The sequence below is a fragment of the Ranitomeya variabilis genome, chromosome 4, assembly GCF_051348905.1.
Source record: "Ranitomeya variabilis isolate aRanVar5 chromosome 4, aRanVar5.hap1, whole genome shotgun sequence".
Classification (NCBI taxonomy): domain Eukaryota; kingdom Metazoa; phylum Chordata; class Amphibia; order Anura; family Dendrobatidae; genus Ranitomeya; species Ranitomeya variabilis.
In genome coordinates, this window is record NC_135235.1 from 198,624,647 (window position 1) to 198,691,469 (window position 66,823).

Consider the following 66,823-nt stretch of genomic DNA (forward strand, 5'->3'; position numbering starts at 1 on the left):
CATGCTGGAACTCTGATTAGCAAAGTGAGGAAATTGGCTATTGCTGCTAGAACCCTTAATATTGATTCCATCTTGAAGAGACGAGTTGGAAAAGGGGCAATTGTGGATCAAGCCACTCGATGGGGCAGCACCTGTTCAATGATTGAGCGATTGCTTGAGCTGAAACCCTTCCTTGTAGATATGGCCAACCCTCAGGTAACACTACATGAAGGTCAATGGACACAGGTGGCTGAATTGAAGGAATTGCTTTATCACCCATTTACAGTGACTAAAAAGTTACAAGCTGAGGATTTAACTCCTGGCATTTTTATAAAAAGTGGAAGAACTTGCTGTTTTGCCTGTCCCAAAGAGGAGGTTTAATCGCAGATGGCATTGCTACTTCAATGAAACGGAGAGAAACACTGCAATTAGAAAATAAAATTCTGGGAGCTGTTTATGTGGACCCGAGTCATTGTTTATTGCTAGATGATCAACAGATTACTAAAGTAAAAGAAGCTCTGAGGTAGCAGTTAGGATGAGAGGGTTACAGGACGGCCAAGAGCAAGAGGACTCAGGTCCTGCCAGTGCTGTTGCTGCCATTTCTTCATCCTCATCAGATGAGTTTGATTTCGAAAAGCATTTGGACGACATGGAGCAGACAAAGCATTGCCGCAGGGAAAAAGATTCCACTCCCATAGAAAACAGATTGACCATATTTCAGAAACATTTTTCACTTGCTCTCAAAGAAGTAGAAGAGTTCAATAGTTCATCAAAACTGACTGTGCACGAGGCAATTCCTTTATACCCTGAAATTGTTAAGAGATGTGGTTACCGCTTTGCCACCAACCCAAGTTAGTGTAGAGAGGTTGTCCTCTATCCTTAAAATAATTAGGTCAAATGTGAGGTCATCTATAAAGGAGGATCTGATGGAGGCGATACTATTTCTCAGAACGAATTAATAGACTGCACAAATGCTATTCAGTATGTTTTTGTTGAAAACTTTTTACTTACTGCATAGTGTATAATAAATTTTAAATATGAAAGTTTTTTTGTTATAACGTTGTATTCCAATAAATATATTTTATGTTCTATCTAAATGGCTTAATTATTGTATCATAATAATGATTAAAAGCCTGATGCTACCATTTTACTACAGTAAATGTATCACTTAAACATGAGCCATGTAAGAGGGAGTCGGAGTCGTGGAGTTGGAGTCGAAGGTTTGGCTTACCGACTCCACAGCCCTGATTGTAATCCCAATGCTGTTTGGTGTCAGCTTGAAATAAGTAGTTGGACCCTACACTTGTGCAATGGGTACTGGGTTCCTCCTGGTGCAGGGCGATGCCCAGCCTCATGACCAGAACGTGTAGGCATTTCCATTGATGCCTACATAATTTCCATTGATGCCTACATTGCCTGGCCCCTATGTTCTCGAACCTAAGTTCACTTAAGCACCTCTGAGATGTGTATCATCCGATTGCCACAAAAAATTGCCACAGTCTGCAGGATCTCACAGATCCACACAGAATTGTCTGGCCCCTATGTTCTCGAACCTAAATTCACTTAAGAACCTCTGAGATGTGTATTATCCGATTGCCACAAAGAATTGTCACAGTCTGCAGGATCTCACAAATGGCCCTGATCCAGGTCTGAGAGGAGATGCCCAAGACACCATCTGCTGTCTCATTAGGATGATGCCCAGAAGTTGTCGGGAGTCCACATAGTCATGTGAAGGCCATACAAACCATTGAGTCACATTGTGTTCCTGAAGAATTTTCAAGTCGCTTCTTTTAATTACTTGATGTCTTTGGAAACCTGAAGCAGCTAAAAGATGCTCAAAAGGCTGAACATATAAAAATGAAGATGTTTGTTGCTTTGAGTGTTTAGCCAGTGCTTCTTCAGGCGGTTTTTGGAGCTGACTTCTCCTGAAAATGATGTGTGCAAGTATTATTCGGTCATGTTTTATTTCACATTGGTAATTCAATTTCAGATGGTCTTGCAAGACTAATAAATTATCAATAGATGTATGTACTCTTTAACCTGGTACTGACTACACGCCCTTCTTACTACCTGTTTTATTAAGACCGAGCCATTGACTTCAATGAGAAAAACTGCCTAAAATATGAAGCTCTGATCTGGATATGGTGTAACCCCAGGCAAATATGTATGGATTTACAAAAAAAATCAGCTTCTGGCAATGATTCTAAATATATATATATATACCGTATATATAATCCCAAGAAATTCATGGCTTGATGCGGGGAGCGGGAAACCAAAAGGCAACTCGTTTCGGACGTGGATTCACATGTGGTGGAATTTTATGCCTTGGACCAATCTGCTCCAAATTCTGCAAGTTTTGGTTAGGCCTCAGATTTGATCCCGGATCATCTTTTTAAAATGGCATGCTGTACCAGTTTTTGTTTTAGTTGAAACACATTTGTGTGTAGAAGGGACTGAAAACGTGCAGTTTGTAGAAATGAATACAACAACATTTTAGTTAATCTAACCTCTTGGCTTTGGCTTCATACGTTCACTTGAAGTGGCAGCGCTGTAAAGATTCTCTTTTTCTGTCTTTTTGCATGTAACCCATAGGTGTCACTGCTGCAATTTCTTTCATGGAAGAGGTCTGAGGTCTGCACGCAGCGTATTAGAACAGCTTCATATGTGACAGGTGGACATCTCTATCTGATACAAGAACCCATCTAAATAGACAGAGTAGAATAAGCGGGTCACACAAGTGAAAACTTTCAAAATTAACTTTTCAGGAGGACCTGTCAAAAGGATCCCATTTATGTTCCTGTTTTATTTTCGCTGCTCCCTTGATTGTTCTGTTTTTTTTTGTTTTTTTTAATGCACTATACTGTTCAAGACTTATGATGCCTTTTTATTTAATGCTAACTTGTTTATCAAGAGGGCGTTGCTTACAGGATCCATGTTCTTTTAGGCTGCTCGGCATTATTAACCCCTTTACTACTTTGGGTTTTTCTGCTTTTAACAGCAAAAGCACAAAAAGAGGATTCAAAGATCCTCCAAAAATAGAAAATACAGCAAAACAAGGCAGAGATGCTTACCTGCCTAGGCCACCAAACAAATGCACTCTCAGGATGCAGTGGACCCATGTGGTAGAAAAAACACAGGTGCAGCATAACCGATGAAGCAGCCACTCACAACCTACCAAATTAATGGAGGGGGTGGCTGCTTGGCACATTGCTGCACAGAAAAGACTTGTATGCGGCGCTGTTCACACAATGGAGATGCACAGCATCCAGGCAAGCCTAGTAGTGACAAACTTCTATTAGATCAGGCGGGCCTGCCCAGCGCTATCCAAATGCACCCCATGTGAACAGACACCACAGTTTACAAGACAAAAATGGGCCCAACTGCACCCTGGAAAAAAAGTGCAAAAAACACATAAAATGCTGTGCATCTCCATTGTGTGAACAGCGCCACATACAAGTCTTTTATATGCAGCAATGTGCCAAGCAGCCACCCCCTCCATTAATTTGGTAGGTTGTGAGTGGCTGCTTCATCGGTTATGCTGCACCTGTGTTTTTTCTACCACATGGGTCCACTGCATCCTGAGAGTGCATTTGTTTGGTGGCCTAGGCAGGTAAGCATCTCTGCCTTGTTTTTCTGCTTTTGCAGTTTTTTTTTTTGCTCCCCTTCTTCCCAGAACCATAACTTTCTGCTTTTTTATTTTTCCGTCAATATGGCCATGTGATGGATTGTTTTTTGAGGGCAAATTGTACTTTTGAATGACATCATTTGCTTTGCGGTGAAATTGCAAAAAAGTGCAATGTTGTTTGTTTTTTATCATGTTCACTAAATGTTAATACTGACCTGCCATTATGATTCTTCGGGTCATTACGAGTTCGTCGATACCTAACATGTCTGTTCTTTTTTTAAAAATTCAAAGTTTGTCGAAAAAAAGTGCCATTTTCCGAGGCCTGTAGCGAGGTGAGGGCTTATTTTTTGCACACCAAGCTGACGTTTTTGATACCATTTTGGGATAGATACAATGTTTTGATCGCCCGTTATAGCATTTTATTGTAATGTTGCGGCGACCAAGAATACACATATTTGGTATCACTGCATTCAGAATCACGTGATCGAAATATAAAAAGAATTAATCCGATCAGTAAATGTCGTAACGAGAGAAAAATCAAAACGCCAGAATTCCTTTTTATTTTTTTTATTCTTTTTTTGAATGGGGAAAAAGGGGGATGTTTGGAACTTTTTAATTTTTTTTAATTAATTTACGTTTTTTTAAACTTTTTACTTGCTTCTATATTCTATTTGAGAGACTTGAATCTGCATTCTTCTGATCACCTGTTCTACGCAAAGGAGGGCTGCAGGGCTCTGCTATGTGTAGCAAAAATGCTCATCTGATATGGGTGCTGGCCACAGGGCGGCGTTACTAGTAGTTTGACAATGATAACCACAGGGGTCTCCTTCAGACCCCGGGTGTTCATGCCAACCCATCAGAACCCGACCAACATGTGACGGGCGCTGATGGGCGGAGCTAATGAGGCCTATCTAATTTGCGTTGGTTAAATGCCGCTGTCAGAGATTGACAGCGACATTTAAAATGTTAACAGCTGCGGGGGGATTATGATTCCTCCTGCAGCTGTTATGGGCACATGTCAGCTGATCAGATCAGCTGTCATGTGCTGGAAAAGGTGCGTGCTCAGCGCCAGAGCTCACACCGATGAGAGGGAGGCAACCTATGATGTACCTATACGCCATAGGTTATAAAGGGTTAACCTGTGAGCCACACTCCATTGATAAAGATGTACACTAAATAAAAGGTCCATACCTCTGGAACTGTATGGCGGATAAAAAATCCAAACTGGAATATAATCAGGGGAACTTTGGGAATAAAATAAGAGAAACTTGAGAATTCCCCATAGGTGTTCGAATGGGGTCAGACATACTTTTGCCACTGAATCACTTTCATCCTGTTCTTCAGAAATGTAACAGATATGTATTTTGACTCATTGTCATTTGGAGAAGTGTATGTGGAGATTATGGAGTGATTGAACTATTTTCTTTCAGTATAGAGTAGTACATCTGTAAATTCATGATTCCATCAATGAGATGTAGCTCCCTGACTCCAGCATCACTCATGCAGCCCCACATAAAGATACTGCCAGCATGTTTCACTGTAGGAACTATGCATTTTTTCTAAATTCAGTTTCCTAAATGTATGATGCCTACAGTGAAATGTGGCAGTGTCCTTACGTGTGGCTCAATGACTGCTGCTGGTGTCAGAGAGCTACATTTCATTGATGGTATCATGATTGCAAAGATGTACTGCTCTGTATTGAAAGAGAAGATGCTAACATCACTGAATGCCCTTGGTAAATGTGCACTTTTCCCTTCATCCATGACTGCACACCTGAGAGGGAGCCGCACACCAAGGACAGGAAACCTACTGAAATAAAAGGGCTGCACCTCTCCCCTGCATCAGTTCGTTTCCTGTCCTTTATGGGAACCTTGTACTGGAATTGGTGGTTTAGATAGATTTCCTGTCCCTTCATGTTCACGTAGCTGGAAGAGTGGGCTATTTAACTTTGGGCCACTCTTCAGGGTACTGGAGGCACTGTTCACAGGTACAGTGGGGACTCTGATGTACATCCGGGTGGCAGAGATGGAGATGTGTTGCGTGTCTGTCTACTGCGCTGCCCTTACCCCTTCTGTACTCCCGCTCTCAGCCTCCACTGGGCAGCATGCTGCTTCAGCCAGAACTCGCTTCCAGTATGAGTGCGCTCTGCAGACAGTATGGGCGCAAGACAATTTGGGAATGCCCGAGTGACGTTCGATGCGGCGTCAGAAGAAAATGATGACGCCCTAGACATAAACGCCATCTGGGATGCTCAAGGGTATAGCGCATCCTGGGTTGGGGGGAGAGGGAGGAACCTAGGAGTAGCGCAATGGATCCCCCTTAAAAGGTGGGGGGGGGGCAATCCACAAAACAGCTTATGCTCAAGCTCCTCTGTCATGGAGGGCCATAGACAATAGCAGCAGCAACCACCATCAGCAGTGTGGACACAGTAATGGGGACAGCCGTCACAGCCAGAGGAGTGGAAGATCTTAGTACTCCTCGGTGTCCAGAAGAGATGTCATATGTATCCCTGAACAGCCTCTAAATCTAGTACCCTTAAAGTGACAGCAGGTGGTGAGTGATCTTCGTGAATGTCACCATTTTAATACGGTCTTGTTCTTTGTTTAAATCCCTATGAGCCTGGAAAAGCTAGAGCTAAGAAGAGGAATAGATTGTGCCCTATGTAAAATCCCACTAGCAGTGGACTGGCAGATGAACCTCTGTTCACTGATTGTTTTGTGAATGCAGTCTGAAGAGACCCCAGACTTTGCTGTATGCCTTAAAATCTATTATCAGGGCTGAGATGGAAGACTCCCTAAAAACTCTATTAAGAAAAGGGAAGAAAAGACCTAGGGAAGTATTTACTGATTCTGACGAGTCTCTAATATCTGAGGCAGAATATCATAGTGAATCCTCATCCTCCTTTAACAGTGACATGGTGGGCATACCCTGCTTTCAGGCGGAGGACACTGATAAGCTAGTCAAAGCCAATAGGTCGACAATGGGCCTAAAATAAGCACTAAAACATTAGGTCCCTGGAGGACGTGATGGTTGGAGGAGAGAAAAAAAGCGCACCTTTCCGGTTAATAATAAAATCCCGGCGCTCTTTATAAGTGGAAAAAAATGGAAAGGACCGGTGTCTTGCCCTCATCCTTGAGAAGGAGATATCCCTTTGAGGAAAAGGACTCAGAAATATGGGATAAAGTCCCTAGGATTGATGACACAGTAGCTAAATCATCAAAGAGGTCAGCCCTACCCTTTGAGGATTCCAGGGTGCTCAGGGATCCGTTAGATAAGAAAATGGATGGACATCTAAAGCACACCTGGGAGGCAACAGCAGGGGTTCTGAAGCCGGCGATTGCTGGAACCTGTATCGACCGCTCTCTAAAGGTACCTTCACACTAAGTGACTTTGCAACGATAACGATAGCGATCCGTGACGTTGCAGCGTCCTGGCTAGCGATATCGTGGTGTTTGACACGCAGCAGCGATCTGGATCCTGCTGTGATATCGCTGGTCGTTGCTGAAAGTTCAGAACTTTATTTGGTCGTCAGATCGGCGTGTATCGTTGTGTTTGACAGCAAAAGCAACGATGCCAGCGATGTTTTACAATGGTAACCAGGGTAAATATCGGGTTACTAAGCGCAGGGCCGCGCTTAGTAACCCGATATTTACCCTGGTTACCATTGTAAAAGTAAAAAAAACAAACAGTACATACTCACATTCCAGTGTGTGTCACACGTCCCCCGCCGTCCGCATCCCACACTGACTGTGAGTGCCGGCCGTCAAGTAAAAGCAGAGCACAGCGGTGACGTCACCACTGTGCTGTGCTTTACGGCCGGCACTGACACAGTCAGTGCGGGAAGCAGACGGCGAGGGACCTGACAGACACCGGAATGTAAGTATGTAGTGTTTTTTTTTTTTTACATTTACAATGGTAACCAGGGTAAACATCGGGTTACTAAGCGCGGCCCTGCGCTTAGTAACCCGATGTTTACCCTGGTTACCCGGGGACTTCGGCATCGTTGGAGAGCTATCTGTGTGACAGCTCCCCAGCGACCACACAACGACTTACCAACGATCACGGCCAGGTCGTATCGCTGGTCGTGATCGTTGGTAAATCGTTTAGTGTGAAGGTACCCTTAGGATTTGGCTGCAACAAATAGAGCAACAACTCAAGGACAAAACCCCAAGGGAGAAAATGCTAGCCAATGTGCCCCTGTTACACGGAGCTGCAGCTTTCCTGACGGACACATCCGCAGACTGCGGCTAGGGCTATCAAATACAGCAAGCCTTGTGGATTAAAGGCTGGGAGATTTGCAGTCCAAAAATAGACTATGCGCTATATTATGTGATGGCCAATTTTTATTAAGAAAAAATTAGACATCCTATAAAGGGCTGGTGACAAAAAAGAAGGGCTTTGCGGGATTCTCTAGTGACACGAGAAAGTCTTCCTTCGGAGGAAAAAAATTAAGAGGACATCCTACTGGGAAATAAGGAAGTGGGAGTTTAAAGGCAGAAAAAAGAGGCCTGATTTATGTTCGGTGGCCCTCTTCAACTTCCAAAAAGTCCTCTCAATGACGCCAGGCGAGCAGTAGGTAGAAGGCTTTTTCCCTCTTTATCCAGGCCTGGGAGAACATCTCTCCCAGTCACTGGGTTCTGAACATAGTAAAGGAAGGTCTGAGGATAGCATTTTCACCAAGATAATGATAATGACTGCCAAGATAATCAGAGATGACTGCCGACTTTTGCACTCCGAACATCGTTATTGTCCCTTACCTGGACGACTTCCTCATAGAGAGAAGATCGGAAGACCACTGCACATCATGGCTGAGAGATGTGAGAATCGTCCTAGAAGATCTTGGCTGTATGATGAACTCTCTCAAGTCAAGGCTAAGACCAGTAATGATACAGTCCTTGCTAGGCCTGGTTCTAAATTCTGAACTCCAGACCTGTCAGTTATACAAAAACAAAATAGACAAGATAATAAACCTGGCCTCAGCAGTGATAGACTTTCAGAGAATGACCCTAAGGAAGGCAATGTCCCTGTTAGGATCCCTGACATCCTGTATCCCAGCCTTAAGATCACCCAACTCCACATGAGACAGCTTCAGTGGGAAATTCTGGCTGTCTGAGACTGCTAAAAGAACATTTAGAAGGGAAGTTGGAACTTCCTTTGGAGGTCAGAAACTCCCTCTTCCGGTGCGCAGACAGAGTAAACTTAACATCAGGGGTCCAATGGGTAAGGCCGATAAACTACAAACTCGCAACTGATGTGAGCAACTCAGGTTGGGGGGGCACACCTGAGAAATCACACAATTCAGGGGACCTGGTCATCTTTCGAGAGAAATCAGCCATCGAAACTGAAAGAGCTGTGAGCTATGGAAAGAGCTCTAAGAGGTTTTCTTTCCTGCCTCCTTGGTTGCCACGTCCAGGTCATGTTGGACTATGGTGGCGTGTTTCAATCACAAGGAGGGAACAAGATCCCACTCCCTAATGATAGCAGCAAGCAAACTCTTCCAGCTGGCAGAACACTGTTTGTCCCTTACAGCACTGCATATAAAGGGGTAGAGAATACCAAGGCAAACTTACTGAGTTGCAAAAGGCTTAAACGGGGAATGGACTTTGAACTCTCTTTTCAGCAGATAGGTCTATTTCCGGCCACCCCCACACAAGAGCAATTTGCTGACAAGCAGAACAGAAAGGTAAAAAAGTTCAGTTCACTCAACCCAAGGGAAAATCCATACTCCGTAGAAGCCCTTCAGATCCCCTGGAATTTCAGGATTGTTTATGCCTTCCCTCCGATAGCAATTATTCAAAAACAGTCTTTAGAAAGATCAGGGAAGATCAGGTGAGGGTGATTCTGATTGCTCCATTCTGGCCGAAAAGACCATGGTTTTCCCTGTTAAGGGCAATGTCCATGTCAGAGCCATGGATCCTGTCAGACATCCCAGACTTTCTTACTCAAGGCCCAGTATTCCACATTGAAGTGAAGGGCTTCCATCCAGGAGCATGGAATTTGAAAGGGCAATACAGAGTCAGAAAGGTTTCTCACCAGGGTTAGTCTCCACCTTGTTAAAGAGTAGGAAACAACAAGGATTTATGGCAGGATGTGGAAAAAAATTCTAGAATTTTCAGGACAGCCTCTAGGGGATAAGTGTTGTGAATTTGGATTCTGGGCTCCCCCGGTGGCTACTGGTGGAATTGAACTTGTGACATCATCTTCCCTGTTCACCTGTTCTGATTAGATCTGGGTGTCGCTATATAACCTGGCTTCTCTGTTAGATGCTTGCCGGTCAACAATGTTATCAGAAGCCTCTCTGTGCTTGTTCCTGCTCCCAGACATCTACTAGATAAGTTGGACATTCGTCCATGTTTTGTTTTTGTATTTTGGTTCCAGTTCACAGCTGCAGTTTCGTTACTGTGTCTGGAAAGCTCTTGTTGATCAGGAATTGCCACTCTGGTATTATGAGTTAATGAGTCCTAAAGTAATTTCTGGATGTGTTTTGTTAGGGTTTTCTACTGACCATGAAAGTATGCTTTCTGTCTTCTGCTATCTAGAAAGCGGACCTCAAATTTGCTAAAACTATTTTCCTGCTGCGTTTGTTGTTTCATCTCATATCACCGCCAATATATGTGGGGGGCTTCTGTCTCCTTTTTGGGCATTTCTCTAGAGGTGAGTCAGGTCTTATATTTCCCTCTGCTAGCATTATTTAGTTCTCCGGCCGGCGCTGGGCATATAGGGATAAAAAGTAGGACATGCTACCTGGCTACTTCTAGATGATGCGGTAGGTTTAGTTCATGGTCAGTACAGTTACATCTTCCAAGAGCTTGTTCCTATTGAGGCTTATGCTAGTTCTCTGGCCATGGAGATCATGACAGTTTGACCGGCCCACTAAAGGGTTAAAATCCTTGGCTGAGAAAGGAGAGAAATAAGAAGTCTGCTGAAAATTTTTTTTTTTTTTTTTTTTTTTTTTTTTTTTTCTCTAGTAGTTAGTGTGCTCTTAATTGGATCACTTGCCAGTCTGTCTATGCTGCAGTCTTTCTTTTTTTTCTCTCTCCTTCTAATCTTTGAATGGCTCTATGTTCACCTGTCTATAATGGATCTACAGAGTGTAACTGCAGGTTTGAATAATCTCGCCACGAAAGTACAAAGTTTGCAAGATTTTATTATTCATGCTCCGGTATCAGAGCCGAGAATTCCTTTGCCGGAATTCTTCTCAGGGAATAGATCTAGCTTTCAGAATTTTAGAAATAATTGTAAGTTATTTTTGTCCCTGAAATCTCGTTCTGCTGGAGACCCTGCACAGCAGGTTGGGATTGTGATTTCCTTGCTCCGCGGCGACCCTCAAGATTGGGCTTTTGCATTGGCACCAGGGGATCCTGCGTTGCGCAATGTGGATGCGTTTTTTCTGGCCTTGGGGTTGCTTTATGAGGAACCTCATTTGGAACTTCAGGCAGAAAAAACTTTGATGTCCCTATCGCAGGGGCAAGATGAAGCTGAAATTTACTGCCAAAAATTCCGTAAATGGTCTGTGCTTACTCAGTGGAATGAGTGTGCCTTGGCGGCTACTTTCAGAGAGGGTCTTTCTGATGCCATTAAGGATGTTATGGTGGGGTTCCCTGTGCCTGCAAGTCTGAATGAGTCCATGACAATGGCCATTCAGATCGATAGGCGTCTGCGGGAGCGCAAACCAGTGCACCATCTGGCGGTGTCCACTGAGAAGACGCCAGAAAACATGCAGTGTGATAGAATTCTGTCCAGAAGCGAGCGGCAGAATTTTAGACGGAAAAATGGGTTGTGTTTCTATTGTGGGGATTCTACTCATGTTATATCAGCATGCTCTAAGCGTACTAAAAAGCTTGATAAATCCGTTCCCATTGGCACTTTACAGTCTAAATTTATTTTGTCTGTGACCCTGATTTGCTCTTTGTCATCTATTACTACGGACGCCTATATCGACTCTGGCGCCGCTTTGAGTCTTATGGATTGGTCCTTTGCCAATCGTTGTGGGTATGATTTAGAGCCTTTGGAGACTCTTATTCCTCTGAAGGGGATTGACTCCACCCCATTGGCTAATAATAAACCACAATACTGGACACAAGTGACTATGTGTATTAATCCGGATCACCAGGAGACTATTCGTTTTCTGGTGCTGTATAATCTACATGATGATTTGGTGCTGGGATTGCCATGGCTGCAGTCTCACAACCCAGTCCTTGACTGGAGAGCTATGTCTGTGTTGAGCTGGGGATGTAAGGGGACTCATGGGGACGTACCTTTGGTGTCCATTTCATCATCTATTCCCTCTGAAATCCCTGAGTTCCTGTCTGATTATCGTGACGTCTTTGAAGAACCCAAGCTGGGTTCATTACCTCCGCACCGGGAGTGCGATTGTGCTATAGATTTAATTCCGGGTAGTAAATACCCAAAGGGTCGTTTATTTAATCTGTCTGTGCCTGAACATACTGCTATGCGAGAATATATAAAGGAGTCCTTGGAAAAGGGACATATTCGTCCATCGTCATCTCCCTTAGGAGCCGGTTTTTTCTTTGTGTCAAAAAAAGACGGCTCTTTGAGACCATGTATTGATTATCGGCTTTTGAATAAAATCACGGTTAAATATCAATACCCATTGCCGTTGCTGACTGATTTGTTTGCTCGCATAAAGGGGGCCAAGTGGTTCTCTAAGATTGATCTCCGTGGGGCGTATAATTTGGTGCGGATCAGGCAGGGGGATGAGTGGAAAACCGCATTTAATACGCCCGAGGGCCACTTTGAGTATTTGGTGATGCCTTTTGGTCTTTCTAATGCCCCTTCAGTCTTCCAGTCCTTTATGCATGATATTTTCCGCCATTTTTTGGATAAATTTATGATAGTGTATCTGGATGATATTCTGATTTTTTCGGATGATTGGGACTCTCATGTCCGGCAAGTTAAGAGGGTTTTTCAGGTTTTGCGGTCTAATTCTCTGTGTGTCAAGGGTTCTAAGTGCGTTTTTGGGGTTCAGAGAATTTCCTTTTTGGGATATATTTTTTCTCCCTCTTCCATTGAGATGGATCCTGTCAAGGTTCAAGCTATTTGTGATTGGACGCAGCCCTCTTCTCTTAAAAGTCTTCAGAAATTTTTGGGCTTTGCCAACTTTTATCGTCGATTTATTTCTGGTTTTTCGGATGTCGTTAAGCCATTGACCGATTTGACTAGACAGGGTGCTGATGTTGCTAATTGGTCCCCTGATGCTGTGGAGGCCTTTCAGGAGCTTAAGCGCCGTTTTTCTTCTGCCCCTGTGTTGCGTCAGCCTGATGTGACTCTTCCTTTTCAGGTTGAGGTCGACGCTTCTGAGATCGGGGCTGGGGCAGTGTTGTCGCAGAAAAGTTCTGACTGCGCCGTGATGAGGCCTTGTGCCTTCTTTTCCCGTAAATTTTCGCCCGCTGAGCGGAATTATGATGTTGGGAATCGGGAGCTTTTGGCCATGAAGTGGGCGTTTGAGGAGTGGCGCCATTGGCTCGAGGGGGCCAGACATCAGGTGGTGGTATTGACTGACCACAAAAATTTGATCTATCTTGAGACCGCCAGGCGCCTGAATCCTAGACAGGCGCGCTGGTCATTATTTTTCTCTCGGTTTAATTTTGTGGTATCGTACCTACCGGGTTCTAAGAATGTTAAGGCGGATGCCCTTTCTAGGAGTTTTGAGCCTGATTCACCCGGCAACTCTGACCCCACAGGTATTCTTAAGGAGGGAGTTATCTTGTCAGCCGTTTCTCCAGACCTGCGGCGGGCCTTGCAGGAGTTTCAGGCGGATAGACCGGATCGTTGTCCGCCTGATAGGTTGTTTGTTCCTGATGATTGGACCAGTAGAGTCATCTCTGAGGTACATTCTTCTGCATTGGCAGGTCATCCTGGAATTTTTGGTACCAGGGATTTGGTGGCAAGATCCTTCTGGTGGCCTTCCCTGTCACGAGATGTGCGAGGCTTTGTGCAGTCTTGTGACGTTTGTGCTCGGGCCAAGCCTTGTTGTTCTCGGGCTAGTGGATTATTGTTGCCCTTGCCTATTCCTAAGAGGCCTTGGACACACATCTCGATGGATTTTATTTCAGATCTGCCTGTTTCTCAGAAGATGTCTGTCATCTGGGTGGTGTGTGACCGTTTTTCTAAGATGGTCCATTTGGTTCCCCTGCCCAAATTGCCTTCTTCTTCCGAGTTGGTGCCCCTGTTTTTTCAAAATGTTGTTCGTTTGCATGGTATTCCTGAGAATATCGTTTCTGACAGAGGAACCCAATTTGTGTCTAGATTTTGGCGGGCATTCTGTGCTAGGATGGGCATAGATTTGTCTTTTTCGTCTGCTTTTCACCCTCAGACTAATGGCCAGACCGAGCGGACTAATCAGACCCTGGAGACATATCTGAGGTGTTTTGTGTCTGCTGACCAGGATGATTGGGTTGCTTTTTTGCCATTGGCGGAGTTCGCCCTCAATAATCGGGCCAGCTCTGCCACTTTGGTGTCCCCGTTTTTCTGTAATTCGGGGTTCCACCCTCGATTTTCCTCCGGTCAGATGGAATCCTCGGATTGTCCTGGAGTGGATGCGGTGGTGGAGAGATTGCATCATATCTGGGGGCAGGTGATGGACAATTTAAAGTTGTCCCAGGAGAAGACTCAGCTTTTTGCCAACCGTCACCGTCGTGTTGGTCCTCGGCTTTGTGTTGGAGATTTGGTGTGGTTGTCTTCTCGTTTTGTCCCTATGAGGGTCTCATCTCCTAAGTTTAAGCCTCGGTTCATCGGTCCGTATAAAATATTGGAGATTCTTAACCCTGTTTCCTTCCGTTTGGACCTCCCTGCATCCTTTTCTATTCATAACGTTTTTCATCGGTCGTTATTGCGCAGGTATGAGGCACCGGTTGTGCCTTCCGTTGAGCCTCCTGCTCCGGTGTTGGTTGAGGGTGAGTTGGAGTACGTTGTGGAAAAAATCCTAGACTCCCGTGTTTCCAGACGGAGACTCCAGTATCTGGTCAAGTGGAAGGGATACGGCCAGGAGGATAATTCTTGGGTCACTGCATCTGATGTTCATGCCTCTGATCTGGTTCGTGCCTTTCATAGGGCCCATCCTGATCGCCCTGGTGGTTCTGGTGAGGGTTCGGTGCCCCCTCCTTGAGGGGGGGGTACTGTTGTGAATTTGGATTCTGGGCTCCCCCGGTGGCTACTGGTGGAATTGAACTTGTGACATCATCTTCCCTGTTCACCTGTTCTGATTAGATCTGGGTGTCGCTATATAACCTGGCTTCTCTGTTAGATGCTTGCCGGTCAACAATGTTATCAGAAGCCTCTCTGTGCTTGTTCCTGCTCCCAGACATCTACTAGATAAGTTGGACATTCGTCCATGTTTTGTTTTTGTATTTTGGTTCCAGTTCACAGCTGCAGTTTCGTTACTGTGTCTGGAAAGCTCTTGTTGATCAGGAATTGCCACTCTGGTATTATGAGTTAATGCCAGAGTCCTAAAGTAATTTCTGGATGTGTTTTGTTAGGGTTTTCTACTGACCATGAAAGTATGCTTTCTGTCTTCTGCTATCTAGAAAGCGGACCTCAAATTTGCTAAAACTATTTTCCTGCTGCGTTTGTTGTTTCATCTCATATCACCGCCAATATATGTGGGGGGCTTCTGTCTCCTTTTTGGGCATTTCTCTAGAGGTGAGTCAGGTCTTATATTTCCCTCTGCTAGCATTATTTAGTTCTCCGGCCGGCGCTGGGCATATAGGGATAAAAAGTAGGACATGCTACCTGGCTACTTCTAGATGATGCGGTAGGTTTAGTTCATGGTCAGTACAGTTACATCTTCCAAGAGCTTGTTCCTATTGAGGCTTATGCTAGTTCTCTGGCCATGGAGATCATGACAGATAAGGCTCTAGTGGTTCCCATTCTAGAATTCCTGCAATCTGGGTTTGAGCTAGGATTATCGACTAGTACCGTCAAGGTTCAGGTTTCAGCCTTAAGCGGGTTATACAATTGTAATCCCGCGGCCAATAAGTGAGTGTCACGATTCATAAAATCCTGTGGTAGGCCCAGGCCAGTCACAATCCCAAGAGTTTCCCCTTGGGATCTAAATCTGGTACTAGAGACATTAACTAAATACTCATTTGAACCCCTAAAGCAGTTGTCTGCTAAGTTCCTTATGCTTAAAACCATTATATTGGTGGCACTGATATCGGCCTGCAAGGTGAGCGATATACAGGCCCTGTCCATATGCCCTAACTATACACAGACTGTATGAGAAAAGGGTTATACTAAGACCTGACCTGGCCTACCTTCCTAAGGTAGCCTTAAAGTTCTACATGAGCCAAGAAATTATTATGCTCTCCTTTTTCTCCTTATGTAATAATCCTAGGAATCCAGGGGAGGAAAGATTCCATAGGTTAGGAAAGTTAATGGAGGAAAGCCCAGTCCCTGTTCATAGTTTTTCAGGGTAGCAGAAAGGGATACTGGGTATCCAAAGGTACCATTGTGAGGTGGATCAGGAAGGCCATTAGTTTGTCCTACTCTGCTCTGGCTCCGGAAGGCATCAAGGCTCACTTTATCAGAGCTATGGCAACTTCCTGGGCGGAGGTATCAATTGATCAAATTTGTAAGGCTGCTATCTTGTCTTCACTCTCTACCTCCTTTAGACACTATTGACTAGATCTAACCTCCTATGCTAACTAGACCTTTGGTAGAAAGGTGCTGAAAGTGGTGGTCCCTCTATAAGGTGTTTCAATTCTCCAGAAATCTCTCAGGTGTGCTGTCATGGGTGAAGGGAAATCACCAAGGTTATTTACTGGTAGCCGTTTTTCCAGAACCCATGACAACACCCATATAGTCCCCCCCCCCCTTTCTCACTACATGGGTGATATGCGTGATGTGGTGTCGGTTATGTATATAATTTCTTATGGATGTCCTCTCATGCTCTGTAACCCAACTGATGCGGGGGAGAGGTGCTGACCTTTTATTTCAGTAGGTTTCCTGTCCTTAGGCGGATCCCGCTCTCAGATGTGCTGTCATGGGTTCTGGAAAAAGCAGCTACTGGTAAGTAGCCTTGGTGTTTTCCAATGACCCAAAATACACATCTGTTACAGTTTTGAAGAACAGGGTGAAAGTGATTCAGTGGCCAAAGTGTGTCTCTTGATCTGAACCCAACTGAAACACCGATGGGGCATTCTGAAGAGACAAGTTGTAATTTTTCTCTGCTCAAGCTCTTAAAGAGGTCGTTCTTCAAGAATGGAAACAGATAGATGTTGTAATATATTTCCTACTTGGTCTGTATTACTTGCTCATCTTTAATTTTCACTATCTTATCTTGGGGTGACATTTTTAAACCTTGGAACCAATTACAGGTTTTCCTTAAAGTAATGGTTTAAACTCACAATATATCAGATCCAACATAATAGTCGTTACTGTACAAATAAAAGGCGTATTCTACTAAAACAAATTACCTCCCCAATGTATGGCTGAGAAGGGTTAGATGAAGACCTAGATATCATCTGAGGTTTGCCCTGATAATTGTCTACTACTTGCTGGTACAACAGGACTACGTGCCAAGGGTTTCATTTTCTCACATCTTGCTCAATAGCTGCTTGATAAACATTGGCCAAAGAATTTGTCTATACTCTGTTACTAAGCCGATTGTCAATTTCCTCATTTTTCTCCACAAAAACCTTTTCAGGAAACAGACGTGGTGAGCGGTTAAGACACTCATCTCTTCCCAGCATTAGTGTTGCCTCATCCTGCATGGCACATTGCAGATACCAAAGGACATGATCCCTTAATACCACATATATTGCCGCCACGTACACAGACTAATATACTTTGCCTTGAAATGTCCTGCATGTCCGATTTTGGACTGCTGATCCAACTAGCTTCTAATGGTATGGACATGAAAACGTATATGTTTTAGGCGTATTTAAAAGTACTGTTATCAAGAAGCAAAAAAAGGCTAAAAAGCCAAGAAAAGACGACCAAAATAGTCCATATACATATAAAAATGAAAATTCTTTATTATAGAAAATAAACAAGACAGACAGCCATCAGGTTACAGAATGGTATGCAATATAAAAGTAACCATAATACAAGGGTACAAAAAGAACGAGTGTGCGCATATGACGGAACCACTCAACACTAAATAGTTAGTATATAATTAACTCCCCATCAAAATAAGACAGTAGAGAAGACGGTGCATACGTATATACCTATATACTATTACAAAATAGATGAAAATTGAATCAAAAAGGCTTCCCACAGGGATAAGAATGAGAGAGTTACGTTTAGCTAGAAATAAATAGCAAGTGCAATTAGAGCTATACCTTATGGGGAGCAGGACCGGTGTAGGGGTTCCTGAGATGTGCGCACACACCCCAACGCACGTTTCGGATGATCTCCTTCCTCTCTCATTCTTATCCCTGTTGGAAGAATTTTCATTTTTATATGTATATGGACTATTTTGGTCGTCTTTTCTTGGCTTTTTAGCCTTTTTTTGCTTCTTGTTGTCTGTAGCGACCAGTCCACACTGATTAGTCCACTTTTTCAGCTGGCTGGGCATTATGGCTGACAACTAATACGTCTATTATTTTATTGGTTATACATTTCTATGTGCCATGCTGATTGTTTTTGCAAGTATATTCCTTGGTTAAAAGTACTGTTATGCAGACATTTCAATGCATCTCCCTTTGTGAATAACGGAGAGAAAAAAACCAAATGTCTTTCAATGTTTTGTTGGGGACCAAAAAATGCGCTCAACTACATTTTTTGCACGTCCAAAAAAATATAATATGGCCAATATGATAGAATGTAGTCAAAGGAGCATTTTTTTTATGACTTGCACATGTTAGTCTATAGGTACTTTGGATTGCAGGGATTATTTTTTTGCAATTTAGGTGTGGACATCCACTGGACTACTCTGGATAAATTGGAACCTAGCCGAAGAAAGAAGTCTTGTATTAAGTGGATAAACAGGGATATGTGTGTGTATATGTAACATATGCACACCCAAAATGACTCATGTGAGCTCAAGATATTCTTTGATCTGCATTGGAGAGGTTTGTGCACGCTCTGTAACCTGTGCAGAGGTCACTATACAGGGAAGGAGAAGGAATGGAATGATGGATCTTGTTGTGAATGGAACCACATCCATGTTTGTGTGTATGTGTGTGTGTATATATATATATATATATATATATATATATATATATATATATATATATATACCAAAAGTTTGGACACACCTTCTCGTTTAAAGATTTTTCTGTATTTTCATGACGATGAAAATTGTACATTCACACTGAAGGCATCAAAACTACGAATAAACATGTGGAATTATATACTTAACAAAAAAGTGTGAAACGACTGAAAATATGTCTTATATTCTAGGTTCTTCAAAGTAGCCACCTTTTGCTTTGATGACTGCTTTGCACAGTCTTGGCTTTCTCTTGATGAGCTTCAAGAGGTAGTCACCGGAAATGGTTTTCACTTCACAGGTGCGCCCTGTCAGGTTTAATAAGTGGGATTTCTTGCCTTATAAATAGGGTTGGGACCATCAGTTGTGTTGAGCAGAAGTCTGGTGGATACACAGCTGATAGTCCTACTGAATAGACTGTTAGAATTTGTGTTATGGCAAGAAAAAAGCAGCTAAGTAAAGAAAAACGAGTGGCCATCATTACTTTAAGAAATGAAGGTCAGTCAGTCCGAAAAATTGGGAAAACTTTGAAAGTGTCCCCAAGTGCAGTGGCAAAAACGATCAAGCGCTACAAAGAAACTGGCTCAAATGAGGACCGCCCCAGGAAATTATATACATATGTGCGAGTCTTACACTATTCACAACAAAATCAATGATCCCTCCCCCTCCCTGTAAAAAATGACCTCTGCACAGGTCGCGCAACACACCCAGGGCCCTCTTTAGTACAGGTGAAAGATCACGTGTCAGCCGTAAAAGATGACCTGTCACCAGATCAAAAATGACCGGTTTTTGCTTTTTTTTAAAAAAATTATTTCTGATGCTCCCATGAGTATTGTTTGTATTTTCTTTTTTCTTATTTTAATCCACCATATGGGCCTAAAGAGATGTGCCTTTTTTTTCTTACTGCTTTTATGATCTTTGCCCAGACTCACAGGATCCTCTTGGGCGTGTCTTTAGGCTGCTTTGCATTATTACCCTGTGAGCCACACCCCTTTGTAAGGATTATAAAAGTTAGCACTAAGTAAAATTGTCCATATCTCTGGAACTGTGTGGTGGATTATTAAAAAGTTGGAATACTCATGAGCAGCAGGTTTATTCCTTTATAGGATCAAAAGCTGGACCCTTTTAGCCTAGTGACAGGTCATTTTAAAAGCTAAAGCTGAAACCGAAAGATGACTGCTCCCATAATCATGTACAGAAAGTATAAAACATTCTCCCACAAAGAGCAAAAAACAAAGAAAACATTAGTATCTTGTGTTAATTAGTAAAAGGAATCCAGGTGATACATTCCCTTTAGATTTTATACCCTATATCAATATTCTGCCACCTGTGGCCCTCAAGCTGTGGCATGCACTGATGCTGGGACGTGGTGTTACTGTTACGGAAAATTGAAGTTTATCAGATATCATCAACATTTTAAGAATATTTGAATCCTAATTTGCACTATAGAACTTTTGCGCAAAATGCTTCATATGTTCGGGAAATGAATGATTATACCGAGAAAACTATTCCCTTTTTCTATGTTTAGCTGAAAGGCCTTTTTTTTGTTTCCATTTTTCATATTATTCCACAATTATAGCTTTCAGCTTTCAAAACACAAGTTAATTGATGGCCCCAGGAGAAATATTCCCAGAAAATGTGCAATGTTTGTTAGCGATTTTATAATTAAAGCGTGGAGTAAAAAGTTGGCCTCACTTTTGCTCTTTGCACAGTCGTCTAAATAATTGCATAGATAATGAACTGCTGGAATTCCTGAGCATTAGTGAGTTTGTAACTTTTTAGGGTTTCCTGTGCATTCATTGTATATCTTCAAGAGCCAAAGGAAATAACCCCTTTGGAGCCTTCCTGCCCAACTCTGCCACTTGCAAATAAGACAGATGTTGTATCGGGGGAAGGCCAGACCCTTTTCCCCACCCCCTTCAACATCAAGTACAAAAGGTTTGGCAACCATTCAAGAGTTCCCAGCAGTTGTCTGACTTCCCAGCAGGTCAGTTCAGGCCTTAACCCCTTGTGAGCTGACGCTGCCTAACACTACTTCATATGTAACTTATTTCTCTCAAAGTGCCTCTTTTTTCCCTTTGGGTAATATGAGAGCTGCTCTACAGTCCAGCCTGCAACATTTCTCGCAATTCACCACCAATGCTCGGCATGTGAAGAACTCCCCTCCCCGCTTGATCCTTCTATCTCATGGTCAAGCACATTAGTGTTCACTTCTCACAGTAATCACGGTTACAGAGAATATTAATATGTATACGGAGCGCCATGGGATTTGTTGGCAGAACTGTAGACCCTTTACTTCGTTGCCAAGTTTAGTGGCCTTGTAAAAGTACGTGAAAAGTGCGTTCACATTTCGAAGGGTCTAATCAACTAAAAACAAGCGCGAAATAAACTTTTTTTTTTTTACAACTCTTAGTATACCCTGTCAGTTCCACTATAGTGGGAGTGCTGACAATTAAACTGAAATAGAATAATTGCCCAATATTTATGTACCCCCCAAAATTGTCATGAGATCAAAGTTACCCATTTGCTCTAATTATTTTTGGACAATTAAGCCAAAAAATTACATTCCACGCCAACTTTTTCCAATATTTCCGTCCCTTTCATATAGTCCTCTCGTCCGCAAATATTCTAGCATAATGCCCTGTAATCACATGAAATATGGCAAAGACCCAAAAAATATTGGCAGTTCTCCTTGAGACCCCTAAAGTCTCCAAACTATAAAAATACCCTAGATTATTGGTCCCACACCAGTGTCTCCCTGCTCAAGGGAATGCCAATGTCAACTCTATCAGTGTCCACAGAGGGCATTATTGAGGGGGATCCTCAGGGGAATTATTTAAGGGGGTAGTCAGGGGCATACTACTCTATAAGAAGCACTTGGGGGATGATTACTCTTGTAAGGAGGCACAAGGTACATTATTACTTTATGAGGTCACTTGTGAAATTATTACTTTATAAGGGGGACCTAGGGGCATTATTATTTTATAAGATGTCACTCAAGAAATTACAACATTCTAAGGGGCCTCTATGATTTCTTTGCATAGAATGTAAACTATTTGCATAAAATGATAATGATTACTTGTAAGGCGGGCAGTCAGCAGACAAATTACTTTAGCACTCTGGGGGATTATGACTTTTATAAGAAGGTAGATGGTACTTTATTACTTTATTAGGGGGCACTAGGAGCATTATTACTTTGTAAGGGGGCATTTTAGAAGGTGTTTCTAAGATGGTTTGCGACCATCTTTCAGAGTTGAATGTGGTGCTACTAGTAAGAAAGATTGGTGACCCTGTTGGGATGTCCTGAATTAGTCTTTGTTCACAAATTAGTTTGAAGCCTCCTTTGGAGTTTCCATCCCCATGTGTTTTTTATGGTAAGAATAAAGCAAATTTTAGACAGTTTGAGCATAAACATAATAATAATATAGTACTGATGTAAGTCAGATAACTTATTTTCTTGTCCCGTATGTCATTTATGTTAAAGGGAAAGGAATACTTTTTGAAAAAGCATCTGGCTTCTCTAACTTCCAACGATCAGCTTTTTTCAAGATGAGAAGCCACTGCCAAACCCCCATTACATTTCACAGTTGCAATCTATGTGTAAAGTTGAGTAAGTTTGTAAATACTTTACTCTATGGCATTTGTTCTGATTTTAGTTAAAAGATTACTCTCCAAAACAAAAGTCAGCCCCTATCTATGGGATAGGTTTTCTGATTCTGGGATCCAAAGCCTATATTCTCAGGATCACAATGGGTCGCAATTAGACATGAGCAAATAAAGTCAAGTTGCATGGAATTCTACTTGAATTTTCTAAAAATCTGCATTTGTCAGAATGCACATTTTTTGTAATTTGCTTCTATGTGCAATCAGGAGAAAAGCGTCAATATGTTGTCATTTTTTTATTTGTAAAGTGCCATCAAAATGTAAAAAAAAATCTTTATATTCACTTTTCTGGCCTCCCCTTGTCACCCGTCCGGTTCTCGTTGCATCTTCAGATCACCTCCACTTGCACTGGAATCCTTGGGCATCTAATGCTGGGCCAGAGGACTTTTGAGTTTGATCAGAGCTTGGGAGGGTTTTGTGCATGCGTGTGTAGGGATATGAACTGTCTTACCCTGTTCCTGCCCCTGAAGACAACAATTGTGTCATGTGTTTAGTGTCATGCAGTTTTACATGTAATAGTGATGTGCATCTTATGCAATATGGTAATGTACAGCATGTTAAGTGTTAATGCATGATGCCTTGGAGTGGGCCTGGTCTTCTGACATCTCGAAGTTGGTGGACATGGAATTACTTGAGGGGCAGGTGGCCAGTCCTGGGTGTACTGACAAAGTTAAGGGAGAATCCCTGAGGCTGGAGTCAGTGGGCTTAGGGGCAGTCTAGGATGATCGAGTGGCAGGGATGAAAAGGTATTATACTAAGGAAGGAAGAAATGTGAAATGCTGTGCTCTATCCCACATGTCTCCAACTGATGAACTTGAACTGATTAGTAAACAATTGCAAACAGTAATGTGATTGGTTTTCCCTGAATTGTGTGCGGCGGCTCCTGAGGAGGGATGCCTAGAGGCAGCAGAGGCTTGAGGCCTACAGGTCAGTGTGATGCACCCCACACCTGACAGCGGACTGGGACACTGTTTGTCATGAGCTGCCTGCACTTTACACGTGCATATGGTCACGGCGTCATGATGTCCTGGCGTGCACCATGACCTTGTGCGCGCAGGCTCAGAACCCTCCTAGGCCACATCAATGCTGGAAGACCTTGCCCGAGTGGGAGGCCCAGGGATTTCAACATGAGTGGAAGCAATCTGAAGATGCGGCAAGGACTTTACAGGTGACTGTGAGAAGTGGAGAGGTGAGCAGTGTGTATAAGGATTTCTTTTTTATGTATTATGTTTATTATGAACCGGGAACTCAAGGGACATTAAATTTGCATAAAAAACTTCTTGGCAAATCAAGTTTTCCAAGGAAAAACATGCGAACAGGCAAATTTTACCTTCTACTGATCTCTAGTCCCAATGTATAGACCCTCAGCGATCCCAAAAAGGCTCTGGCTCCTATGATTTACATGCTCGACCTCTGCTCTTTTCACTGTCTATATGAATGCTGGACAAAGCAGGGTTCAGTGCTCAGTTATTACTGACATTCCCATAGACAATTGATAGGTGGTCGAGCATGTGCACCTCTGCGTCATTCAATGTGAGGTTCTGTAGAACCCAGTTCCCAGGATCTAGAGCCACCTTCTTGTGATCCATGTGGTTCCCAATGTTTGGACCCCAAGTGATTCATGTCTGTTTTCCCATGCCTACCTAAAAACGCAACAGAGTGAGTAGAAAACTTACAGGGCATACTGAGGTTTATACAGTTGGCTTACCTAAAGAGCTATCCAAAGAAATGATGGCATGTGTCTAAGTGTAAGACAAGTTTCATACATTATTTTTTTTTTTTCAATACATGAAAAATGTCCTGTGTTTTCTTTTTAGTGTGCTTTCTATTATTTGGTCCATGTGTCAACTTACACAAACCTTCTCCTATCCAATAAACAGTAAAATATATCCCACAGATCAAAGTAGGACTCTATTTTATTTTATTTTTATGGAAAATCATTCTCTAAAAATAAGACTTATGAAAAAGGGCATGGATTGTAATGGCTCTGTGATGTGAAAATAAGGCCCTTAGTAAGCATCATTTCTCCTTTTCAAGTCAAAAGTAACCACAATTTGCTCGCTCTTTATTCCTGCTGTTCCCCTGAATATTTGTTTTTTCGTTTTTTTTAAATCTGTCAAATGGTTACAGAGATATGGGCCTTTTTATTTAGTGCTAATTTTTATGGTCTTTACAAGGAAGAGTGGCTCATAGGATCCTCTGAGGCGTGTCTTTAGGCTGCTCTGCATAATGACCCTGTGTACACCGCCCCTTTTTAAAGAACATAAAGATTAGCACTAAATAAAAAGGCTTATAGCTCTTAAACTGTATGGCCAATTTAAAAAAAGACAAAAATCAGAATACTGAGGGGAGCAGTGGGAACAAAATAAGGTAAAGAACTGGCTACTTTTACCTGGTGACAGAGCCTCTTGTTTTGTGGCTCATAGTCACGTACAAACATTAGCAATAGTACTCTGACCATGTGGATCCAAAAATAAGCCCAATAATATCCCCAAGAATAAGGTTTGAACTTGTAATCCTTGTAAAAGCCATCTGTAGATAAGCAGTGTCTGGTATGGCGTGTGCTCGTATTCTGACTTCAGGCCTTGATGGTCATATGTGTTTCCTAAATTAGAAAGTGATCTTGGTGCCTCCAGTTTCCTCTTACATGGTGGTCTGATTTCAGTGTCTGCACTTGCTACATTAGTTTTTCTTTATAAGGTCCCACTACACATTACACACGGGGCTTGGTGTATGAACAACTGTGCAGAAAATGAAGCGGTGGTTCATAGCACCCATAACATGTAACTGGCTTCATAACTTTCACCAAGTTGTAGGCTCACCTGCTCCCATTCATTCATACGCGAGACTTTACATCTCATTACTTATATTTGCTGATCATGTCATATTTTTAGAGCAGTTTAAGAAATGAAGGCCGAGCTCTTGTTGGTTGCTATGGACATTTCACTGACAGACAGCATTGAGGCCCTTGTATCTATTTCCTCCTGAATTTTTATTTTTCAGTTCCACTAATCAGAAAATGAAGAGTTAACGTCATAGACCAACTTTTTTCACCAAAATTAAGTGCAGAATAATAAAGGGTTATTGTAGATTATGCTTTTTTGAGGGAGAGGCTTTGGTGTCAGAGTAGAATATGGGGGATACATATGAGAAATCATGGAGACAGTTGTGTGAAAAGCAAACTATGGGGAGCAAAGACAGGTCTGGGAGGGGGTCTCAAGCTTTGTTAACCCCTCCCGACATGTACATGTCACTGGCGGACACAGACAGAAGAGCACCCCTGCGCACGAGCCGAGTATGGGTCCTTTACAGTCCAATAGCTCATCATAATAAGCTGTTTCCTGCTTTGGAGTAGGAAGTGGGCCCCCTTACCACTTGGGCTCCTGTTTCACAAATGGTGTATCTGATCTTGGTGCTTGTACAACGCATATCAAGAGTGCGTGTATGGAACGGGCTCAGGAGCCGAGCTCGTTGCATACTGGGCAGATGCCAGCTCCACTCCTGAAAACACAAGAAAAAGTGCTAAAGAAAAACACTCGTAACAATCGCCCTGTTTGTTTCAATGGAAAACAGCATGCTTTTGAGCCTCCTTTAAAAGTTTCAAGCCCTCAAAGACGCCAAGCCGTTAAATGAAATGATCTGTCCATTTCGCAGGCATTTTCCCCCACGGATGGCGCTCCATGCAATAGAAGTCAATGGCAAGGCATCTTTTTGAGCATTTTGTAAGCATTTTCACTAGAGATCGGCGGACCCCTGGATGTTTGGGTCTCACGGGTTCAGCCAAAAAGTTACAAATACAAAAATTGTGGGTTCGGGTACCAGAACAGCCTTGCATGGGGACCCCTCTATTCTTGATAACCAGCCTTGCTGAAGCTGACAGCTGAAGCTGACAGAAAGCAGGCCAATCAGTGGTGTAGGTGGAGTTATACAGAACTCAGCAGTCAGAGAACTGTTAAAACTGAGGGAGATAAATCTGGTGAAATGGTCCATTTAAATTATAAATGGGGTTAGCCCTAGGATATGTGCCTAATGTACATTGGGTTCCCACCACTTGGAACCCCACCAATTATACGAAAGAGGGTCCAGTGCCCTGCATTTAAATGGGGTGTGACCATGCATAGAGGCAGTGGTATCTGAGCACGTGTGACCGCATCTTCATTCAAATGGGAGATGTGAGATCATCAGCAATCATACATGTATTTCTTATCCTTTCTGCTAGTGTCAGGAGCTGAACCCACTTCACTCACAAAAGATCCTGGTTGTGATACACAGCTGGCATCTGGCTTCAACAGAAGATCACTGCTGTTTATCCATCTAAATGTCAATCACTAACAATGGCATTTAAAAGGGGCAATTGCTAAGGGTAACTGTTGATGGGTTACCATGGTGGTCGGGGGACTGCTGATGGCTCTAATGGTTGTCATATTGTTACTTCTGTGAAGCCCAGCCATGGACTATCCTACATAGGAGACCATCATTTACACTACAGCAGTATTGCAGTTTATAAAACAAAGGATCGCAAGTTTAAGGCCCTCAAGGGACTAAATTTTAGAAATATTAGAAAAAAAGTTATAAAAATTTGAATCACCCCTCAATTCCCAAAATATAAAATAAATAATTATAAATAATACACATATTTGGTATCGCTGCGTCTTTAAAAGTTCAATCTATCAAAATATAAAATTGATTAATCTGTACAGTATCAGCCATAAAAAGAAAGGAGATTGAGGGAAAAAATCCAATAAAAAAAGACCCTGTGTGAACATACCCCAAGGGTTCATTTCCATTAGCAATTTTTCTTCATGTTTAAGGAAAAAAATATTTTTATACAATAATAGAACTGTTTTCTATTATGAAAATCGAAGCAAAAAAAAAAATGCAACATACCTTGTTGCACATTCACATGTTATTTTATTGGCATAAGTGTGCTCTCGAAGCTTTTCACGGATAGAACTCGTACCTATTATAGTCTATGGGGCTGTTCACATGTCTGCTATTTGTTGTGGGCCAAGTGGTCTGTGCAAAATCACGGAGACATGTCCGATGTTGATCCAAATGTCGGCTTAAAACTCAGGAGTGAAAGCCTATGGGACTGTGAAAAATTGGGCAACATTCATATGCCATCTTTGTGCTGTCCATTTTTCAAGCACTGATAGATAAAAGAATGTGTAGAAGCATTTTTTTCCCAGACCACATATTTCCACCATATAACCACCAAATAATGCCACATACAAGGGATAAATACAGCCACACCCTGACCAGATCTCATAGTGATCGAATAATACTACATACAAGGGAGAAATACTGCCACACCTGTGACCAGATCACATATTACCACCACATAGTGACTGAATAATACCACATACAAGGAAAAAAAATACTGCCACAGCATGACCAGACCGAATAATACTACATACAAGGGAGAAATACTGCCACACCTGTGACCAGATCGCATATTACCACCACATAGTGACTGAATAATACCACATACAAGGAAAAAATACTGCCACAGCATGACCAGACCACATAGTGACCGAATAATACTACATACAAGGGAGAAATACTGCCACACCCATGACATATAGCAACCAAATAACACAACATAGAAGGACAAATTCCACAACAACATACAAGGACAAATACCACAACACCATAGCAAGACCACATATTACCCCCACATAGTGACCAAATGATGCCACATACAAAGAACAAATACCACTACACCATGACCATATCACATTACCACCACATAGTGAATGAATAAAACCACATGCAAGGACAAATACCACCACATCAGGACCAGAGCACATATTAGCAGTACGTAGCGACCAAATAATACCTCATAGAAGGACTAATACTCCCACACCATTACAAGGCTGCATATTATAAGCCTATAACTACCAAATTATATCACAAGGGAGAAATACCACCACACGATGACTGGACTACATATTTCACCACATAGTGACCAAATAATACCACATGCTGTACAAGGGATAAATACTATTACACCATGACAGGACCACATATTGTTCCCAGCAACACCCCTACTTGCATGCCTGCATGGCTTCCCATCACCCACCATGCAGGGACACTGAAGTACTCACCATCCCAGGCTGTACAGTGAGCTCCTTGTCCTCTTCTTGATGTGTGCAGTGAGGTTATGGTTCTCTGCTTGCTGTGCATGCTTAAGGCGCCTGCACATGAACCTCCTGATTCTTAAAGAGACAGTGCACGCATTCCTAATGTGTCCCCAGCCTATTGCTGAGAGGCACTTGGTACTTAAGGCACCTCCACCTGTTGGGAGTTGCCTGAGTAACATTCTCTTTCAGTGTGTTTGTGCAACTGCTAGTTGCCAGATCATTTCCTGCTCCTGCCACCTGTTATAAACTGGTGGCCTAGGAGCAGCATGGACGAGCTCTGGAGTAGGTGGCCTCTATACTGACCGCAGACCCTGAACTTAACACATCAACTAGAAGTAGCTGTGGGATGTTCCTGTCACTCCCTAGACACCTCGTCACGGCCGGAGGACTAATTACACCTATAGGAAGAAACAGGAATACTATCTTGCCTCAGAGAAAATACCCAAAGGAAAGGCAGCCCCCCACAAATATTGACTGTGAGAGGAGAGAGAAATTACAAACGCGGACTGAAAACAGAATTTAGCAAAGGAGGCCACGCTACCTAGAAAGAAAAGACAGGAAAGAGTACTGTGTGGTCAGAATAGAAAATACTACAAAATCCACCACAGAGAATACAAAAATCTCCACACCTAACTAAAGGCATGGAGGGTAACTCTGTGACTCCAGAGCTTCCAACTTGGCTGAGTAAATCTTAACACAGACAAAGCTGGACAAGAAAAAACATAGCAATTCACAGAACTATTAAGTCCACCGCATGTGGACTGCAAAAACAGAGCCAGGACTTATCTTTGGTGATTTTGACAATCCAGAAGGAGAAACCAAGAGAGATGTGGATCCCTAGAAAACAATGGACAACTGGCACTCACTAAAGGAAGAAGCCAGACTAAATAGCCCCGTCCAAAGTGGAAGCAGCTGATGACTGTTGTGAAGGACAAACAGCAGCACTACCACTTATAACCACCGGAGGGAGCCTAAGAGCAGAACCTACAACAGAATTCACAACAGTACCCCCCCCTTGAGGAGGGGTCACCGAACCCTCACCAGAGCCCCCAGGCCGATCCGGATGAGCCAAATGGAAGGCACGAACCAAATCGTCAGCATGAATATCGGAGGCAACAACCCAAGAATTATCCTCCTGGCCATAACCCTTCCACTTGACAAGATACTGAAGCCTCCGTCTAGAAAAACGAGAATCCAAGATCTTCTCCACAACATACTCCAACTCCCCATCAATCAACACCGGGGCAGGAGGATCAACAGAGGGAACCACGGGCACCACATATTTCCACAACAAAGATCTATGAAAAACATTATGGATGGAAAAAGAGGCTGGAAGGGCCAAACGAAAAGACACTGGATTGATAATCTCAGAAATCCTATAAGGACCAATAAACCGTGGCTTGAACTTCGGGGAAGAAACCTTCATAGGAACATGACGAGAAGACAACCAGACCAAATTCCCAACCCGAAGCCGGGAACCCACACGCCGACGACGGTTGGCAAAACGCTGAGCCTCCTCCTGAGACAACACCAAATTGTCCACAACATGAGCCCAAATCTGCTGCAACCTGTCAACCACAGAGTCCACCCCAGGACAATCAGAAGACTCAACCTGCCCTGAAGAAAAACGAGGATGAAACCCAGAATTACAAAAGAATGGTGACACCAAGGTAGCAGAACTAGCCTGATTATTAAGGGCAAACTCGGCCAATGGCAAGAAAGCCACCCAATCATCCTGATCGGCAGACACAAAGCATCTCAAATAAGTTTCCAAAGTCTGGTTAGTTCGCTCGGTTTGGCCGTTTGTCTGAGGATGAAATGCGGAACAAAAAGACAAATCAATGCCCAGCTTAGCACAAAAGGACCGCCAAAACCTAGAAACAAACTGGGAACCTCTATCAGACACAATATTCTCCGGAATGCCATGCAAACGAACCACATGCTGAAAAAACAACGGAACCAACTCAGAAGAGGAAGGCAACTTAGGCAAAGGTACCAAATGAACCATCTTAGAAAACCGGTCACAGACCACCCAGATAACAGACATCCTCTGGGAAACAGGAAGATCGGAAATAAAATCCATAGAAATATGCGTCCAAGGCCTCTCAGGGACCGGCAAAGGCAAAAGCAACCCACTGGCACGGGAGCAGCAAGGTTTGGCCCGCGCACAAGTCCCACAGGACTGCACAAAAGAACGCACATCCCGTGACAAAGAAGGCCACCAAAAGGACCTACTAACCAAATCTCTGGTACCAAAAATCCCAGGATGGCCAGCCAACACAGAACAGTGAACCTCAGAAATCACTTTACTAGTCCATCTGTCAGGAACAAACAGTTTCCCCGCTGGACAGCGATCAAGTTTATCAGCCTGAAACTCCTGAAGAGCCCGTCTCAAATCAGGGGAGATGGCAGAAAGAATCACCCCCTCCTTAAGAATACCAAACGGCTCAAGAATCCCAGGGGAATCAGGCAAGAAACTCCTAGAGAGGGCATCAGCCTTAACATTCTTAGAACCTGGAAGATACGAGACAACAAAATCAAAACGGGAGAAAAACAGGGACCATCGGGCCTGTCTAGGATTCAGCCGTTTGGCAGACTCGAGGTAAATCAGATTCTTATGATCGGTCAAGACCACAATACGGTGCTTGGCCCCCTCAAGCCAATGTCGCCACTCCTCAAATGCCCACTTCATAGCCAACAACTCACGATTGCCGACATCATAATTGCATTCCGCAGGCGAAAACGTTCGAGAAAAGAAGGCACACGGTTTCATCAAGGAACCATCAGAATTCCTCTGAGACAAAACGGCCCCTGCCCCAATCTCAGAAGCGTCAACCTCAACCTGAAAAGGAAGAGAAACATCCGGCTGACGCAACACAGGGGCAGAAGTAAATCGGCGCTTAAGCTCCTGAAAGGCAGAAACGGCCTCAGAGGACCAATTAGCTACATCAGCGCCCTTCCTCGTCAAATCGGTCAGGGGTTTAACCACACTGGAGAAGTTGGCAATGAAACGGCGATAAAAATTAGCAAAGCCCAAAAATTTCTGAAGGCTCTTCACGGATGTGGGCTGGATCCAATCATGAATGGCCTGAACCTTAGCCGGATCCATTTCTATAGATGATGGAGAAAAAATGAAGCCCAAAAAAGAAACCTTCTGTACTCCAAAGAAGCACTTAGACCCCTTCACAAACAAGGCATTGTCATGAAGGACCTGAAATACCATCCTAACTTGTTTCACATGAGACTCCCAATCATCTGAAAAAATCAAAATATCATCCAAATATACAATCATGAATTTATCAAGATAATTCCGAAAAATATCATGCATGAAGGACTGAAACACAGATGGGGCATTAGAGAGTCCGAATGGCATCACAAGATACTCAAAATGGCCCTCGGGCGTATTAAACGCAGTTTTCCATTCGTCACCCTGCTTAATACGAACCAGATTATATGCCCCTCGAAGGTCAATCTTAGTAAACCAACTAGCCCCTTAATTCTGGCAAACAAATCAGAAAGCAAAGGCAAAGGGTATTGGAATTTGACCGTGATCTTATTCAAGAGGCGATAATCAATACAGGGTCTCGAGCCATCCTTCTTGGCAACAAAAAACAAAACCTGCTCCTAATGGAGAAGAAGATGGCTGAATATGCCCCTTCTCCAAAGACTCCCTTACATAGCTCCGCATGGCGGCATGTTCAGGCACAGACAGGTTGAAAAGTCGGCCCTTAGGAAATTTACAGCCTGGAATCAAATCAATAGCACAATCACAGTCCCTATGCGGTGGAAGGGAACTGGACTTGGGCTCATCGAAAACATCCTGGAAATCTGACAGAAACTCAGGAATTTCAGAAGAGGGGGAAGAGGAAATTGACATCAGAGGAACGTCATCGTGAACCCCCTGACAACCCCAACTAGTCACAGACATAGATTTCCAATCCAACACCGGATTATGTACCTGTAACCATGGAAACCCCAGCACAACAGCATCATGCAAATTATGTAACACCAGGAAGCGACAATCTTCCTGATGGGCTGGCGCCATGCACATGGTTAACTGTGTCCAAAACTGAGGTTTATTTTTAGCCAATGGTGTAGCATCAATCCCCCTCAAAGGGATAGGACTCCGCAAAGGCTGTAAGGAAAAACCACAACGTCTGGCAAATTCTAAGTCCATTAAATTTAAAGCGGTGCCTGAATCCACAAATGCCATGACAGAGAATGACGATAATGAGCAGATCAGGGTCACAGATAACAGAAATTTAGGTTGTACAGTACTGATAGTAACGGAATTAGCTATTCTCTTGGCACGCTTAGGGCAATCAGAAATAACATGAGCAGAATCGCCGCAGTAAAAGCACAACCTATTCTGACGTCTGAATCCTTGGCGTTCTGCTCTAGACACAATCCTATCACACTGTATAGGCTCAGGATTCCGCTCGGAAGACAACGCCATAGTGTGCACAACTCTGCGCTCACACAAGCGCCGATCAATTTGAATGGCCGGAGACATAGAATCACTCAGACCTGCAGGCGTGGGGAAGCCCACCATAACATCTTTAACAGATTCAGAAAGACCCTTTCTGAAAATTGCCGCCAAAGCATCCTCATTCCACTTAGTAAGCACAGACCATTTTCTGAATTTCTGGCAATATGACTCTGCCGCTTCTTGACCCTGACACAGGGCCAAAAGTGTTTTCTCAGCATGCTCTACAGAGTTAGGTTCGTCATACAATAACCCAAGCGCCTGAAAAAAGGTGTCTACATTAAGCAAGGCCGGATTCCCAGATTCCAGGGAAAATGCCCCATCCTGCGGGTCACCACGCAACGGAGAAATGACAATTTTTACCTACTGGATGGGATCACCAGAGGAACGGGGCTTAAGAGCAAAAAACAGTTTACAGTTATTTTTAAAGCTCAAAAATTTGGACCTGTCCCCGAAGAACAGATCGGGGGTAGGAATTCTAGGCTCTAAAACAGGAGTCTGCACGATATAATCAGAAATACCCTGTACTCTAGCAGCAAGTTGATCCACCCGAGAAGCAAGTTCCTGAACATCCATGTCAACGCCTAACTCCTGAGCCACCCAGAAGTGAAGAGGGAAAAAAAAACACAACAGAGTACAGAAAAAAAAATGGCTCAGCACTTTCTTTCCCTTCTTTTGAGATGCGGTTAACTCATTGTTGGCCAGTTGTTCTGTTAAGAACTGGTGGCCTAGGAGCAGCATGGACGAGCTCTGGAGTAGGTGGCCTCTATACTGACCGCAGACCCTGAACTTAACACATCAACTAGAAGTAGCCGTGGGATGTTCCTGTCACTCCCTAGACACCTCATCACGACCGGAGGACTAATTACACCTAAAGGAAGAAACAGGAATACTATCTTGCCTCAGAGAAAATACCCAAAGGAAAGGCAGCCCCCCACAAATATTGACTGTGAGAGGAGAGGGAAATTACAAACGCAGACTGAAAACAGAATTTAGCAAAGGAGGCCACGCTACCTAGAAAGAAAAGACAGGAAAGAGTACTGTGCGGTCAGTATAAAAAATACTACAAAATCCACCACAGAGAATACAAAAATCTCCACACCTAACTAAAGGCATGGAGGGTAACTCTGTGACTCCAGAGCTTCCAACTTGGCTGAGTAAATCTTAACACAGACAAAGCTGGACAAGAAAAAACATAGCAATTCACAGAACTATTAAGTCCACCGCATGTGGACTGCAAAAACAGAGCCAGGACTTACCTTTGGTGATTTTGACAATCCAGAAGGAGAAACCAAGAGAGATGTGGATCCCTAGAAAACAAAGGACAACTGGCACTCACTAAAGGAATAAGCCAGACTAAATAGCCCCGTCCAAAGTGGAAGCAGCTGATGACTGTTGTGAAGGACAAACAGCAGCACTACCACTTATAACCACCGGAGGGAGCCTAAGAGCAGAACCCACAACAGAATTCACAACAGCCACCCTAAAGGCTGAATACCTAACCCGGAACCCTGAATCTGTGAATCTGTACCTGAACTTTCCTGTTTCTGTTACCCTGGGGGCTGAATACCCAGGCCTGAACCCTGAACCTGTGTCTGTCCTTGTTTGAATTAGGGCCAATCCCTGAACCTGTTTGTATCTAGGTCTGGATCTTTTCCTAAATTACCTGTGTCTGATTCTGTATCAGTCTCTAAAACTTGCAATGTCTGAACCAGTACCTATCTCTAAAACCTGCCGTGTCTGAACCAGTGCCTATCTCTAATATTTTGCCTCTGTGCAACATTAGTAATTTGCATGTACTCTTGCTACTTCATTGTAAGTACCGTATTTTCCGGCGTACAAGACGACTTTTTAACCCCTAAAAATTGTCCCAAAAGTCGGGGGTCGTCTTGTACGCCGGGTACGGCGTGTGCAGGGAGCGATGCTGGATGATTCCCAGGGTCTCAAGGAGAGGAGACTCTCCTTCAGGCCCTGGGATCCATATTCATGTTAAAAATAAAGAATAAAAATAAAAAATATGTATATACTCACCCCTCCGAGAAGCCTGGCTCTCACCGCTGTCAGCGTCTGCCTCCGTTCCTAAGAATTGCGAGCCTGAAGGACCTTTGATGACGTCACGGTCAGGTGACTGGTCACATGAGCGGTCACGGACCAATCACAGGCCAGTCACCTGACCGTGACATCATCGAGGTCCTTCAGGCTGCATTTCTTAGGAACGGAGGCAGACGCTTGCAGCGGTGACAGCCAGGCTTCTCGGAAGGGTGAGCATATACATATTTTTTATTTTTATTCTTTATTTTTAACATGAATATGGATCCCAGGGCCTGAAGGAGAGTCTCCTCTCCTTCAGACCCTGGGAACCACACGCTGTATAAGATGACTGGGCTTATAAGATGACCCCAGTCTTATACAGCGGGCATATCCCAAATTCCATATTTTATATGGAAAAGTTGGGGGTCGTCTTATACGCCCAGTCGTCTTATACACCAGAAAATACGGTACTTTGTGGAAGTCTGGCTCTGGCTGTCCTATGTGTACCTGTCTGTTATGATCCTTAGTGGCTGAGGATCACAGAATGAACTAGCTAAGTAACTGAACATAGAACGAGCTCTAGGGAGGTGGTAACTGGACTGACCGCAAACCTGATCCTAACCAAACACACTAAAGGTAGCCGGTGAACGTGCCTAAATTCCTGGACGTCTCGACGCAGCCTGAGAAACTTGCTACCCCTATAGAGAAAGTAAGACCTCACTTGCCTCAGAGAAAAACCCCAAAGATATAGGAAGCCCCCAACAAATAATAACGGTGAGGTAAGGGGAAAATACAAACATAGAAATTAAAACAGATTCAGCAAATGAGGCCCACTAATACTAAATAGCAGAAGACAGACAGGGAACTGTGCGGTCAGTAAAAAACCCTATACAAAATATCCACGCTGAGAATTCAAGAACCCCCACACCAACTAACGGTGTGAGGGGAGAAACTCAGCCCCCTAGAGCTACCAGCAAGCAAGGAAATCACATATTAGCAAGCTGGACAAGGACAAATAAATAACCAAGAAACATATTGAACACTGATGAGCAAAAAATAACCAAACAGAAACTTAGCTTCTCTTGGCGAGACTGATAACAAAGGGATTCAGGAGAGATCAAAATAGCACTGAATACATCGACAGCAGGCAACCACTGAAAGTCCAGGTGAGCTAAATAGGAAACCAGCTAACAGATAACGAGACAGCTGAACCAGCCTCAGACCTGCAGAATGACACAAAGAGCCACCAGAGGGAGCCCAAAGACAGCACTCACACAGTACCACTTGTGACCACAAGAGGGAGCCCAAAAACAGAGTTCACAACAGTACCCCCCCTTGAGGAGGGGTCACCGAACCCTCATCAAAACCCCCAGGGCGATCAGGATGAGCCACATGGAAGGCATGAACCAAATCGGCCGCATGAACATCAGAGGCGACAACCCAGGAATTATCCTCCTGACCATAGCCCTTCCACTTAACCAAATACTGAAGCCTCCGTCTAGAAATACGAGAATCCAAGATCTTCTCCACCACGTACTCCAATTCGCCCTCAACCAGCACCGGGGCAGGGGGCTCAACAGAAGGAACCACAGGCACCACATACCTCCACAACAAAGACCTATGGAACACGTTATGAATGGCAAACGACGCTGGGAGGTCCAAACGAAATGACACCGGGTTAAGGATTTCCAAAATCTTATAAGGACCGATGAAGCGAGGCTTGAATTTAGGAGAGGAGACCTTCATAGGAACATACCGAGAAGACAGCCATACCAAATCCCCAACACGAAGTCGGGGACCCACACCGCGACGGCGGTTGGCAAAGCGCTGAGCCTTCTCCTGTGACAACTTCAAATTGTCCACCACATGGTTCCAAATCTGCTGCAACCTATCCACCACAGAATCCACCCCAGGACAGTCAGAAGGCTCGACCTGACCCGAGGAAAAACGATCACACACCACCCAGATGACAGACATTCTCTGAGAGACTGGAAGATCCGAAATAAAATCCATGGAAATGTGCGTCCAAGGCCTCTTCGGGACAGGCAAAGGCAAAAGCAAACCGCTGGCACGAGAACAGCAAGGCTTAGCCCGAGCACAAATCCCACAGGACTGCACAAAGGAACGCACATCCCGCGACAAGGAAGGCCACCAGAAGGACCTAGCCACCAAATCTCTGGTACCAAAAATCCCAGGATGGCCTGCCAACACCGAAGAATGAACCTCGGAAATAACTCTGCTGGTCCATCTATCTGTGACAAACAGTCTCTCTGGTGGGCAACGGTCACGTCTATCCGCCTGAAATTTCTGCAGCATTCGTTGCAAATCTGGGGAAATGGCAGACAAAATCACTCCCTCTCTGAGGATACCAGCCGCCTCTGAAACTCCCGGAGAGTCAGGCACAAAACTCCTAGAAAGAGCATCAGCCTTCACGTTCTTCGAACCAGGCAGGTACGAGACCACGAAATCGAAACGGGAGAAAAACAATGACCAACGAGCCTGTCTAGGATTCAGCCGCTTGGCAGAGTCGAGATAAATCAGATTTTTGTGATCAGTCAAGACCACCACACGATGCTTAGCTCCCTCGAGCCAATGTCGCCACTCCTCAAATGCCCACTTCATAGCCAACAACTCCCGATTACCAACATCATAATTCCGCTCGGCAGGCGAAAACTTTCTTGAAAAGAAAGCACAAGGCTTCATCACAGAGCAATCAGAGCTTCTCTGCGACAAAACAGCCCCTGCTCCAATCTCAGAAGCATCAACCTCGACCTGAAAAGGAAGAGAGACATCAGGCTAACACAAAACTGGAGCCGAAGAAAACCGGAGCTTCAGCTCCCGAAAGGCTTCCACGGCCGCAGGAGACCAATTAGTCACATCAGAACCCTTCTTGGTCAAATCCTTCAAGGGTTTAACCACGCCAGAAAAATTAGCAATGAAGGGACGGTAAAAATTAGCAAAACCCAAGAACTTCTGAAGACTGTTAACAGATGTAGGCTGAGTCCAGTCATGAATAGCCTGGACCTTGACTGGGTCCATCTCAATAGTAGAAGGAGAAAAAATAAAACCCAAAAAGGAAACCTTCTGTACTCCGAAGAGACATTTTGAGCCCTTCACAAGTAAGGCATTAGCACGCAGGACCTGAAATACCATCCTGACCTGCTTCACATGGGACTCCCAGTCCTCAGAAAAGACCAAAATGTCATCCAGATACACAATCATAAATTTATCCAGATATTCTCGGAAGATGTCATGCATGAAGGACTGGAACACAGAAGGAGCATTAGAGAGTCCAAAAGGCATCACCAAGTACTCAAAATGGCCTTCGGGCGTATTAAATGCTGTTTTCCATTCATCCCCCTGCTTAATACGCACAAGGTTATACGCACCACGAAGATCTATCTTGGTGAACCAACTGGACCCCTTAATCCGAGCAAACAGATCAGATAATAATGGCAAAGGATACTGAAATTTGACCGTGATTTTATTTAGAAGACGATAATCTATACAAGGTCTCAGAGAACCATCCTTCTTGGCCACAAAAAAGAATCCTGCACCAAGAGGGGAGGAGGACGGGCGAATATGTCCCTTCTCTAAAGACTCCTTTATATAACTCCGCATCGCGGCATGTTCTGGTACAGACAAATTAAAAAGTCGTCCCTTCGGGAACTTACTACCAGGAATCAAATTTATAGCACAATCACAATCCCTGTGAGGAGGCAGGGCACCGGATCTGGGCTCATCAAATACATCCTGGTAGTCCGACAAAAACTCAGGGACCTCAGAAGGAGTGGAAGGAGCAATTGACACCAAAGGAGCATCGCCATGAATCCCCTGGCAACCCCAACTTGAAACAGACATAGCTTTCCAATCCAGAACTGGATTATGAGCCTGCAGCCATGGCAGACCCAAAACGACAACATCATGCAAATTATGCAGCACAAGAAAGCGAATCACCTCCTGATGTACAGGAGTCATGCACATGGTCACTTGAGTCCAATGCTGAGGCTTATTCTCAGCCAGTGGTGTAGCATCAATTCCCCTCAGTGGAATAGGGAATTCCAAAGGCTCCAGGACCAAACCACAGCGCCTGGCAAACGACAAATCCATCAGGTTCAGGGCAGCACCTGAATCCACAAAAGCCATAACCGAATAGGAAGACAAAGAACAAATTAAAGTAACAGACAAAATGAATTTAGGCTGTATAGTACCAACGGTGACAGATTTAGCAATTTTTTTTACGCGCTTAGAGCATGCTGAGATAACATGAGTTGAATCACCACAGTAAAAGCACAACGCATTTTGACGTCTATGATTTTGCCGCTCAATTCTGGTCAGAATTCGGTCACATTGCATAGACTCAGGTCTCTGTTCAGAAAACACCGCCAGATGGTGCGCAGATTTGCGCTCCCGCAAACGCCGATCAATCTGAATGGCCAAAGCCATTGAGTCATTCAGACTTGCAGGCGTGGGGAACCCCACCATAACATTCTTAATGGCTTCAGAAAGACCTTCTCTGAAATTTGCAGCCAGGGCACACTCATTCCATTGAGTAAGCACCGACCATTTCCGAAATTTCTGACAATACACCTCAGCTTCATCCTGGCCCTGAGAGAGAGCCAGCAAGGCCTTTTCTGCCTGGTTCTCAAGATTAGGTTCCTCATAAAGCAATCCAAGTGCCAGAAAAAACGCATCCACATTCAGCAATGCAGGATCTCCTGGCGCCAGGGAGAAAGCCCAATCTTGAGGGTCGCCACGTAACAGGGAGATAACAATTCTAACTTAATAATAACCAAGGATCCGAATACATATTAGATAATCCAGGGAAAAGTACCAGTGTACCTATAATAGTAACCCGGATTTATTAAACCATTGCTCCAACTACTGAATATTAGAAAAAGGAGAACCGGGAGCTGGAAGTACATAAACATATAAAAATTCTTTATTAATACAGCAATATTAAAAACAGGACATAGGTAATCATGACCGGTGTTCCACAACACCATACGAATGGGGGAAGAAAAAACCCCTGGACCCCAAAAACCCCCAATATTAGAAACGGTGCAAATGTGGCTCATTAAACATAGTGCATGCCATTAGGCAAATATAACAGGAGGAGATATCCTTAACATGTAGGCACCACAGCCCCCATGATACCGGGGCTAATAACAGCAAGGGAAGCAAAAACAGCTAATTGTTGCTCTGTGCATGGTGACAGAGGATCTGAAATGAGTATATATCGCTGATCATCGTAAGTAAATCCATATGTAGCAATGCAACAATGAGCAAGAAGCTTACCCGTGCTTGGGGGAAAAGAGGAGAGGGGAGTCCCGCCGGTAGATGGGCCCCATGATTACCTATAACAATTCTAACTTGCTGAGCGGAATCACCAGAGGAACGAGGTCTCAAAGAAAGAAATAATTTACAATTATTCTTAAAATTCAGAAACCTAGATCTATCTCCAGAAAACAACTCAGGAATAGGTACTTTTGGCTCAGACATAGGACTGTGAACAACAAAATCCTGAATGCTTTGCACCCTTGCAGCAAGACGATCCACACTAGAAGTCAGACTCTGAATATCCATGTCTGCAGCTGAACTCAAAGCCACCCAGAGATTAAGGGGATGAGAGAAGCTGGACAGACTGCAGCAAAGGGAGAGGAAAAAAAAAAAATTGTACTCAGGACTTCTCTTATCCCACTTCTGCGATGCATTAAACACTTTTTGGCCTGCTGTACTGTTATGATCCTTAGTGGCTGAGGATCACAGAATGAACTAGCTAAGTAACTGAACATAGAACGAGCTCTAGGGAGGTGGTAACTGGACTGACCGCAAACCTGATCCTAACCAAACACACTAAAGGTAGCCGGTGAACGTGCCTAAATTCCTGGACGTCTCGACGCAGCCTGAGAAACTTGCTACCCCTATAGAGAAAGTAAGACCTCACTTGCCTCAGAGAAAAACCCCAAAGATATAGGAAGCCCCCAACAAATAATAACGGTGAGGTAAGGGGAAAATACAAACATAGAAATTAAAACAGATTCAGCAAATGAGGCCCACTAATACTAAATAGCAGAAGACAGACAGGGAACTGTGCGGTCAGTAAAAAACCCTATACAAAATATCCACGCTGAGAATTCAAGAACCCCCACACCAACTAACGGTGTGAGGGGAGAAACTCAGCCCCCTAGAGCTACCAGCAAGCAAGGAAATCACATATTAGCAAGCTGGACAAGGACAAATAAATAACCAAGAAACATATTGAACACTGATGAGCAAAAAATAACCAAACAGAAACTTAGCTTCTCTTGGCGAGACTGATAACGAAGGGATTCAGGAGAGATCAAAATAGCACTGAATACATCGACAGCAGGCAACCACTGAAAGTCCAGGTGAGCTAAATAGGAAACCAGCTAACAGATAACGAGACAGCTGAACCAGCCTCAGACCTGCAGAATAACACAAAGAGCCACCAGAGGGAGCCCAAAGACAGCACTCACACAGTACCACTTGTGACCACAAGAGGGAGCCCAAAAACAGAGTTCACAACACCTGTCCTTGTATTGGTCTTGTGTGAACTTGGTCCTGTCTGTCCTGTGTGAACTTGTCTTTACCTTACCCAGTCTGTTCTGTGTGTACCTACTCATGTCTGTCCTGTAGGAACCTGCAGTTATCTGTCTCTGTCTGCATCTGCAGTTCCCCAATATTCATATTTAACCACTGGCGTGGAACCGTCTAGCTGCAAATTCTTTTATGTGAGGCAGCCCCTTCCCTGGAACAAAGGAAGCCTCTGCACGTCTCTGCCTAGGTGTAAACAAATTTCAATCTGGCTGTCTTTTCCCAGCAGATTTCCTGTTGTAATCACCTGTCCATGGCAGGAGATCTCTACTTAAAAGGAGATTAAAAGTGTCAGCTCTATCCCTATTTCCACTATGTTAATTGGTTTCTCTGTTCTTAAGCCTAATTAATCACCCTTTAAAAAGGAGATGCGTAGTTTTCCCTCTTCTCATATGTTCAATGTGAGGGTGAGGAGGGGGAACATGTCTCCTCTCCGGAGACCGGAGATGTCTTAGGGATTTTAATCCTCCTATGACACAGTGATACACTGTATACAGGCAGACTCTACACACAGAAAAATACACACATACATACAGCACATGCACATGCATATATACTGTACACATACACTGTAGACACAGACACTGCACATGCACACATACACTCACCGGCCACTTTATTAGGTACACCTGTCCAACTTCTTGTTAACACTTAATTTCTAATCAGCCAATCACATGGCGGCAACTCAGTGCATTTAGGCATGTAGACATGGTCAAGACAATCTCCTGCAGTTCAAACCGAGCATCAGTATGGGGAAGAAAGGTGATTTGAGTGCCTTTGAACGTGGCATGGTTGTTGGTGCCAGAAGGGCTGGTCTGAGTATTTCAGAAACTGCTGATCTACTGGGATTTTCACGCACAACCATCTCTAGGGTTTACAGAGAATGGTCCGAAAAAGAAAAAAAATCCAGTGAGCGGCAGTTCTGTGGGCGGAAATGCCTTGTTGATGCCAGAGGTCAGAGGAGAATGGGCAGACTGGTTCGAGCTGATAGAAAGGCAACAGTGACTCAAATCGCCACCCGTTACAACCAAGGTAGGCCTAAGAGCATCTCTGAACGCACAGTGCATCGAACTTTGAGGCAGATGGGCTACAGCAGCAGAAGACCACACCGGGTACCACTCCTTTCAGCTAAGAACAGGAAACTGAGGCTACAATTTGCACAAGCTCATCGAAATTGGACAGTAGAAGATTGGAAAAACGTTGCTTGGTCTGATGAGTCTCGATTTCTGCTGCGACATTCGGATGGTAGGGTCAGAATTTGGCGTAAACAATATGAAAGCATGGATCCATCCTGCCTTGTATGGAGCATCTTTGGGATGTGCAGCCGACAAATCTGCGGCAACTGTGTGATGCCATCATGTCAATATGGACCAAAATCTCTGAGGAATGCTTCCAGCACCTTGTTGAATCTATGCCACGAAGAATTGAGGCAGTTCTGAAGGCAAAAGGGGGTCCAACCCGTTACTAGCATGGTGTACCTAATAAAGTGGCCGGTGAGTGTATATACGTTATACAAACACACTTTATAACATTGTACACACAGGCATTCATTGCCTAATTATCACATAAAGAGATGACGTCTGAAAGAAGAGTGGGCATTTCAATGTTTTTCACATTTCTTTTCTTTATTGTAAGAGGTGTAAAATTTGAGGTACAGCCCACACTAAATTTGCCAAAATGTTAAAATGTAGGTGGAAAAAACAAAGTACAAAGTCTTATTGATATTAATCAACATAACAGTGTCACCTGTAGAAGACATTACATCTTTTATTACCGACAGTAAAGCAACTCACTTAAAATCACACTTGTACTTGCCATAAAAGCGTTGCCCACCCACCTACCAGACACCTCATCTGACGGGATTTTATATGTGTGATGTCTATAAACTCCAGTCCAAGATTCCATACGGAATGCTGCTGGAAGACACAGACGCCGGCCTGTAATAGAGACACAGTTATTATTACCTCTTGCTGAAACAATAACGTCTGCAGAACCGCTCCGGTCACCAGCAATAGTCACTGTACATAAAATTCACAAATATATACCGTATTTTTCGGACTACAAGACGCACTTTTTCCCCCCCAAAAAGGGGGGAAGATAGGGGGTGCGTCTTATAGTCGTAATGCAGGCTTACCCGCAGTGGTGTGGTGGCGGCGGCAGAGGTGCGGCGGCAGAGGTGCGGTATGGCGTATGCAGGGTCCCTTCCACAGGTGAGGTGACGCAGATGGAGATTTTCCTGAAGCCGAGTTCGCAGATTTAGATCTCGGCTTCAGGAAAATGGCCGCCGCGATCTCCATCTGCGCACGCGGGGCCTCCCGCGGCCATTTTCCTGAAGCCCCGGGAAGCAGAGTGTTGTGAACTCTGTGTTCAGGCTCCCTCTTGTGGTCACTGGTGGTATGGTGTGACTTTTGCTTTGGGCTCCCCCTGGTGGCTTTGTCTGTTATCCTGCTGGTCTCTGGCTATCAGCTGGTTCGTTATCCTCTGGGAGGTTCCTATATAGCTCTGTTTTGCTTCCACTTGTCGCCGGCTGTCGATGTAATCAGTGCTACTCAGATTCCTTCTGACTACCTTGCTCCCAGTCCATCCAGGATAAGCTAAGTTTTGTTTGCTCATTTTTTGATCAGCAGTGTTTATCATGTTTTCTGTTCCAGCTTGCTAAAATGTAATTCCCTCGCTTGCTGGTTGCTCTAGTGGGCTGAGTTTCTCCCCACACACCGTTAGTTGGTGTGTGGGTTCTTGAAATCTCAGGATGGATATTTTGTAAGGGTTTTTTATTGATCGCATAGACCCCTGCTCTATTTTCTGCTTTCTAGTACTAGTGGGCCTCTTTTGCTGAATCTGATTTCATCCCTATGTATGTGCCTTCTTCTTACTTCACCGTTAATATTTGTTGGGGGCTTCTATATCTTTGGGGATTATTTCTCTGGAGGCAAGCGAGGTCTCTTTCTCTTTAGGGGTAGCTAGTTCCTCAGGCTGGCTCGAGACGTCTAGGAATTTTTTAGGCACGTTCACCGGCTACCTCTAGTTGTTTTGGATAGGTTCAGATTTGCGATCAGTCCAGTTACCATCTCCCTAGAGCTCGTCCTTAGTTTAATCACTTGCTGATCTATTTGTGATCCTCAGCCACTAGGGATCATAACAGCAGAGCACTCCATCTGCGCATGCAGATAAACCGGTGATTAACCCGGCTCTGCTGCTCACATTGTATACCGGGCCACTGCGTCACCTCACCTGTGGAAGGGACCCTGCTCACGCCATACTGCTCATTATCCCCGCACCTCTGCCGTCGCCACACCACTGCTGCAACCCCCCCATGGACACCAGGCCGTGGCGTCGCCCACCTAAGCAGGAAGGGACCCTGCCCAGGTGCACAACGTACCGCATCACCCCACCTCTGCCGACACCATGCCTCCTGTGACCCTGCTCTGCCACCGCCAGCCCTCAGGTAAGATACCGTAAATTCGGACAATAAGACGGACCCCATCTTATAAAAAAATCTTTTTTTCTCAAATTTCACCCCAAATTTGGGGTGCGTGTTATGGTCCTGTGCGTCTTATAGTCCGAAAAATACGGTATGTAAAGTTCGTAGACAAATTAGATATATCGCCCTCTATTATAGTCAATGTATTTATGTCCTATATGGAACTGAGGAGTGGATACAGTTGTATTTAGTGTAGGCAATTCTCTGTGAGGGTAGTTCTCATAATGCATTTTGCTATGAAGCCTAACCCTCCGCTCTCCTTTCGGTGGACCATTGACTGGAAATCTAATGAATTATTTGCCAGTGTGAAAAATTCTTAAGACAGAGATCAGAGTTAGCTCTGGTTGGTGCTGTTACAGGCAGATGTCAGCTGTGTAACACAGCCGGCATCTGCTGCATATGGCATGGGCTCAGCTCCTGAGCCTGCTTCAAAGAAGGAAGACTCGACACAGGATGAATAATTACATAGGGTTAAGTGTATACTTCCTTCCACACGCAGCTTAGCAGTAACCCATTAAAATTAACTACTATTTTGCTCCCTAACTAGTTTCTAAACCCCAAACTTCACACAAATCGCTAACTTCTATTCTGTACTTAATAAATCCAGGAAATCTTTTCTTGCACCTCTGAGGGAGAAGTAGGAGGAGGATCTGGGACAGTTCATAGAAAAGAGGGTTGGATTTGTAACTTTATATCCTACATAGGGATTATAATACTACTGTACATCCAGAAGCTTATATTGCACTCTGATTTCTTAGATTTTTGCCCTAAATGTCATTATTGTGCAAAAAATGTTATTGCCAAAACCTGGCTTGCCAACCACCTTCTTACTTTACCAAAAATAATAGATCTGGTCTTCTCTATGCTTCCAAATGAAAAGTGGATATAGGCACATAGGGAGGGTGGTGGTGTACACCGATGCGTGTTTTTTTGTCCAGTTAGTTTTGACATTGATATAATGAAAAGTGGATATATCAACACATAAATCACCCTAATAACTTTTACTAGATCTGTACCAGGTAGATTGTATTTCTTTCCTCTGCTATCCCACCTCGGTCTGTGTCTTACCATAGCCTCCTTCTCATATGAGTTGAAAAACCCCCTTTACTTAAAAATTCCCTCCACATATATAATGCTAGTATCTACTTATCAGCTTAGCCCCAATATCAGTAATGATACTGGAGTTCTAAAACAGGCAAACAATCTGCAACCAATACACACAGATGGAAAATGGAAGCATTTTATGGCTTAAAATATATGGTCTATCATTTCTGTTTTATTACAGTATACTTGACATGATGGAATCATTTCAGGATTGTTTTGGATTATAATGTTTTTGCCGTGTAGTATTGCTTATAAGGAAAATCTGCATATGTAGCAGTTTGTCAATCTAAGCACAAATGTGGATAATTATTTTCAACAAAAGAACTTTATTACAATAGTCTTTGTTATATGGAATGTATTTGATTAATAAACATTGAAAATTCTTCTGGGCTTCATAAAAGAAAAAACTTGCATAGTTTACAAGCTTTTCAATAGCTTTTTTGGAAGCTCTCAATAGATCTTCCATGGGCAGAATTTGTGCAACCCACTCCAATTTACAGGGTCCCTTGAGGTACTCTGACCTTCACCCTTTAACCTCTGTAGAGGGAACTGGACTTACAACAGGGACCCCAAGGTTGTGTCTGTGGAGTAGCTGCTGGCCAGTGGAGTAAATTTGCAGAGGATTGTCAACTAACCGGGTCAAAACCAAAGAGGGCAAGTATCAGACAAAATCAGTAGGAAGAGATGCAGTCAGGAGATAGCCAAGGGCAACAATCATCTGTCAGGCGGACTAAATAAGTCATTGCTAAATCAATTCAAGGTCTGCTAAAGATATCCAGCAAACAGGGTTAGGTAGTAGAGAAACAGGTGTTTCAATGCAGGGTCCGAACACACTTATAGCTGAGTGTTGGGAGTTAAGGTTGTGGTGCTGCCTCATAGGTCACACTGTACTGTAATGTGCTGTATTGTTGTTATGCCGAAACGCACATACTCCCTGGATTAACAGTCCCAGCCACATCAATTCACTTGGCTGGATTAAGGCGGAGTTGCCCAATGACACTAGCAAAACTGCCACCAGTACGGTCTGCAGAGCAAGCCACAATAGGTGAGGAACTAAGTGAGTAAGATAATTTATACATTTTTAGTCCTGGACCATATGAATTAAGCAAAATGATTGCCAAGTGACTGCCATAATACTAAATTTGTGTGAATCTAATTCTCAAAAATTGGATTGACTAAAATCTGTGAATTTTGAGAAATTGTAAATTAATTCAGTTAATTAAGAAACAAATTGCTAATCTCTACTTCCTACTCAATACTTATTTTTGTCAGACATGTAATAAGCTGTTGTGTATTCTGTCTACCAGCTAAAGGGAGAGGACATAAGTGCCTCCAAATTATTAAACTACAGATTGAGAACACAATTGTTTCTAAAGGGTTAAGGTACCTTCACGCTAAGCGACGCTGTTTAGTCGTTGTGTGGTCGCTGGAGAGCTGTCACACAGACAGCTCTCCAGCGACCAACGATGCCGAAGTCCCCTGGTAAACAGGGTAAACATCGGGTTACTAAGCGCAGGGCCGCGCTTAGTAACCCGATGTTTACCCTGGTTACCATTGTAAAAGTTAAAAAAAAACCCACATACTCACATTCCGGTGCCCGGCGTCCGCTTCCCTGCACTCCTCCTGCATCCTGTGTCAGCGCCGAACATCTCCAGCATCTCCCACAGAGCAGAGCGGTGACGTCACCGCTCTGCTTTACGGCCGGCACTTACACAGGATGCAGGAGGAGTGCAGGGAAGCGGACGCCGGGCACCGGAATGTGAGTATGTGGTTTTTTTTTTTACATTTACACTGATAACCAGGGTAAATATCGGGTTACTAAGCGCGGCCCTGCGCTTAGTAACCCGATGTTTACCCTGGTTACCAGTGAAGACATCGCTGGATCGGTGTCACACACACCGATTCAGCAATGTCAGCGGGAGATCCAGCGACAAAATAAAGTTCTGGACTTTCAGCAACGACCAGCGATCTCACAGCGGGATCCTGATCGCTGCTGCGTGTCAAACACAACGATATCGCTATCCAGGACACTGCAACATCACGGATCGCTATCGTTATCGTTGTAAAGTCGCTTAGTGTGAAGGTACCTTTAGTGTGAAGGTACCTTTAGTCTACTAAAAGAAGGACAATACTGCTTGTGAAAGGTTCTTACTGCATAATATACAGAACCAGTAGCAGTCAAATCACACAGAAGACTGTAGGATTTAGCTGAATGTAGCTTCTATCCTCCTCCTGCTCCATAATATACAGGAATGCATTTTCCATTGCCATATATAATGCTATATTGAATATGACGTAAGAGACTCCCCATGTTTACATGCTGCAATGTCCTCTCCAAAAAGTGGGATCTCCTAGTTGTGAAGCAGGAAGTCTCACAGAGCTATCAAAATAATGAGACAATGGAGGGTCCCAGCTGGAGCCAACTTCGGTCTCTTTTTTAAAGGGCAATGCTTTTGATCATTAAACTAATTAGGAAATGATTTAATTTTCCTAATTCAATATATTTGAAAAAGGTTTACATATGGTCTTCTTTTACTTTGTGATGTTCCACCGAGGTGATGGGTAATTTTTAAGGTAATTTTAATTCTATTTTAAGTGCTAAATGTATTAGATGGAATCATATGGTGGAGAATGCTAAAGTGTATAAAACTATCTGATTTGAGTTGCTACAACAAAGTCCCCTTTCTATTTTGATACCTCTGCCTCACTTATACTTCCCAGAAGAAAACAAATAGGAAAGCTGATTCTTGACATCAAACTTGTGTTATTAGCAAATGGAACTCAAAATAGAACTCACGACTCTACATAGCCAGACGGAGTATGGGATTCAGTAACATCACTATGCCATCTGCATCATCCTGGTAGTATTATGCCAGATACATCAATGGTTGTGTGGCACATAGACAGTGTGATCATTGGCTATAAATACAGTTACAAGTGCTGTAAAGAGTTATATTTACTTCCCATTACTAATTTAGCCACTGTCGCCTATACCAGTGATTTTCCTGCAAGGTTCCCCCTTTATTCCAGCTTGCATACAAAATATATTTATCTCCTGCATCTGCACCTGACGAAGGGTGTTAAACCTAAATTGTGCCTCACCTGTAACCTAATCTGAAGAAAACCCCTTTAAGTATCATTGGTGTGCTGTTCCAACATTGTTCTGTGACCCATAGAAAATCCAAGATTCTGAGGCAGCAGAGAAAATAGGGATAAAACATAACCTTTATTCCATCCTTAAAAATCACATGGTTAAATACAATTGAGGTAGACGAGTGAAGCAACGTTTCGGCCCAAAGGGGCCTTTTTCAAGCCAGAGGTGTCATTTTTACTGTACTACTGGCTTGAAAAAGGCCCTTTTGGGCCTAAACGTTGTTTCATTCATCTACCTCAATTGTATTTCACCATGTGCATGAGACCTTACACTTCTGCCCAAGTCTAGTAGGAACATTTATCCAGGATCGGCACAAAGCATAGGTTCTTCAATAAGACAGATGTGCTTTCTATTCTAATGAGTCTACATGAATGGTTTTGCCTAGCGAAATTTAACGAGTATAAAAATAAATGACCCCTACAGAGAAGAATCCAGTGGGAGAACTGGTATGAATATGGTATATGTAGCTGAGGCTCGACACACACATACAGAATGGCAGAAATCCAAAAATCTGCTTCTATTGACAGCGTAGTGTTCCAACTCCCAAACCTTGCTTCAATTCAACTTTTGTTTGTTGCAACTGCAAAGAAAATCTTACACTAGAGATCAAATATTAGTGTGATCAGAATCGCTGGACTGATCTGGAATTTTCTTTTTAAAAACAAAAACGGAAAGTGAAATTGTGCACAAAAAAGATCCCGACTGCATAGGAAATACTCCTCATACTGGAACATATGCCTTTTAATGTCAGTAATTCCTGCACACATGCCCCATAAAGATAGAGTGGGTACTTTTCGTAAAGGGAGTGATAGTCTCAATTATGCATTATTATTATTATTATTAATAAAAATAATTTATAGAATTTCCAGCCCTTTGCTCAGTTTTGATAAATCTCAGTTGACCCATGTCACAGAAAAGTCTTGTGCTGTAATACAGCACTCATCAAATTTTATGGGCCTTTACTGTATCTCCATGGGCCTATGATTTTTCAAGGAAACAATCACAATATTTTTCTCACGATAATGGGTCAGATTATGACATCCTTACTATGGCTTTGCCTCTAGGTGTCATACAGTAGCACACAGAAAATCTCGAAATATTCTGCTATAGGTATTAAATGAATATGCTGCTTAAAGTACCCTTGGGCTGCCATACAAATGTATATACACAAACACTTGTGCTGTTCGACAGTTGCAATGATACCCCAACAATGAATTCTCTCACCCGACCACCCCATAATATCACATATCACAATATCACAGTATAATGACCCCCACAGTGCCTTCAGCAAAGTAATTTTCCCCCCACAGTCCCACATACAATAACATGTCCCCACGTCCCACCCAAATAATATGATGCACTCAGAAACACAATATGAGGGCCCTCACAAGGTATGATTAAACAGCCTCCTACACAAAGTATGATGGCTCACACACTCTATAAAATTACCCAGAGCCCATCGCAAAGTATGGATGGGCCCACAGCCCCCCCATAGATTTATGGCCATACTGCCCCAGCTTAATATAATACCCTTACACATAGTATGATGGCCTCCATACAGCATGATGTCCCCACAACCCTATACACAGTATTATGGACCCACACAGCATGATGCCCTTGCATCCCTCCCCACACATTATGATAGCCTCAGAGCCTCCCACACAGTAGGATGCCCAACAGCCTTCCTGCACAGTATGATACCCCTCATCCCCCTTCCACATTCAGTAACACACTCCCACACATAGTATAATGCTCCAATAGTCCCCCACAAACAGTGTGATGGCCCACACAGCCCTCTCCACACAAGTATGATGGTCCCACACAATACGATGCTCTCACAACCCATCTACACACAGTATGATGGCCATACGGTTCCATACAAGTACTGACAAAATAAAAAAATAAATATTATGTACTCACTTAACCCTGGATCCTGGAGAGAAAACTGGCACAACCAGCGTCCTAGCACAGGCGGAGCAACTCGGTGAAATAATCACGACATCTGCGCTTGGACTCTGACACACTATGCGTTCTCCCACTGTTCTACAGGCCACAAGTCAAAACCAATATCCAGACTACAGAACAGAGAGTGGTGGGGCAGTGAGATGGTGGCTCCCTGCTCTGCCTGAGATTTCAACTACTGTATATACTCGAGTATAAGCCGACCAGAGTATAAGCCGACCCCCCTAATTTTGCCACAAAAAACTGGGAAAACTTATTGACTCGAGTATAAGCCTAGGGTTGAAAATGCAGCAGCTACCGGTGAATTTCAAAATTAAAAATAGATGCTCCATACCGTTCATTATGGCCCCATAGATGCTCGACATAAAGCTGTGCCACATATAATGCTCTGCACCGTTCATTATGGCCCCATAGATGCTCAACATAAAGCTGTGCCACATATAATGCTCTGCACCGTTCATTATGGCCCCATAGATGCTCCACATAAAGCTGTGCCATATATAATGCTCTGCACAGTTCATTATGGCCCCATAGATGCTCCACATAAAGCTGTGCCATATATGCTCTGCACCGTTCATTATGGCCCCATAGATGCTCCATAGAAAGCTGTGCCATATATAATGCTCTGCACCTTTGATTATGGCCCCATAGATAGCTGTGCTATATATTACCTCTGCACCTTTGATTATGGCCCCATAGATAGCTGTGCCATATATAATGCTCTGCACCTTTGATTATGGCCCCATAGATAGCTGTGCCATATATAATGCTCTGCACCTTTGACCTTTGATTATGGCCCCATAGATGCTCCACATAAAGCTGTGCCTTATATATAGTGCTCTGCACCGTTGCCCCATAGATGCTCCACATAAAGCTGTGCCTTATATATAGTGCTCTGCACTGTTGCCCCATAGATGCTCCACATAAAGCTGTGCCTTATATATAGTGCTCTGCACCATTGCCCCATAGATGCTCCACATAAAGCTGTGCCTTATATATAGTGCTCTGCACCGTTGCCCCATAGATGCTCCACATAAAGCTGTGCCTTATATATAGTGCTCTGCACCGTTGCCCCATAGATGCTCCACATAAAGCTGTGCCTTATATATAGTGCTCTGCACCGTTCATTATGGCCCCATAGATGCTCCACATAAAGCTGTGCCTTATATATAGTGCTCTGCACCGTTGCCCCATAGATGCTCCACATAAAGCTGTGCCATTGCTGCTGCTACTGCAATAAAAATAATAAAACACATACTCACCTCTCTTGCTTGCAGCTCCTCAGCGTCCCGTCCCGGCGTCTCTCTGCACTGACTGATCAGGCAGAGGGCGGCGCGCACACTATATGCGTCATCGCGCCCTCTGACCTGAACAGTCAGAACAAGAGGACGGGAAGACAGAGCGGCGCCCGGCGGGTGGAACGAGGGAAGGTAAATATGTAATACTTACCTGCTCCCGGCGTCCCTCTCCTTCCCCCGGACAGCTGGTCTTCGGGGCCTCAGCCTCTTCCTCTGTCAGCGGTCACCGGCACCGCTGATTAGAGAAATGAATTATGCGGCTCCGCCCCTATGGGAGGTGGAGCAGCCTATTCATTTCTCTAATGAGCGGTCCCATGTGACCGCTGAACAGGGGAAGAGCTGCGGCACCAAAGACCGTGGGACGGGCAGGGGGAGCGCCAGGAGCCCCGGAAGCAGGTAAGTATGCCTCAGCGCCCTCTCCCCCTCACCCGCCGACCGTGACTCGAGTATAAGCCGAGGGGGCACTTTCAGCCCAAAAATTTGGGCTGAAAATCTCGGCTTATACTCGAGTATATACGGTATATCACCAAGAGTGGAGGTCGCTCTGTTTAGGCTATTTTGCTACTAAGACTGAATAAACTGTTCGAGAATAGAATCCAGCTACACTTTGGTTGATTTAAAACCAGAAACTAGAAATATGGGTGATTATCAGGCAGAAACCTTGGCGGTCCACCTCCACAGTGTACTTACAACTGTGTGTTCATTGAATGCTTTAGGTAGTGCTGACCAATTTCGACATTTTCTGCATAAAGTATGGTGAGTGTAGATTTTTTTTGCACCCTAACCGCTCATATTTCCAAGACCTTTTTTAATTAGAACCAATTATTGCAGATCCTTTTTTTTCCTGGGTCATTTAAGCCTCAGACACAAAGAGATATGAGCCTTAAGTATAGGATCTCATCTAAAAGATGCCACCTTGTCCATGGCAGATGGTCTCACACACTTTAATCAAAATGTGTGCAAAGAACCTTAAGTTTTGACATGTGTAGCAATAGTGGAATTTATGTATTTAATATTTGCAGAGCGCTGTTGCATAAAGTTACTCACAGTGTAAATATATCTCTGTAATACATACAGTAATGATGTAGTAAGATAAGTGGTAAGACTGAAATAAAAGTCAGGTCTGTGTGCTGATTTTTAAGGCTTAGCCCTTAGGTGCCTATACACATAAACAGGTGGTATCTGTTCCTGAATTCCCCATGCACATGAATGCCTGAGCATGCATGTGTTCTCAATAAGTGTAAGGAGGTGGCAGGGACCCTCATGTACCTTCACTCTCCTGAACGCTGTTCACCTGTGTCACATGCAGAACCTCATTGTTCTTTAATGTGAAATGTAATTTTATGTACTGTGATGTCATGTATTTGCCATATACTGTGTATATGTTTAGGATTAGGGATAGAAGTAGCATAGAGTAAAGGTACCTTCACACTAAACGATATCGCTAGCGATCCGTGACGTTGCAGCGTCCTGGCTAGCGATATCGTTTAGTTTGACACGCAGCAGCGATCAGGATCCTGCTGTGATGTCGCTGGTCGTTGAACAAAGTTCAGAACTTTATTTGGTCGTCAGACCGGCGTGTATTGTCGTGTTTGACACCAAAAGCAACGATACCAACGATGTTTTACACTGGTAACCAGGGTTAACATCGGGTTACTAAGCGCAGGGCCGCGCTTAGTAACCCGATGTTTACCCTGGTTACCAGCGTAAAATGTAAAAAAACCAAACAGTACATACTCACCTTCGCGTCCCCCGGCGTCCGCTTCCCACACTGACTGAGCGCCGTAAAGTGAAAGTGAAAGTACAGCACAGCGGTGACGTCACCGCTCTGCTGTTAGGGCCGGCGCTCAGTCAGTGCAGGAAGCGGACGCCGGGGGACGCGAATGTAAGTATGTACTGTTTTTTTTTTTACATTTTACGCTGGTAACGAGGGTAAACATCGGGTTACTAAGCGCGGCCCTGCGCTTAGTAACCCGATGTTTACCCTGGTTACCCAGGGACCTCGGCATCGTTGGTCGCTGGAGAGCGGTCTGTGTGACAGCTCTCCAGCGATCACACAGCGACGCTGCAGCGATCGGCATCGTTGTCTGTATCGCTGCAGCGTCGCTTAATGTGAAGGTACCTTTATAGCAGGATTAGAAAAGAAGGGGGCACATTAGAGATAGAGGCTAGGATATATAATAGTATTAGTTTAGGCCCAGGCAGCAAGAGGTTATTCAGACGGGAGGAGTTGGGGCACAGCAGCACAGAGCAAGGAGATATAGGAAGGGAACTTCCTGTTTGGAAGCAGACTCTGGGGCAGCCTACCTAAGGGCAGGGTGCATGCAGTTCAGGAGACAGTTACAGGCCGTGGGGGTAAAGCTGCGGATGGCAGTAAGGGACCCCAGGCTGGAGAATAGTACAGTCGGGCACCAGCTCAACAAGATCATCCCCAGATAGGACAAGGAGCTGACAGGGAGCTGGTGATGCTGAAGGTACAGATGGGACATGAACTGTCCAAAGAGACTGCCCGGATGGCAGAGGAAAGGAAAGCGCAGAGAGAATAGAGTCAGGGAAAGTGTCAGTATTCCGGGTTTTCTAAGCCACCTTGTGAATGATTTTGCCCTTTGTTAAGATGGAGTTTGCTGTTTTTGTCTGCCCTACTTCCTATTCGTTTGTTTAAAACCTGGGTCAGGTGTCAGCCTCTTTGCTGGAGTATTCTGATTCTGTTCTCCTTCAGCTCAGCTGCTGGTTCTGAGTGTGTCTCTACTTCTGGCTCTGGACATTTCCTGCATTTGTAAGCTACACTCTCTAGGTTATCATTAGTCTGCTGACTTGGAATTTAACCCTCGGTTCACTCCTTCTGGTAAGAACTGTGTTTTTGGAACTTTGTTTCAAGACTTGTTTCGGGACTGAGTGTTGCTACTTAATCCTTCATTTACTCCCCCCGGTGGGAGCTGTGGGAAACAACACCAGTATAATACTTTAATGTGAACCTGTTTTTGAACTTACCCATGTTTATGCCACATTTGGGATCAACTTGAGAACTAGTTTCTGGACTTAACCCGTGTTCATGCCACACCTGGGATGAACTTGTGGACTTGTTCTGGACTTCCCTGTGTTTACTTCATACCTAGATTTGACTCTTTCTGTGCCGACAGTGTTTGGATCTGCACCACGTCACCTGTCACACTCACCTTGCTGAGGACTCTGCCTTAAGAACTCCGCCGATTTGCTGTATATATTTCAAGGACTCGTTTCTTTCTAGGACACTGTGGGTTATCAGTATATTGTTTTGGGTTTTATTGCTGTTGTACAAATACACTATTTGCACTAAAGAAACCCGTCTCTGTCTGTTCATTGCCCCATGCTATCAGAATCCTTGAGTTCCTACAATAGTATTACAGGATACTCCAGCCAAAAAAAAGGATTCTGCTGGGGCAATGACAGAGACACGGGTAGACAAGATGTTTGCTATGATTAACTCATTGCAGCAGGAGGTGGCGGCTATACAAAATAAGATTAGAGACATGGACTCCCAGGCTAACCACAATGCGCAGGTGTTTGGTCAAGCTTTTGGATTTACGTACCCTGGTAGAAGCTCAGGTCACACCACCTGCTCAGCATACACCACCTGTTCAGCATACACCACCCACCAGTATGCCTAAATTGCCTCCTTTCCGGTTTAATGGTGACCGAAGTCAATTCCGTGGGATTGTTAATCAATGCACATTATTTTTTGATGTACATGCCTCCTACTATCAGTCTGATAGATCTAAGGTACTATGTATTGTTATGTTGTTGACATCATGGGCACTGGCTTGGGCAAATCCTATGGTTGAAAGTCGCGATGTCCATCTAAATGATTTGGATGATTTTCTGGCAGCTATGTTTGATGATCCCAACCGCCGTGCCTCCGCTGAAAAATCCTTGCTTTCCTTACGCCAGGGGAAATGTTCAGTCATAGAGTATATTACTGAATTTAAGAGTTTAGTAGTGGATACCAACTGGGATAACAATGCTTTATTGCCAATTTTTAGGAAAGGGTTGTCCAGTACAATCAAGGATGAGCTAGCTCGCTCAGAGTCTCCACAGGAGTATGAGTTATTTTTACAACACTGTGTGCGTATTGATATCCGCCTAACTGAACGCAGACAAGAGAAATGGGCGGCTTCAAATCGCATCACTAATTTTACTCTTCCGTCTAGGGAAACTACCAACAAGATCCCGCGGGAAGCTGAGGAGGTGCCTATGCAAGTGGACTCACTACAAAAACGTGAGAGTAACGAATGCCGTGAATATCGGTTTCGTGAGCGCTTATGTTTTTACTGCGGTCAATCGGATAATTTCCTCATTAATTGTCCTGAATGTCCCAGGCGACCTAACAAAGTGTTGGCGGCAGTAGGGGATTATGACAATACGGACACTGAGTCAGAAGTTTCGGAGACCAGTTTACATCTAGATGCTGTGGTTCCCCTAACAGTGATGTCGACTTCCCCTAAAGATCAAGGGGAGTAATACTCAGATTGTTCTCTTCCTATTCAGATTCTGTGGGAGGGACAGTGGATACCAAGTTCTGCTATGATAGACTCTGGAGCAGGTGGAAATTTCATGGATACCTCTTTTGCCAGGGAACATGGTATTAAGACACAGCTAAGAGCCTCACCAGTCACCATGGAAACGGTGGATTGTTCTCCATTAGTTTCCGGGCCAGTAGACCAGGAGACAGTGCTTCTGAAGTGTAAGATGGAACCAGACCATCTGGAAACCCTATCATTTATGTTAATATCTTCTCCTCATTTTCCTGTAATTTTAGGAATTCCCTGGTTGCGGTCACAGAATCCAAACATCAATTGGGAAACCAAGGAGATATCCTTCCTTCCGAAGTGCAGCCCTACCATCCGTCCACTGGTAATGGCTCCAGTTACCCAGAACTTGGAGGAAACGAAACAGGTATCTACTCTCCCTCTGGTTTACCAGGAATTCTCGGACATTTGTGACAAGAGAAAGGCAGACCAACTCCCTCCACATAGACCTTATGACTGCCCCATAGAGCTGCTTCCTGGGGCAGCGATTCCTTTCGGCCATGTTTACCCGTTGTCAGCTCCAGAATTAAAGACACTTCGTGAATACATAGATGAAAATTTAGCCAAGGGGTTTATCCGACCATCCTCTTCACCAGCGGGAGCCCCCATATTCTTTGTAAAGAAAAAAGATGGCACTCTAAGACCTTGTATTGACTACCGGGAGCTAAACAAGGTAACCATTCGTAACAGGTACCCGTTGCCTTTAATTCCTGAATTGTTGGAGAGAGTTCGCCAAGCTAAGATATTTATTAAATTAGATCTTCGCGGGGCATATAATTTACTCCGTATATGTCCCGGAGACGAATGGAAGACAGCTTTCAGATGTTGGTATGGACATTTTGAATATTTAGTGATGCCATTCGGACTCTGTAACGCTCCTGCTGCTTTCCAACACTTAGCCAATGATATCTTCAGGGATTTACTGGATCATTATGTAGTAATTTACCTGGATGACATCTTGATTATCTCTGATTCACTACAGGAACATCAGGAACATGTCAAGACCATGCTCAGACGTTTGAGAGATAATCATTTGTACATCAAACTCGAAAAGTGTGAATTTCATTGCTCCAAGATTCAATTTTTAGGCTATGTTATTTCTCCCCAGGGATTGAATATGGAGTCCAGCAAGATCCAGGCGATCATAGATTGGCCGGTACCAGGAAACATCAAAGAGGTACAGCGATTCATTGGTTTTGCCAACTTTTATAGACGTTTTATCCGGAATTTTTCAGAAATTGTCCGTCCCATCACTCTCCTCACTAAGAAGGGGAAGAAGTTTGTATGGTCTTCGCAAGCCCAGGAAGCCTTTGATCGCCTCAAGGTTTGTTTTACCACGGCTCCGATATTGATGCACCCGGATCCTGCACTGCCTTTTGTCGTGGAGGTGGATGCTTCTGACTGTGCACTGGGAGCAATCCTCTCACAACGAACCGGAGACAAAGGTTTGTTGCACCCGTGTGCCTTCTTTTCTCGCAGGTTATCATCTGCTGAACTGAACTATGATATTGCAGATAAGGAACTTTTGGCAATCATTTCTGCCTTTAAGGAATGGAGACACCATTTGCAGGGAGCAACTCAACAGGTAGTGGTGCTCACAGATCACCGTAATCTGGAATTCCTTAAGTCCGCCAGATGCCTTTCTCCTCGACAAGCTAGGTGGAGTTTGTTCTTGAACCAGTTTGATTTTATCATCTCGTACCGCCCAGGTTCACGTAATGGGAAAGCCGATGCACTATCCCGAATCCACACGATGGACTCTGTGCCTGGGACCCCGTCTAAGACCATCTTGTCCGATGCCAATTTCATAGGAGTGCTCCAGGACCGGGACTTGTGGGAGGAGATCAAGCTGGCCTATGATGGTGACGTATTTCTTGCTGCCCCCCCTGACAATGTGAATCTTGTCTTTCAGAATGGTGTATGGCTTAGAGAGTGCTGTATTTATGTCCCTGAGGCTGTGAGACTTCGAATTCTCAAATTGGTCCATGACTCTGTATTGGCTGGTCATCGGGGGGTACAGAAGACGCAGGAATTTTTAAGTCGATTTTTCTGGTGGCCTACCTGCTTGAAGGATGTGAATGACTATGTCCGCTCTTGTGAGGTTTGTGCCCGGTACAAAGTTCCTCGTGTTTCACCTACTGGCCTTCTTAAGCCACTACCCGTACCATCTCGCCCTTGGGGGTCTATTTCGATGGACTTTATTGTGGAGTTACCCACCTCTGGTGGTAAAAATACTATTTTGGTGGTAGTGGACCGTTTAACAAAGGCAGCTCATTTTATTCCTTGCACCGGTCTTCCCTCAGCTACAGAGACAGTGGATCTGGTTATCCAGAACATTTTCCGGCTGCATGGCGTACCAGATGAGATCATCTCTGACCGGGGAATACAATTTACCTCTAGGTTTTGGAAAGGATTTTGTTCTGCGCTCCACATTAATGTTTACTTGTCTTCTGCATACCACCCTCAGACCAACGGGCAGACTGAACGGACCAATCAAACCTTGGAGCAATATCTACGCTGTTACGTCAGTCATTTGCAGGATGATTGGCTGAAGCTACTTCCACTAGCAGAATTTTCGTAAAACAACTCACAGAGCAGTTCCACGAAGGTAACGCCTTTTTTCGCCTATCTGGGATATCATACAAATATTTTGCCTAGGTCTCCGGTTGCTACTTTGGTACTGGCAGTTCAAGACAAAGTGGCGGTGTTGCAACGTAATCTTGAAGTTTTGAAAGACTCCCTGACCGCAGCACAGGAGCGTTACAAAAAGTCGGCCGATAGATTCCGGAAACCGGCACCCATGTATAAGGTAGGAGACTCGGTTTGGTTGTCCACCAAGAATCTAAAATTGGGTGTTCCTTCGCAGAAACTGGGACAGAAGTTCATCGGTCCATTCAAGATCACCGGGATTGTGAGCTCTGTTGCTTGTCGGCTGAAGCTGCCACGAACTCTAAAGGTACACCCAGTATTTCATGTTTCTTTATTAAAACCGGTCTCTCTTAACACATTTCAGGGACGTATCGTACCTCCTCCTCCACCAGTGTTGGTTGATGGCGAAGAACAATTTGTGGTACAGGACATTATCGATTCAAGACTTCATAGGAACCGGCTGCAGTATCTAGTTAGATGGCAGGGTTACTCTCCTGGAAACGATTCTTGGGAACCAGTAAGTAACATCAATGCTCCCCTGAAGGTTGCTCAATTTCATCGTAGATACCCAGACAAGCCTGGTCCAGGTTCGTCCTGAGGCCGTTTCTAGGGGGGGAGTAATGTCAGTATTCCGGGTTTTCTAAGTCACCTTGTGAATGATTTTGCCCTTTGTTAAGATGGAGTTTGCTGTTTTTGTCTGCCCTACTTCCTGTTCGTTTGTTTAAAACCCGGGTCAGGTGTCAGCCTCTTTGCTGGAGTATTCTGATTCTGTTCTCCTTCAGCTCAGCTGCTGGTTCTGAGTGTGTCTCTACTTCTGGCTCTGGACATTTCCTGCATTTGTAAGCTACACTCTCTAGGTTATCATTAGTCTGCTGACTTGGAACTTAACCCTCGGTTCACTCCTTCTGGTAAGAACTGTGTTTTTGGAACTTTGTTTCAGGACTTGTTTCGGGACTGAGTGTTGTTACTTAATCCTTCATTTACTCCCCCCCTGGTGGGAGCTGTGGGAAACAACACCAGTATAATACTTTAATGTGAATCTGTTTTTGAACTTACCCGTGTTTATGCCACATTTGGGATCAACTTGAGAACTAGTTTCTGGACTTACCCGTGTTCATGCCACACCTGGGATGAACTTGTGGACTTGTTCTGGACTTCCCTGTGTTTACTTCATACCTAGATTTGACTCTTTCTGTGCCGACAGTGTTTGGATCTGCACCACGTCACCTGTCACACTCACCTTGCTGAGGACTCTGCCTTAAGAACTCCGCCGATTTGCTGTATATATTTCAAGGACTCGTTTCTTTCTAGGACACTGTGGGTTATCAGTATATTGTTTTGGGTGTTATTGCTGTTGTACAAATACACTATTTGCACTAAAGAAACCCGTCTCTGTCTGTTCATTGCCCCATGCTATCAGAATCCTTGAGTTCCTACAATAGTATTACAGAAAGTACAGGAAACGTTGCCCAGTGTGAACTGTGCTGTTGATGTGATGGATGCCTTGCTGCTTAGTAAAGTTCAACTGTTGTAAAAGGACTGTAACTCATGCTTCATGGGACTAGTATTCCAGCAGACACAGTGAATACCCATCACTCCATGTGCAAGGTGCCGGGGTGTCCACTGACTGTTGCTTAATAGACTCACCCATGACTACCACCCCATACCACCTTGTTACATAAGGACAGGAGTATAAGCCCTTGCCAAATCCTATTTTTTCCCTGACTTCTGCTTGACACTGATATTGTCGATGTTTCTGGTGGGATAACCCAATTAACTATAACTCCACCCACTTAATACCCCATAAAATAAAACGAGGACACCATAACTTTTTTGGATAATTATGGCCACAGCAGCCTTTATTTAAACTAACATACAATGGTAGAAATACAAAATAATATAACATACTGGGAGGGGTACTTGAAGCTCTCAAAATCTGGTGATTATCAAAAATAAAAATGTGAGCTTAAAATGTACCAGAAATTACTCCCAGCCGCCATTAGCCCACTGGCTCGGGAGCACCATAACCACAAGGGTTCCATTGTTCACTTAACTTCCCGGGTATCCAATAATCCCTTGTGGTAACTCCCCCCAAAAAATTCACCAGATCCAGAACCATATTTAATTCCAAATTGAGGAATCCATATCCCAAAGGATCTGCAAAACCAATTTAGAACCAACTTCAAGGACCCCCCAACGAGGGTCTTTGACCACCTCAAAAACCAAAGACCCCACTAAACTGAAACGCTATGACCCTTTCGATACCCTCCCGCAGACCAAGTGCCCAGAGGTCACTACCCACCGCATTCAAATAGACCCCTTCTGCCAACCAGAAATCATCTCCCCATTTTCAAACTCTAAGTGCCGAAACCCCCCCCCCCCGTTCCTACAAACAAAACTAGACACCGCCCCGTTCATCTTAATTCTGGCCTTATTGCTCTTCTCCACCAACATCGAATTCCGCCAACATTGAGTTGGAACAATTTTTGACCACACCGTGATGATCCTCGAAAACAACATCCAAAGCCGTAGCAAATTGTGCTTTATGTCCTTGACCAACTCCCTAAAAGACCAAACCTCAAGATCATTACACCCGATATGTAATACCAGAATGTTAGGAGCCCTATCCAACCGAGCACTATTATGTACCTCTTGTAACACCTTGTTCCAACCCATTCCCCTAAAACCAAGCCACCTGATCACCGCCGTGCTTCTGGGAAACCCGATCTCTCTACCCTCCTTTCTCACATCAGCTCTTAATGCTCCCCAATGGACATACGAATGGACCACAATCCAAATCAACAGCGGGTTGGAACCTGAAACAAAAACACAAGGCTTTAAAACACTAGCCTAATTACAATAAACAACTTCCCCACAATTCCCCTCAGCCTGGAAGATCTGCACCTAGCCCCTGAGGAATAATTCTTCTTATTATTTATTATTATAACACCATTAATTCCATGGCGCTTTACATGTGAGGAGGGGTATACATAATAAAAACACAAGTACAGTAATCTTAAACAATACAAGTCATGACTGGTACAGGAGGAAAAAGGACCCTCCCTACGAGGGCTCACAATCTACAAGGGATGGGTGAGGATGCAGTAGGTGAGGGCAGAGCTGGTCGTGCAGTGGTTTGGTGGTTATTGCAGGTTGTAGGCTTGTCGGAAGAGGTGGGTATTCAGGTTCCTTTTGAAGGTTTCCATTGTAGGCGAGAGTCTGATATGTTGTGGTAGAGATTCCCAGAGGGGGGATGCGCGGTAGAAATCTTGAATGCGATTGTGGGAATAGGAGACAAGAGTGGAGTAGGGAAGGAGATCTTGTGAGGATCGAAGCTTGCGTGTGGGTAAGTAGTGGGAAATGAGGTCACAGATGTATGGAGGACACAGGTTGTGGATGGCTTTGTATGTCATGGTTAGGGATTTGAACTGTAATGCTGCTCTGTCTAAATTAGATCAGAGCACAAAGGCAATGCAAGTGATGTAGGAAAGACTTGCCTAGCAATTCATGGCTGTTGTGGCGTGCTATAGCCAGTGTTAGAGATACATTCTATTCCTCATATAAATGGTATATTACCTGATAAGCTGTATGCTGTCCTTTGGATACGCCCACCTCGACGTGTGTTTCAGCGTCTGCCTTCAAGAAAGTGAATCAGCAATGGAATTCTGTAGCCCCAGTATCTGAAACACCGTAACATACGCAAACAAAGACAAACATGTCAGGAGGACCAACTGCCAAAGTACACGAATGACTGGAGGTGACGATGCAGTGAGACTATTGATTGCACACACCACTCCCATGTTGTCACAAATAAAACGCACCCTCCTGTCCTGAAACTCATGGCTCCATAAATGAACCGCCACTAAAATGGGAAAAATCGCCAAGAATGGAACATTTTTCACCAGACCTGATAAAACCCCATCGTCTGGCCATTTTGAAGCACCACATTCCCCCCTAAAGTATGCTCCAAAACCAATCCCACCTGCCACATCCATAAACAAATCCAATGTACAATTATCCTCCGCCTTCCTCCATGAGCAATGAATGGCCGTTATATTGCTCCAAAAATTGACCCCAAACCACCAAATCCGCTCTGTGCTCAGCAGACAGCCGCACAAAGTAGTAAGGAGCTCGAACTCCCACAGTAGCACTGGCCAGCCGTCGAGAAAAAAATCTCCCCATCAGTATAATCCGACAAGCAAAATTAAGCTTTTCGAGAAGCAACTGAACTTCCCACAAGGACAAATTCTTTAAGCGCTGCGCCCTAACCACCTCCTCTCTCAGTGCTACCATCGTCTCCTCCAGTAATCTGAATTCCCAATTAACGGAATCAATCACAATGCCCAAAAAATAAAAACACGTACTTGGACCTTCCATTTTTCCCAGAGCTAATGGCAACCTGAAGCGCTCAGCCACCCACTCCATTGCCCTCCATTGCCTCAAAGAAAGCACAAGATAGCCCAATGGCAAACATCTATCAAGGAAAAACTCCCCCTTCCAATAATAGTGCAACAACCCAACACTCTCCGGATAAACTGGTAACTACCGAAACACCAATTCAATATTTGTATTTGCTATAAGTGCCCCCTCTCCACAACTCCTCCTAACCCAATGTGCTGCTTCATCAAAAGACGTATAAATCAAAAGCAAAGCTCCTGATCAATCCCGTCATTCATGGACATGCCCCGGGGATAAGACAAATAATGAATAAGCTGAAGCTTATTTGGCTCCTTCTTAGGCACCACCCCAGGGGGAAAACCACCAAATCTTCAAAGGGAGGGTCAATAAAAGGTCCCAAAATCTGTCCCAAAGCAACTTCCTTACCCAACTTCTCCTAAAAACAACCTCCCCATATTGCTCAGCAGACCACAGATTTTTAAGGACCCGAGGGATATCAAACAGCGGAACGGAGTTATGACACTGTCTGCAAAACATGACAACAACCATTCCGCTTTGTCTCTGTCCAGATATCTAATTAGATAAGGGAACATCTCTACTATCCTCATTGGTGTCTCTTCCTTGGGTATTGTTGCTTCCTTGCTTTGACTTGTTTTTCTTAAAACATCTGGTGTCCTGTGGGAGCAACCACTGCAATGCGAGCAGAGATGCTCGAATTTACAGTTGGCTCCAAGCTTACACTGGCTGTCGTTGTTGAACTGTCCGGCTTTTGCACACCCGATTGACCTGACTGACCCCCAGTACCTGCAGTACTGGACTGACTATTGACCTGGCCGATGCCCCGGCCCCCCTGTGAAAGGAATGACCGAACCTAGTGGAAGCCATAACACACAAACAAAGGCCTATGTTTTTTTAATCCCACCACATCCCAGCACGAACCGCTTTCGTCTGACGGAACTGTTCATCGTACCAGAGCCAAGCTTGTCCTCCATAAATCCTATGGGCCTCACCAATGGAACCTATATAACAGAGTAGAGGAGAACAGTTCTCCGGCACCTGTTCACCCATTACACTTGCCAAAATGGCAAAAGCTTGAAGCCAATTAACAAATGTTTGAAGAATCAGGCATCACCTACGCTTCTCCTCTCTTCAACCTCCTTCTTACTATCATCATTCTTGCTTTTATCCAAATTCAATTTTTGAAGCGGGAACAGGGAAAAAATCTCGACATATTCATCCTTTCAGATATTTTCCCTAACTTCCTTTATGAGATGAGCCGCCAACAGATCCTCAAAACTCAAATACACCTCCCCATGCGCCCTGTCATCCAAATGTATCCTGCACTCCTCCTTTTCTGTCTGCATTGACACAGAGACGGGATCAGAAATTCTACCCGGCGCCCCTGACGCCCTACCCGCCAAACTGTACCCACTAAATTGCAGACCAACCCATGCTGCTAAATGCCCAGGAGCTGCCCCTTCCTCTTGCAAATGGGTAAGCAACTCTCTGACATTTACGAGGATATCCCTAACCCCTTCACTAGCCAAACCGGATGTAACACCTACCCCGTGACCTACACCTACTGGCTCAACTACCTGACTCCCACCCAACCCGGGAGACATTAAGATCAGAGGAAATGGACATGACATAGAGTATTACTCACCAGGTTGCGAGGTAGCTGTGATCCCTCCAGCCGGAATTCCCGAAACCTGATGTCCATCCACTGCACCAATCCGTCCAACTGAACCCTCAGTGTTGTGGATTCTGTTTGTGGGCTCCCTCTGGTAGTTACTGCTGGTACTGGGTGACTTTGGTGGGTTGCGGCCTTTGGTTTCCACCTGTCCATCAGAGGCTGGGTGTTTCCTATTTTACCTGGCCTTTCTGTCATTCCCTTGCCGGCTATCAATGTATTCAGATGTGCTCTGTTTGGTTCCTGCCTACCTGCTCCCAGATCTTTCAGGATAAGCTAAGTGCTGATTTTCAGTTGTTTGGTTTTTTTGTCCAGCTTGCTTATTATGTCTCTATGCTAGCTGGTAGCTCTAGTGGACTGAGGTTCTCCCCATGTGCCATGAGTTGGCACATGGGTTCTTGTAATCTCAGGATGGTTTTTTTGATTAGGGTTTTTTGCTGACCGCTCAGTCCCCTTTTGTATCGTTCTGCTTTCTAGTTTACAGCGGGCCTCAATTTGCTAAAGCTATATATATCTTCTCTATGTGTGTGCCTTCCTCTCATTTCACCGTCAATACATGTGGGGGGCAACTATATCTTTTGGGGTTCATTCCTCTGGAGGCAAGTGAGGTCTTTATTTTCTCTGCAGTGCTAGTTAGCTCTTAGGCTGGTGCGTGGCGTCTAGAACCAACGTAGGCACGCTCCCTGGCTATCTCTAGTTGCGTTTGTCAGGCGTAGGGCAGCGGTCAGCCCAGGTTCCATCACCCTAGAGCTCGTCCGTTATTTATTTGTACTTTGCTTGTCCTGTGCTATCCCTAGCCATTGGG

General features: G+C 44.2%; 1 long non-coding RNA gene across 1 annotated transcript; it reads right to left on the minus strand.

Moving 5' to 3' along the window:
* Positions 1-2,500: 2,500 nt before the first annotated feature.
* Positions 2,501-35,162, minus strand: LOC143768588 (uncharacterized). Its single transcript, XR_013213956.1, has 3 exons — positions 35,100-35,162; positions 34,328-34,378; positions 2,501-2,681 (listed from the first exon to the last, which is right to left on the minus strand). It is a non-coding gene; the product is annotated as an uncharacterized LOC143768588 (long non-coding RNA).
* Between the last annotated feature and the right edge of the window lie 31,661 nt (positions 35,163-66,823).